The sequence below is a fragment of the Bos indicus x Bos taurus genome, chromosome 2, assembly GCF_003369695.1.
Source record: "Bos indicus x Bos taurus breed Angus x Brahman F1 hybrid chromosome 2, Bos_hybrid_MaternalHap_v2.0, whole genome shotgun sequence".
NCBI classification, from domain to species: domain Eukaryota; kingdom Metazoa; phylum Chordata; class Mammalia; order Artiodactyla; family Bovidae; genus Bos; species Bos indicus x Bos taurus.
The window spans coordinates 119,137,113-119,209,201 of NC_040077.1; the positions used below are offsets into that span (position 1 = coordinate 119,137,113).

The 72,089-nt window shown below is 48.2% G+C and overlaps 1 protein-coding gene and 1 long non-coding RNA gene across 2 annotated transcripts; both read right to left on the reverse strand.

The window, feature by feature from the left end:
• Window positions 1-9,176: 9,176 nt before the first annotated feature.
• LOC113876698 lies at window positions 9,177-18,808 on the reverse strand. Its single transcript, XR_003506567.1, has 5 exons — window positions 18,565-18,808; window positions 13,607-13,748; window positions 12,333-12,513; window positions 11,612-11,773; window positions 9,177-11,455 (listed from the first exon to the last, which is right to left on the reverse strand). It is a non-coding gene; the product is annotated as an uncharacterized LOC113876698 (long non-coding RNA).
• An 11,368-nt stretch (window positions 18,809-30,176) lies between these two features.
• Window positions 30,177-41,219, reverse strand: NMUR1 (neuromedin U receptor 1). Its single transcript, XM_027516209.1, has 3 exons — window positions 41,139-41,219; window positions 37,719-38,604; window positions 30,177-32,359 (listed from the first exon to the last, which is right to left on the reverse strand). The coding sequence occupies exons 1-3, from the start codon at window positions 41,139-41,141 to the stop codon at window positions 31,977-31,979; spliced, it is 1,272 nt and encodes a 423-aa protein (XP_027372010.1). The 5' UTR covers window positions 41,142-41,219; the 3' UTR covers window positions 30,177-31,976.
• Between the last annotated feature and the right edge of the window lie 30,870 nt (window positions 41,220-72,089).

A 72,089-nucleotide genomic window follows, 5' to 3' on the forward strand; every position in this document is an offset into this window, starting at 1 on the left:
AGTCCAAACCCTTTCACGATAAAAACACTCAGCAAAGAAACAGAAGGGTACTTCCTCAATCTGATAATGGGCATCTACACAAAACCCACAGCTAACATCATACTCCGTGGTGAAAGACTGAAAGTTTTTCCCCTTAAGATTAGGGACAAAACAAAGATGTCTGCTCTCACCACTTCTATTCAACATTATACTGGACGTTATATCCAGGGTGATTTGGGGGAGAAAAAAAGTCATCCAGTTTGAAAAGGAAGAAGTAAAACTATCTCTATGTTCAAATGACATGATCTTATGTATGCAAAATCCAACGGAATTCATAAAAACACTAACAGAGCTAATGAAAAGTTCAGCAAGATTGCAGGATACAAGACCAATGTGCAAAAATCAGTTATATTTCCTATACAATAACAATGAACAATCAAAAATGGAATTAAAACAATTCTGTTTACACTAGCATCAAAAGGAATAAACCACTTAGGAATAAGCTTAATGAGGATTTTCCTGGCAGTCCAGTGGTTAAGACTCCTTGCTTCCAAAGTAGGGGGCCTGTGTTTGATCCCTGGTCAGGGAACTAAGATCCCACATGCCTCATGGCAAAAAAAAAAAAAAACCTGTAGGAATAAGTTTAACAAGAGTAAAAGACTTGTACACTGAAAACTACACTGAAAGAAATCCTGTGTTCATGGATTGGAAATCTTAATTTTGTTAAGATGGCAATATTCCCCAAATTCAACACAATCCCTATCAAAATACTACCTGCCTGCTCTGTAGAAGTTGACGAGCTGATCCTAAAATTCATACAAAACTTCAAGAGACCCAGAATAGTCAAAACAGTCTTGGAAAAGAACAAAGATGGTAGACACACTTTTTCATCTCAAAACTTACTACAAAGCTACAGTAGTCAAGACTATGTGATATTGGCATTAAGAACAGACACATAAATCAGAGGGATAAATCTGAAAGTCCAGAAATAAATCCATGCTTTTATGGTCAATTGATTCTGACAAAGGTGCCAGGATAAATCAATGGGGAAACAATCTCTTCAACAAATGGTGCGGGGACAATTGGATATCCACGTGCAACAGAATGAAATTGGATGCCTGTCTCCTACCACTGACAAAGATTAAGTCAAAATGGATCAACAAATGTTACAACTGTAAACTCGAAGAAGACAATGTAAGCAAAAATCTTCCTGATCTTACCGGAGGCAAGGGTTTCCTAGATACAACACCAAAGGCATAAGTTACAAAAGAAAAAAGAGACACACTGGACTTCAGCAAAATAAAAAAAATTAAAAAAAAAATTTTGTGTTGCAAAGGACACCATCAAGAAAGTGAAAAGATAATAATATATACTGCGAGAAAATATTTGCTAATCATACATCTGATAAGGGATTAACATCAGGAATGCACAAAGAATTCCTAAAACTCAACAACAAAAATGAAAACAAAACACCCAGTTAAAAAACGAGCAGAGGGTTTGAATAAACATTCTCCAAAGAGATATGACAAATACTGAGTAATGAAGAGACGCTCAACGTCATTAGCCATCAAGGAAACGCACATCGAAAGCACAAGAAGATACATCTTCACACCCACTGGGATGGCAGTAATCAAAAAGTCAAATAATAAAATGAAATGGTGAGGATGTGGAGAAATTGGAGGACTAGTATACTACTGATGGGAGTGTAAAGTGGTGCAGCTGCTCTGGAAAACGGTCTGGTAGTTCCTCAAATGGTTAAACACAGAGTTACCACATAATTCAGCCAATGCAGTCCTAGGTGCATTTAGCCTAGAGAAATGACAGTGATGTCAGGAGTTCCCTGGTGGCCTAGTGGTTAGGATTCCAGGCTTTCACTGCATTGCCCGGGTTCAATCCCTGGTTGGAGAACTGAGAGCCTGGCAAGCCACACAGCACAACCAAAATGAAAAGAAGGAAGGAAAGGTGAAAGAAAGAAAGAAAATGTTCATACAAAAACTCACACATGAGGAACTTCCCTGGTGGTCCAGGAGTTGAGAATTCTCTTTGCAATGCAGGAGATGCGGGTTCAATTCCTGGTCAGAGAACTAAGATCACACATGCCACAAAAGACCCCCTTGATGCAATTAGATCCAATGAAGCCAAATAAGTATTTTTAAAAAACCATACACCAGACTGTTCATAGCAGCATTATTCCTACCAAAAAAAAAAAAAAGAAAACAGCCTAAATGCCTAACAGCTAATGAATGGATGAATGAAATGTGTTCTCTCCAGATATGGGCAATGTAATTCAGCAATAAAGAGAAAGTACTTATCTATGTTACAATATGGATGAATTTTGAAAATATGTTAAGTAAAAGAAGATGCAAAATACCACGTACTTTATGTTTCCATTCATACGAAATATCCAACATTAGCAAATCTTTAGAGACAGGAAATAAGTAGTTTCCAGGGACTAAGGGAAAAGGGAAATGGGGAGGGGACTGCTGATGGTATAGGGTCTCTTCTGAGGTCACAAAAATGTTCTAGAATTAGATAGTTGTGATGGTCACACAACTTTGTGAAGATACCAAAAAACAAATAAACAAAAAACCCACCCCACTGAACTGTACACTTTAAAAGAGTAAGTATTAAAAAAAATAAAATAAAATAAAAAATAAAATAAAATAAAAGAATAAGTATTATGGTATGTGAATTTTATCACAATTTAACAGTCCATGTAAAAATATGCTAACCTGTAAATATAAGCTGGGAAGAAATACAGCTCTCACTGGGTCAGCACCAGCTTATTTGCAGATCTACTATGGAAGCTGAATCAGCAGGTTGCTTGGGACTTCCCTCGTGGCCCAGAGGCTAAGACACCACACTCCCAGTGCAGGGGGCCCGGGGTTCCGTCTCTGATTAGAGAACTAGATCCTGCCTGCCGCAACTAAGAGTTCAATTGCCACCACTGGTGGCTCAGATGGTAAAGAATCTGCCTGCAACATGGAAGACCCGAGTTTGATCCTAGGTTGGGAAGATCCCCTTGGAGAAGGAACTGACAGCCCACTCCAATATTCTTGCCTGGAAAATCTCATGAACAGAGGAGCCTGGTGGGCTACAGTCGATGAGGTCAAAAAGAGTTAGACAGATCATCACAGATGGGGCTAGACACAGATGGAGGTTCGAGGGACTTTTGCATTAGACACGTTTCCTCATAAGCAGCTGCTCAGAACTGTTTAAATATGCAAGAAGATTCACTGGCTCTCAGTACTACAGAGTGCTGGCTACCCTGACTCTCAGCTCTTCAGGACTGGCTTGACCCAGCAGCTCAAAGATGTCATCCTATACTTGCTTCTTGCTCTTTCCCCATTTCTCCATGTCAGTTTCATTCTCAGAGCAACTTTCATCCTGGTGGCAAAACCTCTTTTTGCAGTTCAAGCAGTGACCCCCATGTCTACACATCTTAGTCCAGAAGGAGCTAGGAAACATCTTTTCCAGCAGCCGCAGCCAAAAAGAAGTCCCCTCCACTGTCCTTGGGTTCGAGGCCCACTCCTGGGCTGACGCTGCTCTATGAGGGCCTGGGCCACCCGTCCCAGCCCCAGGCCCAGTTCATACCCAAAGAACCATTAGGGAAGTGCCCAGACAAGAGAAGGGTCATAGGAGACAACCACAATAGCCAAGAAAGTCAAATTCTCTTTTTCTTTTTATTATTTATTTGGCTGTGCTGGGTCTCCGTTGCGGCACGCGGGATCCCTGATCTTCATACAGCATAGGGATCTCTTAGTTGTGGCACCTTTTTTTGTTGTCATCGTTCCACATTCCAACTCTCGGTTGCAGCATTTGGCATCTAGTTCCCTGACCAGACGTAAGTAACATAGGTTCGATCCCTGGGTCGGGAAGATCCCCTGGAGGAGGGAATGGCAACCCACTCTAGTATTCGTAACTGGAGAACCCCATGGACAGAGGAGCCTGGGAGGCTACAGGCCCTAAGGTCACAAAGAGTCGGACACAACTGAGCGACTTAGCACAAGATCACCCCTGACCAGAGGGCTTCCCAAGTGGCGCTAGTGATAAAGAATCCACCTGCCAATGCAGGAGGGATGTGAGACTCTGGTTCAATCCTGGGTTGGGAAGATCCCCTAGAGGAGGAAATGGCAACGCACTCCCAAGCCCCCTGCATTGGGAGTGCAGAGTTTTAGCCACGGAACTACCAGGAAGTCCCTCAAATTCTTAATTTCCTTTCCTCATCTGCATGGGGGTATATCAGCTCTACTTTACAGGTTCAAGCACGACAGTTCTGTGCTGTGGCCAATGCGACCTGGGCAGAATATCCCCTCCAGGGCTGTTTTCTTTTCAGTGAAAGTAAGGGCTGAGTCACTTGGTGATCAAGCCGCTTTTCCTGTTCCTCCCAAGGTCCTTTTCTCTGAAAGGAGCTGCAATGGCCAGATAAGACCAGCAGATGGCAGTCCTGAGGCATGTCCTCGTTCTGGTAGAGCCTGGGAGCCGCAGCTGCAGAGAGCCAAGCTGGGCCTCTTCAGCCAGAACCTGTGGTCTCCTGTGCCTTTTTGGGAACCCAGCTCTCAGATGGCAGCAGGGCCAGCTTCATGAGCATGCCACCAACACTTAGAAGGGCCCTGGGACTGGTTTCAGCCCTGCCGCCTTGGAGTCTTACTAACTGTTGAACAGGAGCCCTCACTTTCACTTTGCGGTAGGCCCTAAATTATAGTGCTGGGTGGCAGGACTCACTGCTACTTCCCAGAGACGGGCTGGGCCTTTCCCCTTGCTATGCCTTCCATCAGCCTTCCCGGGGCTCCTGATTGTGCTGGTCTCCTCAGCTCACTGTCTGCTGGGAAGCCCAGAAAGCGTAAGGGCCCAACGTGGGGAGGATGAAGATCCCAAGGGGGGAGACCGGGACCCCAAGGGGAAAGGGCGGAGACCCCACGTGGGGAGGACTGGGACCCCACAGGGGAGGATGGAGACTCTAAGGGGAAGACAGGGACCCTACATGGGGAAGACGGGGACCCCAGGGGGGAGGACAAGGACCCCAAGGGGGAAGGACAGAGACCCTATGTGGGGAGAGCGGGGACCCCATGTGGGGAGGGCGGAGACTCTAAGGGGAAGGCAGGGATCCTACATGGTGAGGACAGGGACCCTAGTGGGGAGGACAGAGACTAAGGGGAAGACAGGGACCCTACATGGGAGGATGAGGACCCCAGGGGGGAGGACGAGGACAAGGGGGAAGGCTGGTGACCCCACATGGGGAGGGCGGGGACCCCATGTGGGGAGGGCAGGAACCCCACGGGGGAGGACGAGGACTCCAAGGGGGAAGACAGGGACCCTACGGGGGAAGACAGAGACCCCACATGGGGAAGACGGGGACCTACAGGGGGAGGATGGGGACCCCAAGTGGGGAGGAGGATGGGGATCCCAGGTATGGAGGATGGAGACCCACGTGGGGAGGATGGAACCCTACATGGGATAGAAAAGTCCTCTCTGGTCAAGGTCATCAATGGCCTGGTTGTGGGCCTCGTCTTACTTGTCCCCTCTGGTATCTGACACTCAATTCCTCCATTCCATAGTGTCTCAGGGCTCAGTTCAGGGGCCCTCTCTCTCCTCTGAACACTCCTCACTCACTGCCCCACAACCATCAGGGTCCCCTAGGCTTCCTTCCACTTTATTAGAAAGTCACTTATTGAGGTGTAATTTACACACAGTGAAACTCACCCTTTCCGATGCACAGTTCAATGAGTTTTAGTAAACACATGCAGTCACAATATAATCCAGAGTATTTCCACACCCCCAAGATTTCTCCCAGGCCCTCACTCCAGCCCCCGGCAACCACCGATCCATTTCCTGTCTCTCTTATTTCACCTTTTCCAGAATGTCATATAAGTAGAATCATACAGCCGGTAGCCTTTTGGGTCTGCCTTCATTCATTTAACATCATGCCACACTCTTGTTTTGTTTTTTGGCCATGCTCACGGCATGGAGGATCTTAGTTCCCCAATCAGGGATCGAACCTGAGCCCCCTGCCTTGGAAGCTTGGAGTCTTCATCACTGGAGCACCAGAGAAGCTCTCACACCCGTTTCTGACTCTCATTTCTTGGTATTCCATGTGCAGCCATCGTTAAGCACCACCCAGAATTCCCTGGCTTCCATGCTTTCACTGCCAAGGGCCTGGGTTCAATCCTTGGTGAGGAAACTGGGATCCCACAAGCCAGATGGCATGTCCAGAGAAATAAATAACAATAAATAAAGCGCCGTTCTCTGTGATGTCACACACCCCCTACCATGGCTCTCTAACAAACTCTGCCTGAAACTCAACGAGGCTCTCAGGTTCCCTCAAACCAGATTCTCTGCCTCACTCTCTCCCTTAGTCACCAAGCTAGAAATCCACGAGGCATCCTTGCCTCTGTGCCTCTGTCTGCTGTCCCCACATCTCCGGATGTCGCCCTCCCCAGTTTCCCCCTTCCCTCCATCTTTTCTGCCTTGGTCCAGGCCAATGCCACTGCAGGGTCTCCTGTCTGGTCTTGTCTCCTCACCCTGGCCCTGGCCCTGGCCTCATCCCAGTCCATCCTGTACCACTTCACGAGGGCAGAAAGCAACCTCCTTGGCCAGGATCTGACCCTGCCTGCCTCTCCAGCCTGACCTCTCTCCACAGCCCCTTCTAAGATGGGGACACTGTCGAAATGAACTGTTGGTGAGTAAGCAGGGTCATAACATAATGGCCCAAAATGTTTACTAATGGTTGCTAAGAAACTGCAAAGTGAAAAAAGCAAAATGCAAAAGTGATCTATTTATTACCTATCATGTACAGAAGGGGAACTAGAAATTATACACATGTGCAAAAAGAAATACGGTAATAAATGCAGCTAAACCAGAAACCAGCGAGATTGCTTACTTGTGGAAGGGGCAGGGTGTGAAGAATGGGGCCAGGGAGAAGGCATATGGGGAGTGACACTTCTCTGTGTGTCTCTGTGTAGTTCCGACTTTGTTGTTATTACTTTAGGGCCATGCTGTGTGGCCTGTGGGATCTTGGTTCCCTGACCATGGATGGAGCCCGCGCTCCCTAAGATGGAAGTAGACTGCTAGACCACGAGAGAAGTTCCAGTTCCGATTCTTAGAATCATTACTGTGTTGCAAAAATTAAACAAAATTTTAATCAACAGGCAGTTGGGAATAGGGGAGTGGAGACGACCCAAAGTGGAATATAAACAGAAACAAAAGAGCCCAACTGTGCAACAACGGAGACCATCACGACACTGAGGACACTGGGGGACACTCAGCTGAGCGACTTCAGAAAAGAGTATTTGACCATCTACTCTGGGGAAAAACAGAACAGCATGCACTCTAAGTAGCAGGTTTGTTTTTCACAGAGCTGAGTTAAAAATCCAGAAACTGCTTATGTGTATTTTAGCACTAAGCAAGTAAGTAAATACATGGTGACTAATAAAAGCCAGATTTCTCACTGTCAAAGAAACAAGTTAGAAATAAGGAAGAAGGCACCTCCCTGGTGGTACAGTAGATAAAGAATCCACCTGCCAAGGTAGAGCACACAGGTCGATCCCTGGTCCGGGAACTAAGATCCTGCATGCTTTGGAGCAGCTAAGCCCATGTGCCACAACCACTGTGCCCAAGCTCTAGAATCCTCGAGCCACAAGCTCTAAGCCCACACACTGCTACTGCTGAAGCCCACGCACCTGGAGCTGTGTGTGCTTCACAAGAGAAGCCACCACAGTAAGAAGCCCTCGCACCGCAAGAAGAGCGCCTGCTGAAAGCAGCAAGAGGAAGCCATGCAAAGCAATGAAGACCCAGCATAGCCAAATAAAAAGAGTAAAGAAGGAATGAGGGTAGGCTAAAATGAACACCATGATGTTGAACTGGAACTGGGGGCACCAGTGTGAACTCATGGTTTTCAAAAATATATATTGATAAGATATAGAAATAGCTTTGGATGAGAATGTGTGTGCATATATGCTTCCTAACTCTGACAACTGAGATGGCTTGCAACTCATATTGCCCAACACCAGTGAACTCACCCAGCTCCTAGATCTTGGCGTCTAGAGCCATTCTCCAATAACAGGCACCAAGACTCCTCGGAGAAATGGCTATTTCCAGGGCTGTGGCAAGGAAAGTACAAGATGAGCCGCCAACATCTTATGGGGTCGGAAGGGAAGGAAGAGCTCAAAGAATAATGGGGGGCATACTGGGACATATCAGTAGACCCAAGGAGGCAACCTGAATGTCCCGTCCCCATGCCAAACCAGGGACAATACAACAGACAAAACAATGCTAGTAATGGATGATAATCCATAGAATAAGAACCTACAGAATAAAATAAGAATCTGCGGATCCACATCAATATAAATATTTGAATGAGTGAAGAAATAAATAAATAAAGGCAGCGGAATTCCCTGGCAGTTCAGTGGTTAGGATTCCATGCTTTCACTGTGAGGGCCCAGGTTCAATCCCTGGTCAGGGAACTAAGAGTCCCACAAGCCGAGTGGTGTGGCTAAAAAAAAAATAAAGTAAAAAATAAATAAAATAAAGGAGGGTGGAGGAAAAATCCTTTCTCATGGTAGACTCTAACCCATAAATGTAAAATGAGGAAACCTGAAAACCACCACTTGGCAAATACCCTGGTAATAACAGTGTCAGCACATTAAAAAGCAGAGACATTACTCTGCCAACAAAGGTCCGTCTGGTCAACACTACGGTTTTTCCAGTGGTCATGTATGGATGTGAGAGTTGGACTATAAAGAAAGCTCAGCCGTGGGGAGTGAAGTGGAGGTCAGAGAGACAGGGGAGCCCCTATTACATGGGGCTCTGTGGTCCCATGTTAGGTGAGAAGTTTGGCAGTTTCTTCCTTCGATTTTTTTTGTGTGTGTGTGGTAAAATACACAAAACAAAGTTTACCGTCTTAATTTTTTTCAGTGCACAGTTCGATGTTATAAAATATGTTCATGTTATGCAATTAACACTACCATATATCCACAGAACTCTTTTCATCTTATAAAGCTGAAACTCTACACCCATGAAACAAGAACTCCCCAGCCTCCCGCCCCACAGACCTGGCAATCACTGTTCAACTTCCTGCTTCTATGATTTTTGACTACTCTAAGCATCTCAAATAAGTAAAATCACACTGGGTTTTTTTTTTTTTTTTTTTGAGTCTGCTTTATTTCACTTAGCATAATGTTCTCAGGTTCATCAATTTGTAGTATGTGTCAGAATTTTCTTCCTTTTTTAAGGATGACTAATATTCCATCGTATGTATAAACCACATTTTGCTTATTCATCAATCCATTGAGAGACACTTGGATTTTAGTCATTGTGAACGTGGGTGTACAAACAACTCTCAGAGACCATGCCTTCCTGGAGGAGGAAATGGCAATCCACTCCAGTACTCCTGCTTGGGAAATCCCACGGACAGAGAAGTCCGACAGGCTAGAGCCCATGGGGTAACAAAAGAGTTGGACACGACCTAGCAGCTGAACCACAACGAACAGTGAATGAGCTTAGAAGACCCCACACCAGGGTCCCTGGCATTGGGAATGTGGAGTCTTAGCCATAGAACCACCAGGGAAGTCCTCCGTGGTCATGTCTAATTTTGGTGGAAGGAGCCAGTACCACCAAAAATCCCAGAAATACAGAAAGGTAGAGGATGGAGGAAAGCCCTAAAGAGGCAGGGGATGGAGGCTGGGGTGCAGTGAGGGGTGGAGATCAGTCAGGGGCAGGAGGAAGGCACCTTAGGAGGTGAGGAGGCTGCAGACCCACAAAGAGTGTACAGGTGATGGGAGGGGAGGGGTTCTATTAGGGCTTTATTTAGTAGGTGATGTTACCAAACGAGAGTGAGAGAAGAATGCTCTGGCTTCGGGGGAGAAGAGGGGGTCATGAGGACAAGAGAAATGGAAGACTTCTGGAGAGCACTGATGGCCCAGCCAAGACTGGAGCCATGGGTTTAGATCTGTCCTAAAGCCTCCATCCCCCTTTGCTCCATGGTGACTGTCCAGCTGCGTTTCTCCTCCTTAGTGGCCAAGACCTCCGCTGGGAGGCTGTCCTGAGGGTCATTGATGCCATTTGCCTCTCCTTCCCTGGACGACAGGGTGGCTCTCTGGCCTTCTCAGAGCCTGGCAGAATGGAAGAGGAATCCCACCCCTGGACATCAGCCTTGTGGCTCATGTGGTGCCCAGAGAATCTACCCTGGTGAAGGCCTATCGGTGCACACCGGCCTGAGCCCCTCGGCCGGTTTGGTATGTCCGTCTTCCTATGGGCAGGGTTGCATAAGGTGTCTAAACATTCTGTTCTTCCAGCGGACTCCCTGGTTCACATCCCTGCTTCACAAGTACCTTTAAGGAAAGTATGGCTGCCTTTAGGGCAGAGGTTTATCAATTTGAATAGTCTAAGTGCTAGAAAGGCGAAGTACAGAAGAAAATAAACTTGCCAGGATATAATCAAATGTTATTTTTATATCCTATAAGGTACAAATATGCAATGCCAGAGATTGCACTTTAAATTTGACATTGAAAAAAAATATAATTTGGAAATAGAAATAACTGTTCAAAGTTCCAAAAATTATTACTCTTCAGATTTGAAATTCAAAATCTGACATTCCTTTCTTATGCCACAAGATGTCAGTCAACATCAGGCTGTGGACCTTGTGTTGCAACACACAGCAGAGAATTCATCCTTAAATCCTTTAACTGGGAGCCACATTTAGGTTTTCTTTAGTTTCACAGCAGAGAATAGCTGCTTACAAACATAAGTACTTCCAAACATGGACAGAATCTCTGCACAATGGTGTTTATATTTAGGGTAACCATTCCCAAGATATCTGTAGAATTCTGGAATCTCAGCATCGTGGTATTTGGCTTTCAGGTTGGTATCGCACTGTAATTCACTAACTTCCATTTGTAGCTCTTCATTCACATTATGAATCCTAATTGAGAAAGGGGAACTGAACAGTATTAGTTCATTCTCATAAAGTGTGAAATCGGAGAATCTTTTTTGGAATTTAGTCTTCAACTCTTTAATTTGAGGTATGTAGTGCAGGCCATCATTTTCATTTTCAGAAACTAACTCCAGCATAGGAAAGTGGGCCAGGTTGCTCTGTGCCAAATGAGTCTCCCAAAGACACAATTTCACCAGGAATGAGTCAACTGAATCATACAGTTGTGCCAGCACCTGTGAATGCCTTTCTAGAGAAATAGCCAACATGTTTAGATGTGTCACAATGACAACCAAAAAGGCGAGGTCTCTGACCCAATCTCTACTCGTGAGCTGAGGCACAGATTCTCCTCCAGAGGACATCAAAAAGTCAATTTCTTCCACCAGTTCCAAAAACTGCCTTATGACTACACCACGACTCAGCCACTTCAGTCCTGTGGAGCAGAACACACTTCCATATTGGGCATCTAACTCATCAAATAAAGCACAGAACTCTCTGTGGTCCGAGCCATGGGAGCGGATCCAGGCTATGGTATGATGCTGGGAAAGACTGAAAGCAAAAGAAGAAGAGGGTGACAGAGGGTGAGATGGTTAGACAGCATCACCGACTCAATGGGCATGAATTTGAGCAAACTCTGGGGGACAGTGAAGAACAGGGAACCCTGGTATGCTGCAGTCCATACCAGGATCTTCCCTGGTGGCTCACCTGGTAAAGAATCCACCTGCAATGTGGTTTCAGTCTTTCTGACCTTCCTCTTCCTCTCAGCCTTTGTCGTCATCCTCATGATCCTGATCATTTTCCTCCACCCCCAGGGAAAGGCTCATCTCCCCTTGGCCCGTATAGGACACAAGGTTTCTTTTCTAGAATCTAAATGAAAACGCACCTAATCAATTACTACTGCACAGACTTGCTGAGAATGAAAATAACAAATTCATCTTTGGGAGTAACTGCTCGTAAGTCTGACTATATACACACATCTAAGACAAAAAAATTCATTGTCATTTCAACCTTTTATTTTGAAATAATTAAAAATGTACTGCCACTGTATTTTAATACCAATGCTGAGAATTACTGCTTTGGAAGCAATACCATTTAAAATGTTACACAGATGCCATTAGGATAAAAGAATCACTGAGAGTCAAATCTAGGGGACAATTAACCTGCTTGGTTTACAAGTACAAAGAGAGAAACAAATAATATACAGTATTCAAAGATAAAACTCTGAATCTGTTCATGTGGAGAGAAGAAGCCTAATGTCCACTGGGACTCCTCAAACCAAGTCTGGGGAATCGGCCAGGGGTGCGAAGGGTGGTGTTTCCACAGAGGCCCTCCAAGAGGCATGTGCCATGGCACTGTAGTCACCAGCAGGACGCCCCAAGAAGGGTCTGTTTACCTCCCTCACACTGATCCAACTCACAGTTTTTACCTTCATCCTCCCCAGAGTTCTCAGCCCCCTTCTCATGGTCCTCGAGCTTGGCAATCCTCCTGTCTTTTGGAAACTTGGCCCCTTTCTGCATGGTGATATTAACTTCTCAGCAAACGGGACTGAGAAACTTTTTTTTTCTTATTTTATTTCCTGGAGCAGTAGCAATCTTCCTACTATTCTTCTGAAAGACAACCACCAGGAGGAGGAAAGTGAAAAAGTGAAAGTGAGAGTTGAGTCTGACTCTTTGCAACCCCATGGACTGTCCATGGAATTCTCCAGGCCAGAATACTGGAGTGCGTAGCCTTTTCCTTCTCCAGGGGATCTTCCCAACCCAGGGATTGAACCCACGTCTCCCTCACTACAGGCAGATTCTTTACCAGTTGAGCCACAAGGGAAACTCAAGAATACTGGAATGGGTAGCCTATTCCTTCTGCAGCAGATCTTCCCGACCCAGGAATCGAACCAGGGTCTCCTCCGTTGCAGGTGGATTCTTTACCAACTGAGCTAGAGGAAGAGCAACAATAAAGAGGTATCTCCCCTGTGGCCAGGAGGTGGCAGTCACACTGCAGAGTCAGCAAGTGCAAAGGCTGCTCAGGCCCATGTGTTAGCATCCATGCTGATTTCTCCAGGATGAATTTCTGCAGTAAAAGAGCTCCCAGCCCCAGGATCACCTGGCATGCTTGTCTAAGAAAAAAAAAGGGGGGGGGAAATTCTTGGGACTTCACTTAAAACTTTCAAATCAGAATCTCTACAGGAAAGGATCTAGATTTCTAAAACCTATGCAAGATACCGCCTAAGAAAACACACCAAATCAACTACTGTCTAAGTGGCTCCACGTGCCTGTGGAGTCCCAAATCTCCACACACAAGTAAAACACTAAAGGGGGGCTTCCCTGGTGGCTCAGCAGTGAAGAATCCACCTGCAACGCAGGAGATGCAGGAGACACAGTTTCCATCCCTTAGTCGGGAAGATCCTCTGGAGTACTCCAGTATTCTTGCCTGGAGAATCCCATGGACAGAGAAGCCTGGGGGCCTACAGTCCAACCATAGCGTTACAAAGAGTCAGACATGCTGAGCTCTGCAAAACACAAGAGAGGGCCCCACACTGGCACCTGAAATATACACAAGAATGAGAGCCAGGCCCCCGAAGGTGGACCTCGTGCTTCCCAATCACACCACCAATTCCCATCCAGAGCCACTAAAAATCGGGCATGGTATTACAAAACTCAATGACTAAAGATGAAAATTTTAGCAGAACACTGAATGAAGACTCACCATATACAAAAATGAAGAACTATGGGCAGTAGATGACCTTGTGAAAACACAGCCAAAGGTCAGATATCTACATGCCAAGGAGAGGTGCCACAGAAGTAACCAATCTGCCAACAGCTTGATCTTTGCTGTCTGGCCTCCTGAACTGTAAGAAAGTAAATTTCTGGTTTTTTCAGCCATCCATACATCTGTGATATCATGGCAGACCCAGCAAAACATAAAACATAACTGATTACACATACAGATCTGAACCCACATCACAGGAAGAGATGAGTAACTATAATATGTGATTAGCATTACTGGTTATGAACAAAATTTATAGGCATAAGATGAAGGACCAGTTCACCGGGCATAGGAATGACATGCGATCAGGGAAAGCATGTGAAAGGGACCATATGCTGCACCCATCAAAGCAAACTGTTCCAGGCAACACATTTTAAAGAGGAATGACCAAGGGTTGCCAGTGTGAACAGTCTAGAATCATATCACGTGCATTTCAGTTTAAGGAAAGTATAATGTGACTACTCCTATTTTCCTCTGAGCTAATACAGTCTGGGTTTCAAAACAAAAGTTACTTTCATCAGGAAATTTTTTGGCTCTGACTGGTATAGAGAGTTAATGCACCGTACTGGGGACACCACAGAACAGGAGTTGCTCTCCTATCTTTGTCCACTTAACTATGTCACACCAAGCTACGTCTGTGAAAGGATTAAATGACCATCTCAATTCCAAACAAGAGTTACTAACTTGATAGCTGGGAGATGCAAAGCACGTATGCCATACTCAGTACACCTGGGCATTTCTGTCCCCCATGAGCAGAAATAATCTTTAATAAGCTTCAGCTATCTTTGCTTGAAAGCTTGTATATGACCAGTGTATTGCAGTTTCAATTACATAATAAATTTCATATAAACCAATCAAATTAATCCAAAAAGTTACTGAATCTATGAAAACAAATTTGAACGCTTTGGACACACTTGATAATGCTTAAAAACTGCAGTCAAATTAGGTGTGGGTGAGCAACCATAAAAGAATGGAAAAAACTGTAAAAACGTAGATGCAGGAGTCTATTCAAATTGCTTTCTTGGGTTGTTTTTTTCAGTTTTGCTTTGCCTTAAAGAAACAAATTTTAAAGACAAGGCCTTGCAGAAGATACACTCTGGGTATACTTTATACAGAGAAACTAAACTCCTGCCACAGTGACCCACATCAAAAGACTAGCAAATGAATACACATATTTTTTTTTAAAGACTTTTTTATGTGGACCATTTAAAAGTCTTTATTGAACTTGTTACAACATTGTTTCTTTTTTTTTTAGTGTTTTGGTTTTTGGGGCACAAGGCATGTGGGAGCATCTCACCAACCAGGGTTCAAACCTGCACCTCCTGTATTAACCACTGGACTGCCAGGGAAGTCTCCTGAGTACACATTTAATGTGTTTTCAATTACAATCAAAGGTGTGTATGGATAATTTACTTTTTTTTGAGGTACTGACATTACCATACAGTATCATGTTAGTTTCAGGTGTACAACACAGTGCTTGCTGTGCTTACTTGCTCAGTCCTGTCTGACTCTTTGCAACCCCATGGACTGTAGCCCACTAAGCAAGAATACTGGAGTAGGTTGCCATGCCCTTCTCCAGGGGATCTTCCCAACCCAGGAATTGAACCCAGGTCTCCTGTATTGCAGGCTGATTCTTTACCATCTGAGTACAATGCAGTGATTTCATATTTTTACAGATTATACACCATATGAAGTTATTACAATATTATTGACTATATTCCCTGTGCTGTACCCCTGTGACTTTCTTATTTTATAACTAGTAGTTTCTACCTCTTAATCCCATTCACCTATTTCAACCATCCCCCTCCCCCCTGGATAATTTACTTTCCATTCACTAACCCTATTCAGTCTACCTAACAAGGTCACTGTAAGGATGAAATGAGATAGTGTATCAAGTCCTAACACAGTGGCTGCACAGAGGAGGCGTTCAATATTCTTTAGCTATGTACCCAGTCACCCACCTCAATTCTTCTAGACCCAACTTAACCTATCTATGTTCAAATATTAATGAAGAGGCTCCCTTGTGGCTCAACTAGTAAAGAATTCGCCTGCAATGCAGGAGACCTGGATTCAATCCCTGGGTTGGGAAGATCCCCTGGAGAAGGGAAAGGTGACCCGCTTCAGTATTCTGGCCTGGAGAATTCCATGGACTGTTTAGTCCATGGCGTCACAAGGAGTTGAACACAACTGAGCGACTTTCACCTAGCCAGAAGCAGACCATTCTAGGGACCTAAATACATGCCAAAAGGATAAATATGGAAACATTATGTTTGATGGGCATGCAAACTAATGGAATTTAAGGAAGCAATTTTAAGAACCAAGAAACTGTCTTTCAAACCAGTATCTCTAGGTAATCACTATCACTTTTCAAACAAATAACACCAAATAAACCGCACTTAGTCACAATGCATCATCCATTTTACATAACACTGATGCTCAACTTGCTAACATTTTGTTTGGAATTTTTGCATCTATGCTCCTAAGCTGCTGCTGCTGCTAAGTCGCTTCAGTCATGTCCAACTCTGTGTGACTCCATGATGGCAGTCCATCAGGCTCCAACGTCCCTGGGATTCTCCAGGCAAGAACACTGGAGTGGGTTGCCATTTCCTTCTCCAATGCATCAAAGTGAAAAGTGAAAGTGAAGTCGCTCAGTCGTGTGGACTCTTAGCGACCCCATGGACTGGAGCCCAGCAGGCTCCTCCGTCCATGGGATTTTCCAGGCAAGAATACAGGAGTGGGGTGCCATTGCCTTCTCCAATGCTCCTAAGAGTGGTCTCCAATTTTTTAAAAATGACTTTGTTAGATTTTGGTACGGAGTTTACAGTGGGCTTGTGAAACTAGTTGGAAGTGCTCATAAAACCACTTTTTAAATTAAATAGTGCAGTTTAAGTGCTTTACTCTGGATTTTGACTGTTAAAATTAATGTTACTCTGCTCCACACTGTACATATAGATTCCTCATCTCTACTGCCACTGTCCTTATCTTCTGACATCTCATCCTCCCCATCTTCTATCTCCTTTGGGGAAAGACTCATTTTCTTCAGTTTCACCTTCATCTGTGTTCCTTCTTAAAAAGGACAAGACTATCAAGCATATCACAGGGCCTTCAACATTTCATGCTATATACCTCTTGCCTCTAATATTTGCGTTGTTTCCATTTGGAATAAATCTGTGTTAGGCCTCACCCTAGTTATTTTCATTCGGAATCTTTAACTCACACCAGCTAATATCAAAATGCATTGCAAAGATTATTTTTGGTATATGTTTGTAGGTTAGGTCTCCCAAACTCTCTCTCCTTTGCCACCATCTAGAAACGGAGCGACTTCCCTTTCACTTTTCACTATCATGCATTGGAGAAGAAAATGGCAACCCACTCATGTTCTTGCCTTGTGAATCCCAGGGACAGGGGAGCCTGGTGGGCTGCCGTCTATGGGGTCGCACAGAGTCGGACACGATTGAAGCAACTTAGCAGCAGCAGCAGCAGAAACGAAAACTCCTCAAGATAAAAAAGGAATTCCTCCCCTTTCCTCTCATTCTGCTCCCTTTACCACACGTTTTCAGACAACTTGGATGTTCTTAAAAATTTGTTAACTTCATTACCGACTGCTCAAATGGAAGCCCCCATAGCGGAACAAAATCAGCCTACATTTCAAGTTCCTTTACCTCTCCAGACTTGAGAACTCATTGTTAACTGGAGCAGCTTCCAGCTGGACTCCCATCAAAATTAACAACATAAATACAGGAGTCTCAAGCCAGGACCCTTAACCATCACTTTCAAAATTAATCCGCACAGGGTAGTCACAGACCCGTTCTCCTCGCCTTAAAACGAACGCCGGTGTGGGGCCCCGCCCACTGAGCCCGGAGGGCTTCCAGGCGCGGCCAGCTGGGACTGCGCGCCCCGGCAGATGCTGCCGCACACCGCAGCTGCAGACTAGCCAAGAGAACGCTCCCAGGCACCGCTCCACACGCTAGACCCTAGCGGCACACAGCCGGGAAGAAAATGGCGCCCTCGTGACTAGGCCTTGCGCAATCAGAACCGATGCTGCCTTTACGCCCCTCCCCAGCCGCCCTGGGAGGGGCGGGCGGCTAGCAAGACTCGGGGCGGGGTCACCAGCCCGCGGGCGTGGGGTGGGGGGGTTGCCACGTACTGCGCCTGCGCGCAGGGGGCCATTTGGTCTTGGCGGGCCGTTTACACAGGTGAATGGTCCGTCGGTCACCCGGCGTGAGTTCAAAGTTGCCGCCGCCGCTGCCGTTGAGGACAGCAGGGCGTGTGGTAAGCGGAGTAGAGTAAGCGAAGGTTCCCATACGTGCGGGGACCTGGCGGCGGCCACAAGCTAGGCACTTACTGTTGGTGGAGCTGTGGAAAGCAAACACGGCTCATAGAAACAGCCACTCTTTGCGGGCTGGTGAGCCAGGGGAGAAGTTCCAGGAGCTCACGTCCGTTAATCCGGTTAGGCAGCCACCTAGTCACTGCGGCGTGGTCGTTATTATCCGCCTTTTTCAAGCCTAGAAGGAGGCAGGACCCTAACGCGAGGCGGAGTGGAGACCACAAACTGGCAGTTGGCCTCTTGATCCTGGAGAATTTCCCCTCGCTGCCCACCAGCGTCTGAAGCTGCCTTCAAAGCAGTTAGTGACAGTAATGTAACCAAAAGTAGGGTTCTGCTTGCTGCCCAAAAGCCAATGAAGAGGCAAGGTTTGTAGAAAGAAAAGCTTGCTTTATTTTGGATGCTGGCAAGCCAGGGAGGAGGAGGAGGCAGATACCCAAAGGCTGACCGCCGGCCCCGCCCCGCACCGTACCCCACCCTTTCCCACCTCTCCGGGCACCTCCCTCTCACCACCCTCACTAGCCCCCACAAGCAGTCAGGGGGCAATAGGTTTTATAGACAAGGAGGGGCTTACACATAGAAACGGAGACAGTCATCTTCGAATTGGTTGTTAGTCTGGCCGTGGTCATCTTCAGTGTTTTAAGTAATCTTTAGTTCCAGGGTCAGTTACTGTTTCGATGAAACCAGTTCTTGAAATTGTGGCAGCTTATATCATGGGCACCATGTAGTTAACTTCCTCCAGCTGGTGGAGGGTTTCAGTATTTATAAGATGGCTCACAAGATGTGGCTCAAATATTAATCTATAGCCCTTGAGAAGGAGCTAAAGGTCCTTGACTTTGCTTAATGACTAAGCTATTATTATTTGGTCTCCTTGACTGTTTTCCTTTGTTTCTGCATTTTCTCATTTTTCTGATTAAAATTATTCTTTGTCTAAAGTTTTTCCACAGACAAAAGGCAGGCAGAGGACATGGAGGGCAAGGACCATAGCATTCTGCTCTGTTTCAGTAATGATCACAGCTAAAACATTAATACCTGTATGTGTGCCAGGCATTGTACTGGTTGCTTTTCATATAGTTTATCATGGGCTTTTCAAAACAAATCTGTGACTCAGAATCTTCAGTTCAGTTCAGTTGCCTCCTACTCTTTGCAACCCCATGAACCGAAGCACGCCAGGCCTCCCTGTCCATCACCAACTCCCAGAGTCCACCCAAACCCATGTCCATTGAGTCGGTGTTGCCATCCAACCATCTCATCCTCTGTCATCCCCTTCTCCTCCTGCCCTCAATCTTTCCCAGCATCAGGGTCTTTTCAAATGAGTCAGCTCTTCGCATCAGGTGGCTAAAGTATTGGAGCTGGTTTCATTTTACATTTAGGGAAATTGAGGCACACAGAGGTTAAGGAACTCATCCAAGGCCATTGATTTACATCCTCAGTTGCTTAATATGATCTCCTAGTTTCTTTAAGCCATCTTTAATATGTGCTTTCTCAACAGTCATTTGCACCATTAGGCCCTGTAGTAACAGATCAAAATTTTAGGAATTATACCCACATTGGGATTTTAAAAAGAGAGCCTTGAGTCACGTGTGTGTTTTGGGGAGTGAGAAGGCATGGCCCTGGATAAGGGACCCTGCCCTTGTCCTAGCTTCAGAAAGTCCCAAATTAGGGGAAAAAGAAAGCTCAACATTCAGAAAACTAAGATCATGGCATCCGGTCCCATCATTTCATGGGAAATAGATGGGGAAACTGTCAGACTTTATTTTTTTGGGCTCCAAAATCACTGCAGATGGTGATTGCAGCCATGAGATTAAAAGACGCTTACTCCTTGGAAGGAAAGTTATGACCAACCTAGATAGCATATTCAAAAGCAGAGACATTACTTTGCCAACAAAGGTCCGTCTAGTCAAGGCTATGGTTTTTCCAGTAGTCATGTATGGATGTGAGAGTTGGACTGTGAAGAAAGCTGAGCGCCGAAGAACTGATGCTTTTGAACTGTGGTGTTGGAGAAGACTCTTGAGAGTCCCTTGGACTGCAAGGAGATCCAACCAGTCCATCCTAAAGAAGATCAGTCCTGGATGTTCTTTGGAAGGAATGATGCTAAAGCTGAAATTCCAGTACTTTGGCCACCTCATGCGAAGAGTTGACTCATTGAAAAGACTCTGATGCTGGGAGGGATTGGGGAGGAGAAGGGGACGACAGAGGATGAGATGGCTGGATGGCATCACTGAATCAATGGACGTGACTTTGAGTGAACTCCGGAGTTGGTGATAGACAGGGAGGCCTGTGCTGCAATTCATGGGGTCACAAAGAGTTGGACACAACTGAGCGACTGAACTGAACTGAAGAAAGACTTGCCTACATATTTTAGATTTGGTACTTGGTGACTAAACAACAACAACAACTTGACTGAAGATAGTAAAAGAATGTTGACCAATAGTATTTATCTCTGAAATGCAAGATGTTTCAAGTAAGTCAAGGTCAAACTGACTAAAGGAAGAAAATACCATATTATTTTAGATAAACTGTATGTGTGAAAATGTAAGATAAACATTTGGTGGCAAAAAATTAAGCATTCTTATTAAAATTCATGATCAGTTCAGATCAGTTGCTCAGTCTTGTCCAACTCTATGTGACCCCATGGACTGTAGCACAGCAAGCTTCCCTGTCCGTCACCAACTCCCCGAGCTTACTCAGATTCATGTCCATCGAGTCGGTAATGCCATCCATCCAGCCATCTCATCCTCTGTTATCCCCTTCTCCTGCCTTCAATCTTTCCCAGCATCAGGGTCTTTTCCAAGGAGTCAATTCTTTGCATCAGGTGGCCAAAGTATTGGAGTTTCAGCTTCAACATCAGTCCTTCCAATGAATATTCAGGACTGATTTCCTTTAGGATGGACTGATTGGATCTCCTTGCAGTCCAAGGGACTCTCAAGAGTCTTCTCCAACACCACAGTTCAAAAGCATCAATTCTTCGGCTCTCAGCTTTCTTTGTGATCCAACTCTCACACCCATACATGACTACTGGAAAAACCATAGCTTTGACTATATGGACCTTTGTTGATAAAGTAATGTCTCTGCTTTCAATATGCTGTCTAGGTTGGTCACAGCTTTTCTTCCAAGGAGCAAGTGTCTTTTAATTTCATGGCTGCAGTTACCATCTGCAGTGATTTTGGAGCCAAAAAAAACAAAAAGTCTCTCACTATTTCCTTTGTTTCCCCATCTATTTGCCATGAAGTGCTGGGACTGGCTGCCATGATCTTAGTTTTCTGAATGTTGAGTTTTAAGCCAGCTTTTTCACTCTCCTCTTTCACTTTCATCAAGAGGCTTTTTAGTTCCTCTTCACTTTCTGCCATAAGGGTGGTGTCATCTGCATAAAAACTTGGGATGTGGGTGTCACTCAAGACAGCTAAATTATGACGGCAAAAAAATTATGACGGATTTGGTCACGTTACAGTTTAAAACTTTGGATGCAAGATAGCTTGCATAAAAAATTTTAAATATGAGGAACAAATTGGGAAGCAATACTTGTAACATAATAAAAATTGAGTATCAGAATATGACAAAACTATGAGCTTCCCAGGTGGCTCAGTGGTAAAGAATCTGCCTGCCAAGCAAGAGATACTGGTTTGATTCCTGGGTCAGGAAGATCCCCTGGAGAAGGAAATGGCAAACCGCTTCAGTATTTCTGCTTGGGAAATCCCATGGACAAAGGATCCTGGCAGGTTACAGTCCATGGGGTCACAAAGAGTTGGATACAACTGAGCAACTAAACAACAACAGATGAAAAACTATAAGAAAAAGGCAAGGAAATAATGGGCAAAGGATATGAAACGTAGCTTTCAGGAGAAATGTAGGTAGTATAAAAAGAATGAAGAGGTACAACCACCAGGAAAACATCATTTAAAACAATTATACGATACCATTTTATCCATCAAATTAACAGAAATTAAAATATCAACAAGTGTTTAAGGATTGTGGGAAAACTGGTGAGAAGGCAAGTTGTTACTGTAAGAGGAGGAAAAATATCTACCTATCAAAATTTTTAGCTAGGACCCTGTAACAAAAGGCAGATTAACAAGATAAAAGAATATAGATTTATTTAAGTTTGATGTGACCAGGAGCCTTCATAAGGAAATGACCTGAAGAATTGCTTAGACCTGAGTGTTTTGCTACGTTTGATGAAGAGTGGAGGGTGTGACAAAATGTGATAGGATGGAAAGGAGTATAAGTGTGTCACTAGCGGAAACAGCAAGGCCTCTGTGTTCAGATTCCTCTTGGTGTTCCTCAGTCTTGGAGAAAACATACTCCTTCCCTCTGGGCAGAGGGAGGGCACCTCTCATGTGAGGGTTTTATGACCTGCTTCAGGGGAAGGTCAGGGAGTCCTTTCTGCACTGCTGTTTTTCCAGTTGGCTTAAAATATCCAGCCTGCCAAGGGGCTTATTTTGGGGTATAATATCCTGAATCCCTTCATTACAAACACCTGGAGAAAAATTTGGCAATTTCTTGTTGAGGTGAAAATTCTCCTTAAATTTAGGAATTCCACTTTTCTCACCTAGAGATAAGGGATCACACTGAGGAAAACACAAAGTGAGTCTTTATTGCAAGTTTAAAATTTATTATGGGGAATTCCCTGGTGGTCCAGGAACTAAGACTCCGTCCTCCCAATGCAGATGGCCTAGGTTTGATTCCTGATCAGGGAACGAGATCCTACATGCCACAAAGAGTCCATATGCTGCAACTAAGACCAGGCACAGCCAAATACATTTTTCAAACAAAATCTTATGGACATTTTCAAACATACATTATTAAGTAGAATATATACTGCATCCCCTTTTACCCATCACCTCAACCACTTCAATATTTTTGCCACTCTTTTTTCAGCTACTCCTTGCCCCACTTTTTTCCTCTCCTTTTAAAATTTTTTTTGCTTGAGTATTTTAATATGAATTCCAGGCATCCTATTATTTTGCCTATAAACACTTTATTAAATACTGCTACATGCTGTCAGGATTACTCCAGTATTCTTGCCTGGGAAATCCCATGGACAGAGGAGCCTGGGTGCTGCAGTCTGGGGTCACAAAGAGTTGGACATGACTAAGCAACTAAACAACAAGAGCAATATCTAGTCTGTGTTTAGTTTTTTGTCTCAGAAGTGCCTTTCTACCCTTAGCATGTTTGAATTAGGATTCAAACATTTCCACGCATTACATTTGGTTGATACGTCTTTTCTTCCTCTAACAGAAACCCCCTTTGATTTTATCTTTGAGTCTTTGTTGCTACAAGTGGGGGCTACTCTTGGTTGCAGTGCACGGGCTTCTCCTTGAGGTGGTTTCTCCTGTTGCGCACGTGCTCTGGGCGTGTGGGCTTAAGCAGTTGTGGTGCCCAGGCCTAGTTGCTCCATGGTATGTGCAATCCTTCTGGACCAGGGATCAAACCCATGCTTTCCTGCATTGGCAGGCAGATTCCTATCCACTGTACCACCAGGGAAGTCCCAGAAACTCCCTTTTAAATACTATTTATTTGTTGAAGAAACCAAGGCTTCTTCAAATTCTTACAGAATTTGTCCTTATACTGGATTTGGCCTGCATCGTTGAGGTGTCTTGAGCAGACTCCACAATCCTCAGCAATCTTGTAAACTGCCAGTTAGATCTGCAGGCTTCGTTTCAGCTTCTGTGGGGTAAGGGGGAGGAGTTGGTTGTTTTGGGGGTTTTTTTGCAAGACTTAGGGTTGGTGTACTTCTTTTTCATCCCTCTAGGGGTCTCACAGAGTCGGACATGACTGAAGTGACTTAGCAGCAGTAGCAGCAGCAGGAGGCACTTAACATCTGGTTAAGTGAAACAAGACTGGGAGCTGACTGTGGCTCAGATCAGGAACTCCTTATTGCCAAATTCAGACTTAAATTGAAGAAAGTAGGGAAAACCACTAGACCATTCAGGTATGACCTAAATCAAATCCCTTATGATTATACAGTGGAAGTGAGAAATAGATTTAAGGGCCTAGATCTGATAGATAGAGTGCCTGATGAACTATGGACTGAGGTTCGTGACATTGTACAGGAGACAGGGATCAAGACCATCCCCATGGAAAAGAAATGCAAAAAAGCAAAATGGCTGTCTGGGGAGGCCTTACAAAGAGCTGTGAAAAGAGAAGCGAAAAGCAAAGGAGAAAAGGAAAGATAAAAGCATCTGAATGCAGAGTTCCAAAGAATAGCAAGAAGAGATAAGAAAGCCATCTTCAGCAATCAGTGCAAAGAAACAGAGGAAAACAACAGAATGGGAAAGACTAGAGATCTCTTCAAAAAATGAGAGATACCAAGGGAACATTTCATGCAAAGATGGGCTCGATAAAGGACAGAAATGGTATGGACCTAACAGAAGCAGAAGATATTAAGAAGAGGTGGCAAGAATACACAGAAGAACTATACAAAAAAGATCTTCATGATCAAGATAATCATGATGGTGTGATCACTCACCTAGAGCCAGACATCCTGGAATGTGAAGTCAAGTGGGCCTTAGAAAGCATCACTACGAACAAAGCTAGTGGAGGTGATGGAATTCCAGTTGAGCTATTTCAAATCCTGAAAGATGATGCTGTGAAAGTGCTGCACTCAATATGCCAGCACATTTGGAAAACTCAGCAGTGGCCACAGGACTGGAAAAGGTCAGTTTTCATTCCAGCCCCAAAGAAAGGCAATGCCAAAGAATGCTCTACTACCGCACAATTGCACTCATCTCACACGCTAGTAAAGTAATGCTCAAAATTCTCCAAGCCAGGCTTCAGCAATATATGAACCGTGAACTTCCACATGTTCAAGCTGGTTTTAGAAAAGGCAGAGGAACCAGAGATCAAATTGCCAACATCCGCTGGATCATCAAAAAAGCAAGAGAGTTCCAGAAAAACATCTATTTCTGCTTTATTGACTATGGCAAAGCCTTTGACTGTGTGGATCACAATGCTGCTGCTACTGCTGCTAAGTCGCTTCAGTCGTGTCCGACTCTGTGCGACCCCATAGACTGCAGCCTACCAGGCTTTTCCGTCCATGGGATTCTCCAGGCAAGAACACTGGAGTGGGTTGCCATTTCCTTCTCCAATGCATGAAAGTGGAAAGTGAAAGTGAAGTCTCTCAGTCGTGTCTGACTCTTAGCGACCCCATGGACTGCAGCCTACCAGGCTCCTCCATCCATGGGATTTTCCGGGCAACAGTACTGGAGTGGGGTGCCATTGCCTTCTCCGTGGATCACAATAAACCATGGAAAATTCTGAAAGAGATGGGAATACCAGACCACCTGACCTGCCTCTTGAGAAACCTATATGCAGGTCAGGAAGCAACAGTTAGAACTGGAAATGGAACAACAGACTGGTTCCAAACAGGAAAAGGAGTACGTCAAGGCTGTATATTGTCACCCTGCTTATTTAACTTCTATGCAGAGTACATCATGGGAAACGCTGGGCTGGAAGAAATACAAGCTGGAATCAAGATTGCCAGGAGAAATATCAATAACCTCAGATATGCAGATGACACCACCCTTATGGCAGAAAGTGAAGAAGAACTAAAGAGCCTCTTGATGAAAGTGAAAGAGGAGAGTGAAAAAGTTGGCTTAAAGCTCAGCATTCAGAAAATGAAAATCATGGCATCCGGTCCCATCACTTTATGGCAAATAGATGGGGAAACAGTGGCTGACTTAATTTTTCTGGGCTCCTGCAGATGGTAATTGCAGCCATGAAATTAAAAGATGCTTACTCCTTGGAAGGAAAGTTATGACCAACCTAGACAGCATATTAAAAAGCAGAGACATTACGTTGTCAAGAAAGGTCCATCTAGTCAAGGCTATGGTTTTCCCAGTGGTCATGTTTGGATGTGAGAGTTGGACTATAAAAAAAGCTGAGCTCCAAAGAATTGATAACTTTTGAACTGTGGTGTTGAAGAAGACTCTTGAGAGTCCCTCGGACTGCAAGGAGGTCCAACCAGTCCATCCTAAAGGAGATCAGTCCTGAATATTCATTGGAAGGACTGATGTTGAAACTGAAACTCCAATACTTTGGCCACCTGATGCGAAGAGCTGACTCACTGGAAAAGACCCTGATGCTGGGAGGGATTGGGGGCAGGAGGAGAAGGGAATGAGAGAGAATGAGATGGCTGGATGGCATCACTGAATCAATGGACGTGACTTTGAGTGAACTCCAGGAGTTGGTGATGGACAGGGAGGCCTGGTGTGCTGCAATTCATGGGGTCGCAAAGAGTCGGACACGACTGAGCGACTGAACTGAACTGAACTGAAGTGACCACTTCTAGTGATGGTAACACTGTTTAGACAGTTTGGGCAGTGTCAGCTTCATGCATCCATCATAACCATGGAGCTTCTACCAGATGGTTCTAGGTAGTTCTCTTATAAAGCAAATGACTGAAAACAATCTTTTGGGTTGGCCAAAATGTTCCTTAGGTTTTTCCGTAAAATCCTATGGAAAAACCCCAAGGAACTTTTTGGCCAACCCAATATTATTCATTGATGAGGGAGAGTATATGTCCGGAAAATGACAGAGATCAAATTGCAAAATGTTAATAGTGATTAATTTAGGTGTGGGGAATAGAAGTAATTATTTGTGTAATTCATTTTTTCCCCAAATTTAATAAAATGGGAACAAAAATAATCCTGCCTGTGCCTGAAGGCCAGACAGACAAGGAAACAGACTGGAGGGAATGTTTCAAGTCCAAATTCCAGGAAGAGCAGCCAGGGAGAGTCCAGAGAATGAGAGCAAAGAACTTGGACTGCAGTCAGCTTTGCTATTGTTTTTGCCTGTCCAGTGTCCATTCCTCCCCCTGTTTAATTTAGGGTCCCCCCCTCCTCCTCCTATGAATTCTGTTCTGGTGGAACTGTCACTATAGATGCTCCACTGTTTCCTGGTCACAGTTCAGGGGCCAGTCAGCCCCCTTCTCCCACGACTTTTGAGAGTTGAGCAGCTTTGCCTCCTCCTGGAAGCCCTCCCTCCACTGGGGCAGGTGCCTGTCTTCTGTGCCCCCAGAGTTCCAGCTGTCAGAACCCTTGTATTCCAGTGCCTGTAGGCCCACCCCCTGTCCTCAGCTTTAGGCAGTGCCTGGCACATGGTACTCAGTACTTAGCTGAATGAATGAGGCCCACGTTGCTTAGAGCTGATGAAGGTACTTGAATGTTAGATTAAAAGATCCCAGGTAGGGACTTCCCTGACTCGGAGCTTCCAGTGCAGGGGATGCAAGTTTGATTCCTGGTTGGGGAACTGATCCCACATGCTACAAGGCATGGCCATAAAAACCAAAAATATAAAAAAAATGAAGATCCCAGGTGCTCTTGTAGATGTTCCAGAAAATTTGGCAGCAGCTTCCTGGCCTCCAGTCTAGTCCTAGCTTGTAACCACCTCTCCGGAGTCAGGGAACTCTTAGGCAGCCAGGTACAGCCTTCCCTGAATCCCCACTGTCCCCCAGTTGGGCTGTGGCCTCTCTTCCTGAGCAGCCCCCCAACTATCCCCCTCTGCCTGTGCAGAAGCTTGAAAGAAGGTGAAGCTGAGCTGTTGCACTTAAAGAGGCCACACAAGGGGACATGGAGTAACCACCATCCTCAAACTAAACCTCGTAGACTTACAGGCCTGGACACCGGAAGGATACAGCAGTCAATGCTGGCCTCTGAGTCTCATATGTGTGCAGGCAGGTTGCACACCGTTTCTTTGAAATGTATCTTCCAATCCAGACTGACTTTGGCCTAATGCCAGATTGACTTTTTAAAATTAATTAATTAGACTGCACTGGGTCTTAGTTGAGGTACATGGAATCTTCGATTGTGGCATGCAGGATCTTTAGTTGTGGCATGTGGAACCTTATTTCCTGACCAGGGATTGAACCCAGGCCCCTGCCTGGGGAGCAAAGAGTCTTAGCCACTGGATCACCAACCACGGAAGTCCCGTCTGACTTTTGAGTCAGGATTCAAACCCAGGCAGCCTGACCAGAGTCCTTGCTCACCACCTAAACCCTATTGCTTTGTCAGAAGAAGCATACTACAGTGCTTAGAAAATGTAAAGGTGTTTCTAGGATCAAATTCCTTAAGCCTGTCCTCATCGTTTTTGCCTCTTAAAAAAAAGTGTTTTAAAAATAGAGTGAGAAGGAGAATGATTAAGTATTACAGACTGCAGTTTGGGGTTTTAGAACAATTAACGATGATATCTGCTTATCTTAAGAATATGTAAAGACAACCACTAGTAGAACAAACAGAGTCTGTACCCTTCACAGCAGGGGTGGATGGATCTGCTAAGGTTCTTGGTTTACAAACAATGGCAAACAACTCTGACCAACTTAAGCAGAAAAGGAATTTATTGAAAGGCTCTTGGGAGCTCATAACAACAGCTCTTGGAAAACCTGGCAGAGCAAATGGGCAGAAGCCAAGGCAGGCTGGGCAACTGGAGCCCCAGGGGCAGCCTGGATGGGATGCTGCTGTTAGCACTGCTGCCCTGGGTCGTGGGTCTTAGCATCACTTGCTGCCAACGTGGGACCCTCCGGCTGTCTGAGTGTAAGTCATGGGTCACAGTGATGTCAGTGATGCCGTGTCCAGAACACTTTCAGTTTCTGTATTCATAGTAGGAGCCTGGGCTTGGTCTCCCACCAAGTCACACACTGAGGGATTCCCCTCAAATTAGTTGATAATGCAAATACTAGGGAGCCCTCCAAGAAGGCAGCTCCTCTCTACAGGGAAGACTTGGGAAAAAGAACGCCTGGTGGATCTGTTAGAAGACAAGAATGAGGAAGAAGGAGACACTGAGAAGTGTATGAAATGAGATGGGCTCCCGGACAGCAGGACTCATTTGGAAATGCCATCTGTCTACAGAACAGTGGATGCGAAGTGCTGCATACTTTATATTTCCTGAGCAGATACTTTAACAAAAGGAAGGGTGGGCAAATGCAGCTTTGTTGATGACACCCATCTTGGTGAGTTCCCAAAGAAAATAAAACTTTTTTTCTGAGAAGGAAACGGTGATTGCCTTGGCCTTCAGAAATACTTTCAGAGAGGGCTGTGTATGATGAACCGTGGGATCTAGGACCCTCGGAAAGGAAGTGAAGAGCAGAGGCAACTGATGGACTGGGAGAAAGAAGAGCAGCTGAGAACCGGGAAGGTTAGACATGTTTAAAGAATAACTATGACTTATAGAGCAAAAGAGCTGGAAGGAGGCAATCATGGTCAAGAGCTCCCACTTCCAGAAATGGAAACGCTCCTGGAGGTCCTAGGAGTGAGGAGGTGACCACAGGACCAAAAGGTTGGGGTGGAGAAGAGTGTCCAAAGCTGTAGGAAAGACCAGGAGGAGACGCCAGGGTCGCAGAGGGCTGTCCACGTGGGTTTCAGCATCACCCAGGATCACGGCAGGAAAGGAGGAGACAGGAAGCAGAGAGGGCCCAGCCTCTTGAACATGGAGGAGGAGGGATGTGTATGACTGTAGCCAGGACATGAGGTGACTTGAGCCCCAGAGGAGCCAGCACTCCTATCCTGGGAGTAGCACTGGGCACTTGGCAATGCTGCCTCACACCCCACCTTCCCTACCACCCTGACCGTGCAGAAGAGCAGAGCAAGCTGCAGAAGATGCTGCATCCAGGAGAGACTGGGATCTTGCTGGCTGGCCTTTCTACCTCCACTCGTTTCTCAAGGGCTGAGCCCGGAACTGCTGTTTCCACTTTCCATGGTAACTCATGACAAATGGAAATGGGACCTACCCATTGATGTGCTATGGAGACACTCAAGAGACATACATCGAATTTACACTAAGAGCCCAGGTCTTTTGATAACTTACCTCCCCTATGTTCCCCCATCTGCCCAGGGCTTCTCTGCCCATAGTTGGCCCTTCACAAATGCTGACCAAAGCCTCAGGAGCACGTCAGCTCTGACTATCACTTAAGAGAGGCTCCAGGGAGTCCAGTTAGTCTGTGGGAACAACGGCAGGCTCCGCCTCCCCCGACGCCACCCCAAGGCCTCCAGGGAGCTCATTTCAGAGACGACATTGGGTCCTCATGGCTCTGCACAGCCTCTTTACACAAGCTCCCTTCTCAAATTTGCCCATCCTGTCTAATATATGGTGGTTACCTCTGGAGAGTAAAGCTACAGGTGACTTTCTTTTTTTCTTTTCCTTTAGGCTTAATTCTTCCTTTAAAAAAAAAACTGTAATAAAATACATATACAATTTACCATCTTAACCATTTAAGTGTATAATTCAATATTATTCAAGTATATTCACATTGGTTTGCAACCAATCTCCAGAACTTTCAAACTGAAACCCTGTACCCATTAAACAACTATTTCCCCCTCCACCCATCCCCTAGCAATTACTTTAAATTGCTTTCGTTTTCACTCATTTGTAATTTCCAATTTTCTAAAATGAGTATTGTTTTTACAATTGAATTTCAAAAAACCCAGAACATTTTGTACAATCTCCTCCACTTTGCAGTCAGGGGGCCGGGGGCCTGAGCTGGGGAGAGTCTGCAGGGAGAGTCCCGTAGCACCCAGGGGCCCTACAGCCCCTCGCCAGGGAGGCCACGGTTCCTTCTGCCGCACTTTCCCCTCAGGAGGAGAACGGGCCAGGCGCTGTAGCAGGACAAGTTCTGGCCATGAACTGAGTCCTGGCTGAGCACCCAGCTATCCATGGGGACTCAGGATGGAGCTTCATTTCAGGACTTACTCCATCTCTCTTCTTACCTCAGGGCTTTCTTAGTGGCTGGGCAGGAAAGAATTTGCCTGCAGTGCAGGAGATGCAGGAGACACCGGTTCGATCCCTGGGTCAGAAAGATCCCCTGGAGGAGGGCGTGGCAACCCACTCCAGTATTCTTGCCTGGAGAATCCCATGAACAGAAGAGCCTGGTGGGCTACAGTCTGTGGGGTCTCAGAGTCAGAAACGACTGAGCACACATGCACCCTCTTCTCACTTCACTGAGCCCCAGGCAGTCCTCACGGGGCACCCTTTGTCCTTGGGTGGCCCATGTCTCTTGTCCCCAGAGATTCTCTGGCCAGTCAGGCCCAACGCTCCGCTCATCTCAGGCCCCCAAGCCAGCATGTGAGGAGGTGAGAATGGAGGCAGGCAGGGGCCTCTGCTCACACATGTGGTTCCTCAGTCGGTGCCAAGTCTCACCTTCTCTAGGACAATCAAAGAACGTTCTTTGGGTGGCTCTGGAGGAGGTGGGGTGGGGAGCTTGTAGGGGTCAGGGCAGGAGTAAGGGTTGAAGGTAATGAGGTTGTGAAGGGTAATTTCCGCCTTGTTAATCTGAGGGTATTTGTTACCAGCAGTGACTTCTGCACCCACACAGAAAACCAGCTGAAGTGCCGAAGTGCGATGCTCCAGAGTGTCAAGGCCTCTTGTTTTGCAAATAAGGGACCCAGGCAAGTAAGGAGAGGCAATTTGCTTGATGCCGGGCGGGGGTGGGGGACAGCAGGGAGAGTGGGGGCTGCACAGGAGGTGGCAGCACAGCTGAAATTGGAAGCAGGTCCCCTGGATCCCAGGCACACCTGCCACCTAGTGGCTCCACCAGGTGGAAATCCCAGAGCAGAATAAGTCAACTGGGGGCCGGGGAGCGGTTGGGTCAGAGGAAGGTCACAGGTTCCCAGGTGCACCAAGAGCTAGAGGGGGCAGAGTGGACCAGAACCGGAAGCTCAGCAAGAGATGGAAAGGGAGGGCCGCCCCGGAAACACTTCAGAAACTGGGGGTGGGTGGGGGAACCCCCAGATGGAGTCTTGCCGTGCCCAGTTAACCAGACATGATGTTCCTACCAGGGCAGGGCTGTACCAGGAGGCCTGGGGGCCTGGAGAGCAGACAGCAACCTTATAATCCTTCCAATACATGTGTGGGGGCAGTAGTCAGGTGCTAGTCAGAGTTACTAGGTTGAAGTGGGGGTAGGGGGACAGAGGATAGCCTGCAGAAGAGGCAGGTGTGGCCCCCCAAAGCTGGGTGTGACCTTCTGGCCCCTTGGGGTGAAGCGGCATGAGGCTCCTCTCAGGAGGGGTGCGTCCCTTGCTGGCCCCCTGGGCTACTGTTCTCGGCCAGAGGCTGGGCCTGGCTGCCCGGGGAGCCCGTGTCACCCAGGATGCTGCCCACGGTCACCCTGCTGAGGCTGTAGGAGCTGTGGTGGGCTCTGTGGCCACGGCACTGGGTCCCCGGGCACATGGCCTCCCGGAAGGCGTCCCGGAAGCGGGTGGACATGAGGCTGTAGAGCACGGGGTTGGCGGCCGAGCTGAGGTAGAAGAAGACTCCGGAGATGACGTGCACGTACTGGAAGGCCAGGAGCAGGCCCTCGGTCCAGCGGGACACGAAGCTCCACATGAGGCGGTCGATGTGGAATGGGGCCCAGCAGATCCCGAACACCACGACCAGTACAACTGCGGGCAGAGAGGGCGCCTGTTCTCACCTCCGTGCCTCTCCCACAGGCCACCCATGCCCACAGTCCAGCTGGAAGCTTCTGGAAGTCTGTCTGCCCTGGCCGTGCGCCTTTAGGAGAGGCTACTCTCATGCCACTGCCACTGACTGACCAGTGGGCGGTGCCCTGGACCAGCCGTGGACACCCGAGCCAAGCCTGGCCTGGGCCGGTTCTCTCGCCGTGGAACTGGAACTGAGTGTGTGACACAGTGTGGCTAAGGACCCCTCTGGTGACACTCGGGGGCCATGCCTGCTGATGCATAAGCAGGGAGAAGCAGGAGAATGGGGCCTGTGGTCAGAGGACAGTAGACGGGGAGGTCATGGAGGGAAAGGGAGATGAACACCGGCCCCCATACACACACACACACACACACAATGAACACCAGCCCCCCCAACACACACACGAAGAACACTGGCCCCCATACACACACACACACACACACGATGAACACCGGCCCCCATACACACACACACACACACACACACACACGATGAACACCAGCCCCCCACACACACACGACGAACACTGGCCCCTATACATACACACAGACACACACACATGATGAACACTGGCCCCCATACACATACACACGATGAACACTGGCCCCCATACATACATACACACACACACACACACACACACGACGAACACCGGCCCCCATACACACACACACACACACACGATGAACACTGGCCCCCATACATACACACACACACACACACACACACACACGATGAACACCGGCCCCCATACACACACACACACACACGATGAACACTGGCCCCCATACATACACACACACACACACACACACACACACACACGATGAACACTGGCCCCCCCCACACACACACACACGACGAACACTGGCACCCATACATACACACACACACACACACACACACGATGAACACTGGCACCCATACATACACACACACACGCACACACACACACACGATGAACACCGGCCCCCATACACACACACACACACACACACACACACGATGAACACTGGCCCCCATACACACACACACACACACGATGAACACCGGCCCCCATACACACACACACACACACACACGATGAACACTGGCACCCATACATACACACACACACGCACACACACACACACGATGAACACCGGCCCCCATACACACACACACACACACACACACACACGATGAACACTGGCCCCCATACACACACACACACACACGATGAACACCGGCCCCCATACACACACACACACACACACACGATGAACACTGGCACCCATACATACACACACACACACACACACACACACACGATGAACACCGGCCCCCATACACACACACACACACACACACACACGATGAAAACTGGCCCCCATACACACACACACACACACACGATGAACACTGGCCCCCATACACACACACACACACACACACACACGATGAACACTGGCACCCATACATACACACACACACACACACACACACACACACACACTGAACATCGGCCCCCATACCCCATACACACACACACACACATACACACACGATGAACACCGGCCCCCATACACACACACACACACACACACACACACACACACACGATGAACACCAGCCCCCCACACACACACGACGAACACTGGCCCCCATACATACACACACACACACACACACACACTGAACATTGGCCCCCATACCCCATACACACACACACCCACACCCACACGATGAACACCAGCCCCCCACACACACACGACGAACACTGGCCCCCATACATACACACAGACACACACACATGATGAACACTAGCCCCCATACACACACACACAATGAACACTGGCCCACACACACACACACACGACGAACACTGGCCCCCATACATACACACACACACACACACACACACACGATGAACACCGGCCCCCATACACACACACACACACACACACATGATGAACACTGGCCCCCATACACACACACACGATGAACACTGGCCCACACACACACACACACACACGATGAACACTGGCACCCATACACACACACACACACACACACACGATGAACACCGGCCCCCATACACACACACACATACGATGAACACTGGCACCCATACATACACACACACATACACACACGATGAACACCGGCCCCCAAACACACACACACACACACACACACACACGATGAACACCAGTCCCCCACACACACATGACGAACACTGGCCCCCATACATACACACAGACACACACACAATGAACACTGGCCCACACACACACACACATGACGAACACTGGCCCCCATACATGCACACACACACACACACACACACACACACGATGAACACCGGCCCCCATACACACACACACACACACACACACACACATACACACGATGAACACTGGCACCCATACATACACACACACACACACACACACACACACACACTGAACATCGGCCCCCATACCCCATACACACACACACACACACACACATACACATACACACACGATGAACACCAGCCCCCCACACACACACGACGAACACTGGCCCCCATACATACACACAGACACACACACATGATGAACACTGGCCCCCATACACACACACACGATGAACACTGGCCCCCCCACACACACACACGACGAACACTGGCCCCCATACATACACACACACACACACGATGAACACCGGCCCCCATACACACACACACACACACACACACACACGATGAACACTGGCACCCATACATACACACACACACACACACACTGAACATCGGCCCCCATACCCCATACACACACACACACACACACACACGATGAACACCAGCCCCCCACACACACACGACGAACACTGGCCCCCATACATACACACACACACACACACACACACACGATGAACACTGGCACCCATACATACACACACACACACACACACGATGAACACCGGCCCCCATACACACACACACACGATGAACACTGGCACCCATACACACACACACACACACACACACACACTGAACATCGGCCCCCATACCCCATACACACACACACACACACACACTCTCTCACTGGAGGGGAAGGGAGATGAACACCGGCCCACATACACAGACACACACACACACACACACCCACTTGCCTGCCTTGGCCCTAGAAGCCTTCAAAGCCCCAGCCCCCAGCTCTCCTGGGCTCAGCTCAGTATCCTTCCTTCACGAACTCCCCTTTCTTTGAAAGGTCCCATCCCACCCCCAGAAAAAAGGCAGGACTGGCAGCCAAGACTTCACTCTTTCTCCAGAGCGTCCCTCCAGCCCTGCTCTTAACCCTGACCTTCCTTGGGTCTCTGCCATCAGATCTGCCTTGATTTCTGTCCCTTGTTCCCCGTGTTTGCTTCTCCAGCTCACGATCCTTCCCCCGCAGTGTCTCCCCCTCTTACGGCCCTCTGTGGCCTTCCTCATAATCTGGGATTTCAGTCAGAACATGGCTTACAACATCCCCAGCACATGGCCTGGTGCGTAGTAGGTCCTCAGAAAGTGAAGATAGGAGAGAGAAGAAAACCAGAGCCCCAAGCCAGCAAGCAAGGTGGCCTTAAGGAAACACCCCACTTTCCCAGGGTAAGAGCCACCCCAGAGGCAGAGACTCGGCCCTAGTGGGCAGGGAAGTAGGAGGCAGCAGGGGCAGGTGGTCTCTAGTGCAGGGGTGAGCACACAGCTCCAGGTTGGGTCCACCTTAGGAGGCGGCACAAGTGACTGTGGGATCTGGGACACTGTTCTTGGGGGTGAGAGGAGTGAGTCCCTCTGTGGAAGCAGGGCAGTCCCCAGTTCGCTGGATAAAATCCCTTCGCTTTGACCAAGGTCTCACCAGCCCCATCCTGTCCTGGCCCACCCCACCTACCTGATTCAGACCCTGTGGAACAGGGCAGGGTGGGGAGAGAATCAACGACTGGGTTAGCATCAGTTTGCCTGTTTTCCCCAGGACCACTGTATATGAGAAAGTGTTAGGCCTAGGGCCATCAGATTATTACACAACTGTTAGATCAATTGACACCCACAACTTAGGGGGATGGTATTAACTATTTGTTTAGGAGTCCTGTGTTATAGGAGTGTGTAGAAGCTGTCAGGTCCTGGAAGAGGGCATGGCAACCCACTCCAGTACTCTTGCCTGGAGAATCCCATGAACAGAGGAGCCTGAAAGGCGACAGTCCATAGGGTCACACAGAGTTGGACACGACTGAAGCGACTTAGCATGCATAGGGCCACAGTAAGATCCAGAGTCTCAAGCCAGCTGAGTGTGCCCTAGCCAGCCCCAGCCCCCACTGTCCTGATCACATAGACCCTCACAAACATGCCTCTAATGAACTCTTTTTTCTCTCACTATTTTTTTTTTTTGGCTGTACTGTGTGGCATGCAGGATCTTAGTTCCCAGACCAGGGGTCAAACTTGTGCTCCCAGCATTGGGAGTGCAGAGTCCTAACCACTGGACCACAGGGAAGTCCCACAACCTCTTTTAGATCATGGTCACTTGTGTGGTCCCCAATGAGCCACAGACATGGCATGCAGGAAATTCATCACCTTGCCTTTCCAGCACCCCCATCCCCTTCTTTTGGGAATTTTGCTCCCCCTGATCCCACCATGTGGATCTATGAGGGCTGCTCACCTCAGCATCCTGCCACTCTGGCCCTGTGGCAAGCCATGACCTAAGCCCACCAATGAGAATCCTTCCCTGGGATTTTCAACTGCCACTAAGGGAAGAGGACAGTTAGTACCGCAGGAAAGGAGAACTCTGTGTCTGAGGTCATGCCCCCAGGCTGCTCAGGGAAGGACAGAACCAAGACATATTTGGGAGCAAAGATAAGAGACCTGGGGGTCCAGAGCCCATGAACAGCTCTGTCATCCTGGAGCCCAGCTTCTGCCCTGTCTGCCTTTGGTCCCATGAGCCAGCTTCATGGTGATATCTGTGCATTTGCACCAAGCCCTGACCTTAAAACAGTCAAGACAGCAGCTCTACTCTTGCTGTCTTAAGGTTCTTAATCATTTTTTTAACAGGGAACCCTGAATTTTCATTTTGCATTGGGCTCCACAGATTATGCAGCCGATCCTGCTATGAACCATTCACATTTATCCTTCGTGTCAATTTCTCACAAGTTAATCTAAAAGAGTATGCACACATAAGCATGCACACACGGGGATGGGGGTGGGGTTACTCCCCCTCACGCTAATCCCCCCATCGTAAACCCAAACATTCAACCCCTTCCCCCAGGCCCCGGAAACCCCCAGCTCCATGCCTAGCGCCTGGCTCAGTCCCCCTTCCCAGCAGCAACACTTACACAGCATCTTGGTCACCTGTGTCCGACCCCGATCCTGCAGCCCCCGCAGCCTGCAGCTGTCGCTTGTCCTGGCCCTGCCCTTGGCCTCCTGCCTGGGGATCAGCTGTCTCTCACGCCGCAGTCGCAGGCCGATGAGCAGGTAGAGCACGCTGATGGTGGCCATGGGCAGGCAGAAGAAGAGGACCGCGGTGGCCTGCACCACCAGGTTGTAGATGGCTTTCGGGCGCACCAGGGTGCACACAGTGGAGCTGGGCACCAGGCCCCGGCAGGGCACATCTAGCTGCCGGATGCCATGCAGGCTGGTGTTGGGCAGAGAGCAGAGCACGGCTAGGCCCCAGATGGCTGCGAGTACACGGCGCACGTGGGCGTGCGTCACCACCGACCTGGCCCGCAGCGGGTGCACCACGGCCACGTAGCGCTCGACGCTCAGGGCGGTGACGTTGAGCACCGAGGCCAGGCAGACGGTCTCAAAGAGCAGCGTGCGGAAGTAGCAGCCGCCTGCGCCCAGCAAGAATGGGTAGTTATTCTGCATCTCGTAGAGCTCCAAGGGCAGGCCCACGAGCAGCACCAGTAGGTCTGACACGGCCAGGCTGAAGAGGTAGTAGTTGGTCGGTGTGCGCATGGCCCTGTGGCGCAGGATGACCGTGCAGGTCAGCGCGTTGCCCACCGCGCCCACCGCGAAGATCAGCAGGTAGGTGACACAGATGGGCACGAACAGCTCCGTCTGCTGGGGCCCCAGGTACTTGAGCCTGAGCTCTTCATCGGTCAGGTTCAAGTCCTGGGGGTCAAAGGGCCCCAGAGCCCTGCTGCCATTGCAGGACAACAGGCTCCTTGCACCCAGGGACCTGTCTCCAGGGAGGATGGAGCAGTTGAAACAGAGAGGAACCTGTGAAACGGAAGAGAGAGACACCCAGAAAGTCACTCAGGGAACCTGGCTCTATCCTAATTCCAGCTAAAGGTGCCGTTGACACAAAGAGGGCCATTATTTTTTGTGCCACTGAGAAAGGAAAACTCTGCCATCCATTGTAAGACCCATCACAATTTCATCTTAAAAATGTACATCTTAGGGACTTCCCTGATGATCCAATGGCTGACACTCTGTGCTCCCAATGCAGGGGGCCCAGGTTCGATTCCTGCTCAGGGGACTAGATTCTGTACGCAGCAACAAAAATCCTGAGTGCTGCAACTAAGACCCAATGCAGCCAAATAAATAAAAAATTTTAAAGAATTCTCCCCAAAATATACATCTTAAAAATGATTTTTTAAAAAGTGGGACTTCAATTTGTTAAAGATTTATTTATTTATTTTCTTTTGGCCATGCTGGGTCTTCACTGCTGTGCAATGGGCTTTCTCTTAGTTTCAGGAAGCGGGGGCCACTGTTTGTTGCGGGGCTCAGGCTTCTCATTGCAATGGCTTCTCTTGCTGCCGAGCACAGGCTCTACGTGAGTGGGCTTCAGTAATTGTGCCTGGTAGGCTCAGTAGTTGTGGTGCATGGGCTTAGTTGCTCTGCACCATGTGGGAACCTCCCAGCCCAGGGGTCAAACCTGGGTCCCTTGCATTGGCAAGCGGATTCTTAACCTCTAGACGACCAGGGAAGCCCCGGAACTTCAATTTTTAATTTCACAAGCTACTGAAACCTTTGGTTAGTGATGGAAACTCTCAAGCACGCACTATGCCATCGGCAGTCCCTTTCAGTCTCTACTCTTCCAAGCCATGGACTTTGGGAGAGACACTCAGTTTGGGCACCTGTAAAATGGGCACAGTGCACAGTATCAGTTGGTCCTGATGAGCAAGGAAGGGTTCTGGAAACACCTGCTTGGATTCAAATCTAGCCTCACCAATTTCGAACTGTGGGACCATTTGCATGGTAACCTCTCTGTGGCTGTTCCCTTATTACAAGGATCCAGAAATTTAATCCATGAAAGGTATTAGCACACTGTCTGCCTGACACACAAAAGGGCCTGATTACATGACCTTGCTGGGAGGACTGGGTCACTGGGCATCAAGCAAGGGAGTGAAAGGGCCCAAAACTATAATGCTGATCCAAAAGTTAGTGCTTACTTCTGTTTTCTATTCCCTAACCGTTTGAAGTCCAAGTATTTGATACCTTTGATGCTGCCAGTTCTGAGGTTCACTCTCCTCCCTCTGGCTCCCCATCTCTTTGCCAGCCCACCAGAGAGAGTGGGGCTTCCCACGTGGCACTAGTGGTAAAGAACCCTCCTGCCACTGCAGGAGACATAAGAGACTCAGGTTCGATCCCTGGGTTGGGAAGATCCCCTGGAGGAGAAAATGTCAACCCAGTCCAGTATTCTTGCCTGGGAAATCCCTTGGACAGAGGAACCTGGCAGGCTACAATCCATATGGTCTCACAGAGTCAGACACGACTGAAGTGACATAGCAGGCAGATAGAGTAGCTAAGGACCCTGGCTGTGAAGCTAAACAGACTGACTGGGGATCAAATGCCAGGTCCGCCATCCTCTTCTGTGACAGGCCCTCACTGTGCCTCAGTCTCCTCATCTGTAAAATGGGTAAGTAGATACAGCCTACCTCCTAGCTAGTTTCTGGGAAGAGTAAATGAGAGAATTAAGTTCTCAGGAACATGCCTGATAAATTTCAGGTGCTCAACTCCAATGCATAGTGACATGATCCTTACTTCTCACCCAGCAAATGAAGGACAGTCGAAGGGACATGGGGCAGGGGCTGAACGGGATTCCTCTGGTCCTGTGGCTTGTTGCGAAGACTGGGAGCTGCCCACCTGAGCCTGTTCCTCAAACCGGCCACCACCACCTCCCCTCCCTTCTGAGCAACTGCCGATTTTCCGGCTTGGTTTCTGGATCCTCTCCCTGGATCCTCGCTCCAGCTCCATTTCATCTCCTCAGATGCGGGTTCGGGGCTTCCCTTGCCCACGTACCTGTGTACCCACCGTTCAACTTTCTTTTTCAGGTCCTTCTCTCCCCTAAATCCCAAGTATTCTTCACCCCGAGTATCTTCTCACCAAAGTCTCCACCCAGAAGCCTCCCCCAGCCTTCCTGCCTCTCTGACACCGAATCCCCGCATTTTGGGATGGAGGGGCATCTTCATCCCCTCAAAAGTTCCTCCCGCCCCTGCCTCCCCCGGCCTCCCTACCCGGGTTGCTGCGAGAGCTAAGCCGAGACCGCAGCGATGAGCTGAGAACGCGCAGGCGCCGACCCGGGTTCGAGAGAGGCTCCTGCGAACCCGGGGAAAGGTCGCCGCACCAGAGCCCCCCATGCCTCGCGGCGCGCAAGGCCGGCGAAAAGACAGATATACCCAAGGAGACTGCGAGTCCTCCGGAGAGCGGGGTGGCGGGGAACGCGTCTCAACTGGCCCTGCGATCCCTACCGCTCTGGGGCGACCCTGCGGGCGCGCCCTCCCCGCCGCGCCCACATCCCGCGCACCTACCATGCCGCCTGCGCCCCGCGAGATCCCAGGGGCCAGGAGCCCACGCGCCGAGCGCTGGCCGGGCGTCCTCGCACTGATCGACTGACGGACGCGGCGCCAGAGCGGGCCGACTGGCAGTCTGGAGGCGGCCAGCCCGCTAGCAGCCCGCAGGTCGCCCCGCCCGTCGGGGGCCAGGGGCGCTCTGGCCCAGCCAACAGGGGGCAGTGGCGTCCCCTCAGCCCAGTTTAGCCCCCCTCAACGGCTGAACCCTGACACACTTATCTGGGGGTCCCACCGGACGCCACAGACCGTAGCGATTGTGTTTCCAAGTGTTTGATGGGGGACGCTTCCAGGAACACCGGAACCCTCACAGCAACGCATTTTATAGATGAGCAAACTGAGCCTCAGAGAGATGCCACTGGAGTGATCAGGGTCTCACATCTCTGTCCCCGTGTTCCAGCATGCTGACTCTTCGCATAACCCTTCTTACAGTGTCCTTCCAGATCCCACCTTCTCCAGCCCTGCCTTTCAAACTTACCCCCAAGGACATCCCACCAGCCCCTCCAAATCAACAAGCCTCAAAGGGTCTCATCCCAGGCTCCTAGGCTTCACATGGGATTCCTCCCCTTCTGTCTATCTCAGTCCCTGGATAGCAGTCTCCACCCCCTCCCCCTTCACCCCCTCTGCCTTTGGGTCCTCCAGCCCCTAAGTCCAGGTCTTGGCTGTGCCCCCTCCCCGAGGACTGCTGTAAGAACCTCCACTGTCCCTCTAGTGTGGCCTCCCACCGCCCAGCCATCTTCCTGAACATCCCCACAATACCATTCCACTCCTTGGAAACCTTCTGTAGGGCCCAACACTCCCTTCTGAATAAGAACACCAGAGTCTAGCCTGGTATTGGACCTCCCCACTCCCGCTTGCCTTCCTGGTCCCCCTACCCCTGCGCACCAGCCCACACCCCCATAAGCATATTCTCCCACCCCAGATACCCCAACTAGCTCTCTGCCATTCAGATGTTCCGCCTGCTCTTCTCAGCCTACCACAGGGTGTCCACAGGAGGGAGAAAACTGTAGAGTGAGAAGAGCCGTGGATCCCGGGGTCTCCTCCTGCTCCTTCAAACTGCGCACTGGTAAACCCAGCAGGGAGCACCTCCTGGGCTCAGCCCCCCTCCTCCAGCCAGCTCCTTAGCTGAAGGAACTCGCTCTGGAGTTTAGCAACATGGATCTCACAGGCGGAAATGCTGGCTCCTGGGCCTCTTCCCAGGGTCTGATTTCCTTAGTCTGGGCTAGATCCAGAAATCCTCAGATTTGACCCAGAGGAACCCTGGCCCCAGAACCACACTGTGAGAAGCACTGGGAAGGGTTAAGCACAAAGCCCCAGGCCCCAGGAAGGCTGTGAGCTGTGTGAAGGGAAGAGACACAGAGCCTCTGTACCACCCTTGCCACGATCCTGTGCCCACCATGAGACATGACAGTGAAGATTTCGCATGGGGCTGGCACACGGCCAGCACTCAAGAATGTCAGTGGGATTTGAGTGGGATTATCTCTGCTTAACGACAACTGGAGGCGAGACGTTCTACCCTTAGACTCTCTCTGCCCCCACCGCCACCTCCTTCCCATGAGTCACTGTTTGGCCTTGGATACTGGGAGTTAGCCCCTGGCCCCCAGGCTGTCTTCCCAGGAACTCCACACGTAAACACAGCCCCAGGCTCAGGGAGGTTGCAGGCAGCGAAGAGACACAGGGTCCCCATGAAAGGATTCTGGTGTATCCCTGATAGTTAGCTACTCAGGCTCAGATGCATGAGCCTGGCTGGTGCCTTCAAGATCGGGGCTGCAGTCACATCAGATGAGCAGTGAGGGGCAGAGGGCATCACTGGGAACAGCCTACCATGGGGTCACAGCACTTAACATGAGATGATCTTTGTCGAGCCCTACCCACCTTACTGGAACACACACGACTCACACACACGACTACCACTTCACTCAGACTCTTGAGCAGCCTGAAACCCACTGTGGACCCTCTGGAGGTGCTCAGAGCCCAGAAGAGGATGGGGAAGGACCTTATCTCTGCCTTGTGTGCGTGCATGCTAAGTCACTCGGTCATGTCTGACTCTGTGCAACCCCATGGACTATATAGCCTGCCAGGTTCCTTTGTCCATGGGATTCTTCAGGAAAGAATACTGGAGTGGGTTGCCACGCCCTCCTCCAGGGGATCTTCCTGATCCAGGAATTGAACACGCATCTCTTATGTCTACCTGCATTGGCAAGTGGGTTTTTTTTTTTTACCACTGGTGCCACCTGGGAAGCCCTATTTCTGCCTAGAGAGGCAGAATGGCTCCTACCCATTAGGAATTCCTACAGCTGGCTGCGTCTTTCATAGCATTGTTGCTGTTGTTCAGTCATGTTCATCTCTTTGCAACCCCATGGACTGCAGCAGGCCAGGCTCCTCTGTCCTCCACTGTCTCCTGGAGTTTGCTCAAATTCATGTCCATTGAGTCAGTGATGCTATCTAACCATCTCATCATCTGCCACCCCACCATTCACAGCGTTAGCAGCCATCAAAGACCACGTGAGGCTAAAATGATGCCCTCCAAAAGGAGAAGGCCCAGTGGCCATCATGGCTGTAGCATTATCCAAAGGGCCCTGGGTGTCCCAGCCTCTGGGCCAGGGCTCGAGACCTCCACAGCAGCATGTCCCATCAGAACCCCCTGACATCCACTGCCTCCCACCCCGTCCTGAGGTGGCTTCCCCAGGGCCTTGTCTGTCTGGGAGTCCCGCAGGGCTGAGGCCTGGACTAAACGTTTGTCAGGTTCTCTGGGTGTGTATCTCAGTCTCAGGAGCTTGGATGGTAGACATCTACCAAGGCTTGGGTGCTAAGGGTCCACCTCCACACAACAGCAGTTCTGCCAGAGGAGTGCCCCTGGGACTTCTAGGAGCTGGTGGGCCCGCCTCCCAGGTTCTGACCCATCCACAGGGCTCGCTGGGCCTGAGGCCTGTGACAAGTCCCGTAGCCTTCCTCACCCTGGGGACTCCTGGAAGGCCCAGAAACCCCCACCTCCACCCTGCTTTCCTGCCCCCTGGGGATGAGACGAGGAGGGTGAGGTGAGCCTGGGGACCCTGAGGCACTGGACTGGATGGAGGGGCTGTTCTGAAGCCCAGGCAGTGAGGACAGCCCAGGAGCCACCAGTAATCAGGCTCAGTAAACAGGGAGAGCTGGGAAGAGCGAATGTTGCAGCAGGACAGTCCAGACTCAGCTGGGTGCCTCTGCAGGTTACAGCCTTTTCCACCTGGTTTGCTCAGCTGGGCCTGAGTAGGCCATGTCTGGGAGAGAGGAAAGGTCTGGGCCCCATGATTGGAGTCTGGAATGCATCTTAGGAAGCTGCGTGGCTTCAATAGTCACCCACACTCTACACACCACCAGGCCTGACTCCTCTTACAGAAACTGATTCACTCTCATGAAATGAGAGGGTAAAAGAAGGCAGGGGACAGTGGGGCCTGGATGAGAACCCCCAACCCACCACCCACCCCATCCACCTGGGCTCTCTGCCAGAGTTGTTGTTTAGTCACTCAGTCGTGTCCGACTCTTTTGCAACCCCATGGACGGTAGCCCACCAGGCTCCTCTGTCCATGGGATGCTCCAGGCAAGAATACTGGAGTGGGTTGGATCTTCCCTACCCAGGAATTGAACCCAGGTCTCCCACTCTGCAGACAGATTCTTTACCATCTGGGTCATCAGGGAAGCCCATTAAGCTCAATAACATGGGTTAAAACACTTAGGACTGAGCCACTCAAGAAATGGTGTTCATAACTCTGCTCAGAATTCTCTGGGAGATACTGGAAAACTGCCAGGGGTCAGGGCTGGGGGTGCATCGTTCTTCCGGTTGGGAGGGACAGGTCCCCAGACAGCTGTGGCCGGAGAGCTGGCCCCAGCGGGAGGGAAGGAGAAGACGAAACTGGGCGGAGCATGACCACAGCTCAAGCAGGCTGGGCCCTGCAGCTGGACCTCGGAGACCTCCACCTCTCCTGTCCGTGGAGAGATCTGCTTGAGGCCGTCTGGCCTTTGCCACCCAAGGGCCAGGCAGCTGGTTTCTGAGCTACCCCAGGCTGTCAGGTCCCCGAGGAACTGACACCCAGAGGGTCACCCACCTCCTCCCCCAGCCCCTGACTGGTGCCTCAGGCCTCAACCTCCACTTGTGGCCACAGTCACACAGCAAGAGGACCAGAAAAAAGCCTGGACCTCTCTCATCCTGAGCCTGTGTGTCCCTCATGCCTCCTCAGGGTATGTGTGTGCGTGTGTGCCACACACCTTCCTAGCTAACACACCATTGTTAAGAGGCACTATAGAGACTACTCCTTAGATTGTCCCCTTTAGGAATGCCCACGGTTAGTTCAGAACCAAAGCTCTGCCAGTGAATGAAGTCAGACTTGGGAATTCATTAGTTCACCATGGTTTGCTGTGTCTGCATTAGAGTTTTTCTTTTCCTTTTAGTTTCTATTTATTTACGTGTGGCTGTGCTGGGTCTTCGTTGCTGTGCAGGCTTTGTCTAGTTGTGGCAGGTGGGGGCTCCTCTGTTGTGGAGCACAGGCTTCTCATTGCAGTGGCTTCTCTTGTTGCAGAGTAAGGGCCCTGGAATGCTCAAGCTTCAGTAGCTGCGACTCTCAGGTTCTGCAGAATGTGGAAACTTTCCGGACCAGGGATTGAACCCTTGTCCCCTCCATTGGCAGGTGGAGTCTTAACCACTGGACCACCAGGGAAGTCTCTCCCTTTTAGCTTTTAATATTGGCACAATTTCACACTTACAGACAAGTTGAAAGAATAGAATCAAGAATTCCTATACATCCTCCACACTGATCCACCAAATGTTAAAATTTTACATTTCTTGCATCCTTTTCTGTGTGTGTGTGTGTGTGTGTGTGTGTGTGTAGGTGTGTCTGTGTGCTTAGTCACTTAGTCCTGTCTGACTCTCTGTGACCCCATGGACTGTATAGCCCACCAGGCTCCTCTGTCCATGGGATTCTCCAGACAAGAAAACTGGAGTGGGTTGCCATGCCCTCTTTCAGGAGACCTTCCCAACCCAGGGACTGAACCCAGGTCTCCTGCATTGCAGGTGGGTTCTTTACCGTCTGAGCCACCAGGGAAGCCCTGTGTGTGCACGTGTATATGCAATTTTTCTGGACTGTATGAGAGTCAGTCGCAAACCTTTACCACTTAATACTTCAGTTCTGGTTCAATTTCAACATGTTCCATGAATATCAGTTCCATGGGACTATCTTCCCAGAGGCAGTGGCGTACCAAGCGGTGAGTGTAGAGGGAACAGTCAGCCTGGGAGGAGTAGTATCTTGCCACTCAACATTGTGATTATAGAAAGCGGACCACTTCTAGCTGGTCTGATAACCACTTTACTTTTCTTCCCAATTATTGCCATTCCCAAGGCAGACTGCTTCCACAGCCAGTAGACACAAAAGCAGTAAATAGTCAAGTGCCAACAACAAAAAATAGGCTCAGGACGACAAAGGAAATACCATTAAGTTGGAGGAAATAAATGAAAGAACCCAGAAGTAGTGAAAAAATGACAATTGTTCGTGCAGATGGGTGAGTCTTTCTAAGGTTATCACAAGGTGAGAAGTGCTGGGTGTAGCCACCAGCAGTCGTTAGACTCGGGGAAGGGTACAAAACAGGACGCTGGGAGCGTGTGGTGGGGAGCTAGGCATCAGTGTGGGCACAGTTGTCGCAAAGTTAAAGATGGCCAGGAGTCTGCGCACTTCAAGGCAGGATGCTAGAAGATTATTCTATGGTTGAAATTCTTCTTTTTTTTTAATGAAACAAAGCTTTAATTTTTATTTTACAATTTATACATAAAACTTCTAAGGAACTCTCTGAATTTAACAAAATGTCAATAGCACATCTAAAAATAAACCTCAGGTAGTCAACATCCACAAAATGTTGAAAACTGATTAAAATATATATATAACGGAGAGCTACAACTTCGCTGTGAGGCAGGCATGCATTTATTTGACTTGGATAGCACCGTCATTTACAGTTCTTCTTTAAAACTACAGTGAAGATTGACAGCAGTCAATGGTAAACTACTGCTCCAAGTCAAAATCTCTAAACAAATAAAAATAAAGTTTAAACCCCTCTCTTGGATTAACCATGACTTGTGGTGGTGTAAGTACAGTAAATTTTTTGGTAAAAATATAAATTCTTGTAGCAAGTGATATGGGCTCCTGTGCCAGGTGAGGATCTTGGTTTGCAAATATCAAAACTGGCTCTGGCTAATTTAAGCATGATTTCCTGAAGACCAGGTAGCTGAAGACCTCTTGCAGCTGAAAGGGCTGGTAGTGTGGCAACATGAGTCCCAGGCTGGGACCCCATCCCTACTTCTTTGAGGCACTTGATGGACCCCTACCCAGGGTGACACGCCGGATGCTGTGAAGTTGGATCCTGACCCAGCACTCTCACTGTTTGGGAAGGGGAGCCTTCAGGCCCTCTGCAGTGGAGAAAGGATTCCCCACACAATGGGGCAGCCATAGCTCCTGGCAGACAGTACAGGTGCCAAGCAGCCAAACAAAGCACACACGTAAGGAAATGGCAACCCACTCCAGTATTCCTGCCAGGATCATCCCATGGACAGAGGAGCCTGGCAGGCTACAGTCCATGGGGTCGCAAAGAGTAGGAGGCGACTTAGCAACTGAACAACAAATCTGCCAGCCAGGGCTTCCCAGGAAGCTCAAGAATCCGCCTGCCAATGCAGGAGACTCAGGAGACTTGGATTCAATCCCTGGGTTGGGAAGATCCCCTGGAGAAGGAAATGGCAACCCATTCGAGTATTCTTGCCTGAAGAATCCTGTGGACAGAGGAGCCTACATGGAGGGCGGGCTACAGTCCATGGGGTTGCAAAGAGTCGGACACAACTGAGCAACTAACACTAGTACTACTATCTGCCAGCCAGGGGTTCAAGGGCTCTTCACCAGCATGAGAGAGAGGGGCTGGCAGCCCAGCAGCCTGCTGCTGGGCCTGAATGGCTTGTCCCAGCTCACAAGTGTCGACATAACCTTTTTGGAAAATGATACCCAGGAGAACATGTGTCTGCCAAGAAGATAAGAAATTCCAGTTATTCAAATAGGAAGGCCCAGGTCACACTCCTATTTGAGGAAAGCACATCTGGGAACTGAAAGTTTAACCCTTTTTATTAGTTCATTTGGACTCAAAAATAGCAGACTTATAAACAGCCTGCCCGCAAGAAGAGAATGTCAGTTCTCCTCCCAGCTGCCTTGAGGAGGAGATTATAATGAATTGGCTTTTAATACGTGAAAACAGGGAGCCCACAATGTTAAATAACTTGCCCAAGGTCCCCCAGCTAAGTGCTGAAGCTGGGATTTGACTCTAAGTTTATCTGAGTAAAAACTTTCCCTTTTATTCTGCATTTCTGAGCCTGGCTCTCCCGTTTTTAAAGCAGGTCAAATTTCAAGAACTTAAAAAAAAAGTTCATATGTATATTTACCCTCTCAGAGACTAGATTTGTATAAACACATCTGCTGCAGTTCCCCTCCTTTTTTACAAAAATATTTATTTATTTATTATTTATTTGGCCGTGTCAGGCCTTAGTTGCAGCTCACTGGCTTCTCTGGTTGTGGCATTAGTTGCCCTGCAGCATGTGGAATCTTCCAGGTGCGCCTGCTAAATCACTTCAGTCATGTCTGACTCTTGGCAACCCCATGGACTGTAGCCCACCAGGCTCCTCTGTCTATGGGATTCTCCAGGCAAGAATACTGGAGTGGGTAGCCATGCCATCCTCCAGGGGATCTTCCCAAGCCAGGGATCGAACCCCCATCTCTTACGTCTCCCGCATTGGCAGGCAGGTTCTTTACCACTAGCGCCACCCACAAAGTCCTACTTCCCCTTCTGAAGCCCATTTGCCTTTCCCTCACTGGGCTACGAGTTTTCTCCAAGAGCTACCTGGGTACATCAGGGTTCTTTAAGGCTCTGAACTCCTTGGGGCACCAGCTGCCATGAGCTAGCCTGGCACCCTCTAGCCCAGGGATAGTTGTTCCGTGGGGACAAGCTAGGCCACTGAGTGCCTTTCTCCAGAGTGTTGGTACCCAGTTCACTCTGGAACTTTTGGTAAAAATTCGAACATTCCCTAGTTAGGGCTTGATGCCTTCCAAGGGGTTATAACATGTGGTCCCAGCTCAGAGAGATTGTTAGATGCATTTCCAGGGACACAAGTTATTTTATCTTCATCCTTTGGCTGTTGGAGATATGATGCTTACGCTCTCTATGCCTCAGTTTCTTCATCTGGAAAATGGGAATGACAACAGACCTGCTTCATAAGGTTATTATGGAGATTAAATGAAATAAAGGATGCAGAGTTTCCAGGAAGGCGCTCAGCCAGCTTTTGATAACTGTTTTTCAAATAAATCAGGGTAGGTGCATGTCTCGGAAACTTGGTACAGTTTCTGAACACAAAGGAAGCGATTTTTAATATTTTTTTCCAAGGCACTGAGAGAAAATAATAAAGAGGTTTCTCTCTTTGTTCCCTGGCAAGAGGGGCTCGTGGAGAGTGAAAGGGAAGGACACAGAAGCTACAGACTGGAGGCAGGCCCCATCGGGAGTCACTCTCCACCTTCAGGTGGTCTCTCTGGGATCCTGCCTTCCTGAGAAAGCTCTCAAGTTCCCAGAAATTTCTCAAGTGTGTTTGTGTGCAGGCACTGTAAACAAGGTCGGGAAGAGTGGGCTGCAATCAGCAGGGCTTTATTAGGGCATAACCACTTCAGTCAGGCTGAACCCCTGCCACAGGAAAGGTTTCCAACCTCACCGGGCCCCAGAGGACCCAGGAGGACCCCAGCCCCCACTGCACCAGGCCCCTAGCAGGAAGGGGGCAGGGCCTCCTCTGTAATGAGGGAGGCCGGCTGCAGCGACGGCAAGGAGAGGCTGTGGACCAGCTCGGTGACCTGGGGTAAGTAAGTCCATTCGCTCCACCAACCTCAGTCTCCTCATCTGTAGAATGGGGACACGTATGCCCCTGGGGAACGAAGCAGACGGGATCCATCCCAGGCACTGAACAGTACTCAATTCTGAAGCTGACTGTGGTTATCTCCAGGGAGCAGATTAGGGTAATTGGTTGTTTTCTGATCAAAAGACTTTTTTTCAGCAGTCAACATTCATTCATCCTATAATATATATATAGATGTATTTTTCATTTTACTGTATTTTTAAAATATTTATTTATTAGCTACGTCGGGTCTTATTTTTGTTGTTCAGTTGTTAAGGCATGTCTGACTCTTTTTGACCCCAGTGAACTGCAGCACACCAGACTTCCCTATCCTTCATCATCTTCTGGGGTTTGCTCAAACTCTTGTCCATTGAGTTGGTGATGCCATCCAACCATCTCATCCTCTGTCATCCCCTTCTCCTCTTGTCCTCAACCTTTCCCAGCATCAGGGTCTTTTCCAGTGAGTCAGTTCTTTGAAGCAGGTGGCCAAAGTATTGGAGCTTCAGCTTCAGCATCAGTCCTTCCAATGAATATTCAGGGTTGATTTCCTTTAAGATTGACTGGTTTGATCTCATTGCAGTCCAAGGGATTCTCAAGAGTCTTCTCCAGTACCACAGTTCGAAAACATTAATTCTTCGGTGCTCAGCCTTCTTTATGGTCCAACTTTCACATCCATACATGACTACTGGAAAAACCATAACTTTCACTAGATAGACTTTTGTCAGCAAAGTAATGTCTCTGCTTTTTAATATGCTATCTAGGTTTGTCATAGCTTTTCTACCAAGGAGTAAGCATCTTAGTTGTAGATTTATTTTTTTTCCATTTTAAAAGGCAGTTCCTTTCTTAAACCTGAAAGCTTGTCTCTGCTCAAGCCCTTTGTTCAAGCCATCATCAGGGTCATGGTTAGTCTGGTCAGAAGCCTTCAAAGGACAGCTCAGGAAAACTTGGACACAGAAATGCCCTCCAGTTGGTCACGTACCCTGTGCCCCCAAGGGGCCCCCGAGGGGCCCCCGAGGCCCCTCCATATCGCTGACATTTTGTCACCCCAACTGTTATGCCTTCCCCTGTGTTGCCCCTGCTGCACACCCAAGTTTCCCAGGCCCTGTGTGAGAAGCCAGGAGCCACGCACCTGTTCTGCACTGCTCGCCTCCAGGTATGGCAGCTTCTGCCCTCCTGATCCTGGTGCAGGGGTCAGGATGGAAGGGCACCCTCTGCCCAAAGCCCACCAGGGGCACACAGGGGCCTCTGACCAGGAGCCTGGACCAGATCCTGCCCACTATATGGTCCCCAAGCAGGCATAGGACCCATCACACCTGACAGCATGGTCTTCTGGGCGCTTAAAGGGTTAACTATTATTTCTGTGAGGAGGGCATCATTGGCTCTCTCTCTCCCTGCTTCTCACTCCCCCTGCAAAGCCCTGATCCTGACAGACCACATTCCTCACTGAAAGACCTAAAAAGACAGTGCAGGCCTGGCTGAATCCCCCACTGCCCCAACTGCCTGTGTGAGTCCCAGGGCTTCATTCCTCTCATCCATCAAGTGGCTGCTGAGAGGATTAAGTGAGATAATTCTTATAGACTCTGGAGAACATGCAGCATTTTTAACGAGAGAATACATTCCAGAAAAATTTTGCAAGCATAGTACATCCTGAACCTTTTGAGAATAAGCTGCTGGCCTGAAGCTCAGTCTCCCTAAATACTTTCTTACCTATTTCCTGCCAGTGGAGACCCTCTCCTATATCACCACAACCTTGCCATCAACATCAGGACCGGCACTGAGGCTTTCCTGCTGGCCAGAGCTCAAACGCTTTCAAGTTCTGCCAGTTGTCCCAGCCTGCAGTAGTTCCTCAATCATCCCTTGACTTCATAACCTTGGCATTTTTGAAGATTCTAGGTCAGTTGGTTTGTGAGCTTCCCAGGCGGTGCTAGTGGTAAAGAACCTGCCTGCAATGCAGGAGATGTAAGAGACTCAGGTTCGATCCCTGGGTCAGGAAGACCCCCTGGAGAATGGGATCCCACTCCAGTATTCTTGCCTAGAGAGAATTCCGTGTTCAGAGGAGCCTGGCAGGCTACAGTTCTTGGGGTCACAAAGAGTCAGACACGACTGAAGTGACTTAGCACGCGGGCCAGTTCTTTTGCAGGATTTCTTTCAATTAAGACTTGATGTTTCCTTATGAGAGATTCAGGTTATACATTTTGGGTGGCAGTATCACAGAAAGGGAGATTTGTTCTTTTCATTGCATCCTATGAGGCAGCCACCAGTTTTGATTGGTCCTGTTACTGAAAATGATCATTTTATTCACTTGATTAACGTGGTATCTGCCAGGGTTCTCCTCTGGAAAACTACTACTTTTTGGGGGGGAATTAATTTGTATTTCACGGAGGGTGCTTTGAGATTGTGTAAATATCCCATTTGTCATCAAACACCCACTAATTTTAGCATTCGTCTATGATTCTTAGATAAATTAATTATTGGTTGCCAAATGGTAATTCTATCTATCATTCCTTCTTTGGTTAGTTTGCACTAGACTGTAAGATAAAAATTTGTCCTCTCACTCTTTATTTATATCTGTGTGGATGCAGGATTTCTAATTGTATTCAATGAGCAATAATCCATTATCATTATTTGTCATGTTTAAATTATCCCAGATTTGGCCGGTGGGAACCTCATCAAGCTGCCTCCTATATCCTTTCCACGTCTTCATCATAAACATTTCTGTGTTTTCTTGCACAATAAGATATTACAGACTCATCAGGTATTTCCCTGCACCAGTCTGAAATCAGCCATTTTCCAAGGAGATCTGGTTCCTTTTAGCAAAGACTGGGGTTTAGAAACAAAGATCTTGTATGATCATTACTACTGGGGTGTTGCTGCCCCCAGGCCCTCTCAGTGAGCCCAACTAGGAAATATAATTTTCTATTTTACATAAGTAAATACAATACACATATATGCACAATCAATATTTTTATATCTATCAATAAACATTGAAAACCATAAACTGACATCAGTACCTCTAATTCCAATCCAATGCCCCAGCATTCACCCTCCTTCTCCTTCCCCAAGTGAGAAATGTGTCTTCTCTTTGCAGCATATTTACTTACTGTGTGGGTTCCCCTCTTCATTTTGTTTTTTCATCTTGTTCTTCAAGGCTAAACTTGCCTGTTACTCCAGGTATATCTTGACTTCCTACTTTCGCATTTTAGTCCTGGATGATAAATAGAACATCTTTTTCAGGTATTAGTTCTAGGAGGTCTTCTAGGTCTTCATGAAGTGAAGTGAAGTCGATCAGTCCTGTCCGACTCTTAGTAACCCCATGGACTGTAGCCTACCAGGCTCCTCTGTCTATGGGATTTTCCAGGCAATAGTACTGGAGTGGATTGCCATTTCCTTCTCCAGGAGATCTTCCCGACCTAGGTCTTCATAGAACCTATCAACTTCAGCTTCTTCGGCATCGGTGGCAGGGGCATAGACTTGGATTACTGTGATGTTGAATGGCTTGCTTTGGAAACAAAGCTAGTACTTTGGTCATCTGATGCAAACAGATGACTCATTGGAAAAGTCCCTGAGGCTGGGAAAGATTGAGGGCAGAAGGAGAAGAGAGTGACAGAGGATGAGACGGCTGGATGGCATCACCGATGCAGTGAACATGAACTTGGACAAACTCTGGGAGATGGTGAGGGACAAGGAGGCCCGGCATGCTGCAGTCCATGGGGTCACAGAGTCGGGCACGACTGGGTGACTGACAGCAACAATAAGGACCCCCCTCAGTATGTAACCAATCTTGTCAACCCCTCCTAACCCACACAAGCCTGACTCTGAGTTGTCCCTGCCCCCTCCCTACCTCTATCCAGGAGGCAGGCAGGACACCCTACTCATTTCACTTAGCCTCCCAGAGAGAGGGAAACAGTCTCCCTCATCCACCATAGATGAGAATCATAACATTTCTGGAGGACCAATTGGCTATAGCCACCAAATAGTGAGGTTTATCCCTTCGGCCCTGCAACTTTACCTCCAAAAATTTATGGAAAAGAGTAGTAGCTCAAATACTGAGATAAGTGTAAGAGGCTACTTGTTATAACTTTGTCTGTAATAATGAAAAATTGGAAACAACCTAAATTATCTTAGCTCCTTAAAGCAGAGGGTCCTGGGTAAAGTATCCTTTACCCAGAGCCATCTGCCTGAAGGACCAGACAACTGGTTTCTAACTGACTTTCTCTGGAGCTCTTGGCTCCCCCTGCACTTCCTGATTGTGTTTGTACAAGAGTCCCGAGGACTCCTGTGTGTCAGAGGTCTTGGACCAGAAAGTGGACAAGGCAAGGCCTGTGCCTGAGCGGGGGTCCCCCTCCTTCCCCAGTGAGGCTGAAATCAGAGTCACATTAGGGGAGAAGACAGAGGGCCCCAAAGGCATCTGCTATCTCCGTCAATCAGTTCAGTTCAGTTCAGTTCAGTCATTCAGTCGTGTCCGACTCTTTGTGACCCCATGGATTGCAGCACTCCAGGCCTCCCTGTCCATCACTATCTCCCTGAGTTTACTCAAACTCATGTGCCATCCAACCATCTCATCCTCTGTCATCCCCTTCTCCTCCCACCTTCAATCTTTCCCAGCCTCAGGGTCTTTTCCAGTGAGTAAGTTCTTCGCATCAGGCGGCCAAAGTATTGGAGTTTCAGCTTCAACATCAGTCCTTCCAATGAATATTCAGGACTGATTTTCTTTAGGATGGCCTGGTTGGATCTCCTTGCAGTGCAAGGGACTCTCAAGTCTTCTCCAACACCACATTGAAAAGCATCAATTCTCCATCAATAGGGGATGGGAAAACAATTGGTGGGACATGCATATTAAGTAGCACTGTGCATGCATGTGAAAAACGGAGGCTAATCTACACATGTTGTCCTAGAGAGGCACCCAGGCAAGATATGTTGCCAAGAGAAACCTGTAAGGAACATAATAGCAGGGAGGGTTGGATCCCAGCCATGTAAATGACTAGGTGTTTTTCGCTTTATTTTTTTTAAGTAGGTGGGATTTAAAAAAATTTTTTTTAATAATTTGAATTTTGTCTTCTGTTTTATTTATTTTGGCTGTGTCAACTCTTAGCTGGAGAACGCAAGCTCTCTAGTTTTGGCACGAGGGCTCAGTAGACCTGCAGTATATGGAATCTTATTTTCCCGACCAGAGATTGAACCCACATCCCCTGCATTGGAAGGCAGATTCTTAACCCGTGGACCACCAGGGAAGTCCCACTTAGGTGGGATTTTTATGCCCAGAAAACTGTTGAAGAACATGTGTCAATCAAGCAACAGTGATCATTTCTAGAGTGAGATTATAAGGGACTTCTACTTCCTAGTAATATATTTTTGTTTGTTTGTATTTTCAGCAATGTGTATTGCTTATATAATCATAAAACCAAAAAAAAAAAATCAATTAAGTATTTAAAGAAGCCTATGGAATCTGCTGAAATAGCTGTTGACCAACTAAGGGAGGAACAGATGAGAATGGTCAGGCAGGGGAGGGGAGGGATGTTTGAATGAGGGCAAATGTTGGGTGGTGGTGGGCCTTTCAGCAAGGAAGGAGGATACGGGAGACCTGATGTGGGATGGGTTTGATCACCATAACAGACCAAATCAGCACCCTGCTCTTATCTCTTGTAAACATCTGCAAATACAGCAACTACGCACTGACAGTTTCCTGAATCTTTGCCTGAGGGTGTTCTTCTGCATGAACGTGTCTTCAGGATGTTCAGGTTTGGGACAGAAGTGTCACGGACTTATCTCCCCAGGAACAACTCTCCGGTGCAATGGTGGGAATGGATGAATAAATGCCCCATCTCATAGGCAGCCTCCAAGATGGCCCCAGTGAGCCTTGCTTCCTGGTATTCACATCCCAAATGGAGAAACAAATGGGTATATATGTACAACGGAATGTTATTCAGCCATGAAAAAGGATTGGAGTATATATACATGCTATGTATAGCTCAACTGACCCTTGAAAAGTGGAAGAAGCCAGTTACGAAAACCCACATACTGTATGATTCTATCCATGTGAAATGGCCAGAATAGGCAAGTCTACATACACTGAAGGTAGATTAACAGTTGCGTAGGCTGAGGTGGGGTGTGGTAGAAAGGGGTTAAATGGGTGCGATTCCTTTTTGAGGCTCTGAAAACCTTTTAAAATTGACCATGGTGATGGTTGCACATATCTGTAAAAAAATTTTGTTAAACACTGAGTTGTATACTTTTAATAGGTGAATTGTATGGTGTGGCTGTTATATCTTAATAAAACTTAAAAAAAAATAACAAATACAGCACAGCTTCCTTTCCCCCTGGTGAAATAACTCCAAGGCATGTTCCACAGAGCCTCTCAGAGGGTTCCCACTAGGACTGAACCCCAGTTTCCCAAAGCCAGAAGTGGCTTATTAATATACACCTGTGATTTTCTTTCCTCTCGTTGTCTCATTTTCCACCCCATGCTTTTGAGGATCACATTGCAAACAAAGTACTTTACCCAATTCTCATCTCAAGGTTTGCTTTTGAGGGAACCCAAACGAAAGCAATCATGCTCTTCAGATTGAAGGTCAAGGTCCCTCGGGACGGTGCTGATTCTGAGCTACATCCATAGGGAACTAAGCTGGGGGGTCTGCCCCCTGACTGACTGTCCAGGGCACAGGCTTGAACCAAAGTCCAGACTAGTCACAGAGCTGGCTTTCAAACCCCCAGCATGCTTAGCATGAACCTGTTGTGATTTGCACACATGCTAACACACACACATACTTTGAGGCCTGGGAACAGTGGTGAGACCATTCAACAAGCAGGGCCTCCCTCTGCCCTTTATTCGAGGCAGGATGTGTGGGAGTCTTTGTTTCCCCTGGGGCTTATTTTGCCTGACTCTGTGGCTGGGTGTCATCTGCCCGCACAAACCACCAAGACAGAGAAGCAGGAGGTTATGAAGGGCTGTGGGGTCAGAGTTCAGCAGACTCTGTGGGAAGAGTCAGACCCTTCACTGTGATCTTATAGTACCTGATTAGGAAAAAGCCAAGATTGCACAGCCAAGACTTGCAACTAGGGAGCCAGTAACTCCTCTAGAGGCCCCACAGCCAAAGGGACCAACGTGGTGCGGCATCTCCTGCCCTGTGAGGCCCACAGGTCACTTTGGTCGTGAACCTCACTGATAGTCGCCGAGCACATGCTGAGGGTCAGACAGCAGAAGGGAGAGGTCCAGGCTCCATCCGCCTTCTCACACCAGCCTCTAGGCCTGGATTGGGAAACGGGTGCCTGGAATTTTCTTCTTTCCCAAATTCAGACCTGCTCAGTGTCAGTCAAATGCCTTCATTTTCAAGCAAAAGATAGTTGGTACTCCCAAAACACACAGAGTTGCCCAGAGCAAGAGTCCAGGCTGGCTTAAAGGTTTCATTATCATTCTATTTCTCTCTCTCATCTATCCATCCATCCACCTCCCTCCCTATCTATCACTTATTTCCTGTTGGTTCTGTTTTCCTGGAGAGCCCTGATTGATGCATCTGCTGTCAGTGGAAGGCAAGTTGGAGAAGTGCTGAATGGCGCAATGTCAAGGATGAAGGGTCTACCATTCAGGGGGTATAAGTGTCTCTCCTGGAAGATACAACCCCCAAGGTCATAGAGAAGCCCGTAGGAAATTTGCTGAGACTTGCTCGGCTACTCTACATGCATAAAATAAATCCCGCTGTTGGTTTAACGAAGTTGGCCAGAAAACCAAAAATAACACTATCCCAAGACAACACTGCAAATGGAAAATTACAGAAACCACTCAAAGGACTCACAAAGTTCAGGTCCCATAGCCGGCTTCCTCATAAATCAAACCAGATCACGCCACTGTCCTGCTGAAAATCCTCCTAAGGCTCTTAGAATAAACCCCAGCTTAAGTCAGCGTGCAGCTCAGCTTCGCTCAGCTGTGTTCACCTTTTCCTTCCCTGTGCTTGGCTGGACCACTCTCTGAGACCTTAGGGCCTTTGCACATGCTGTTTGTTCTACTAGAACTTTCTCTCCCTGGTTCCTTCCCTGGCACCTTCTTATCTTTCAGGGCTCTGAGATGGCTTCCCTGACCACACATTCTGGCATGCCCTCCTCCACTCCCAAACCTTCTGCTATATCCCCTATTTATGCCCTTCATGGAACTGCAGCCTGGAATAATCTTATTGGTTCGTTTTCTTGTTCATTGCCTATCTCCTCAATCTGGTCTGCAGGTTCCAGAAGAACATGACGATCTCATTCTCTTGTATCTTTCTGATACCAGGTCATAGGAGACAGCATCTGATATTGATTTTTTTTTGGTCGTGCCTCCTGTCTTCAGTTCAGTTCAGTCACTCAGTCATGTCCAACTCTTTGCGACCCCATGAATCGCAGCACACCAGGCCTCCTTGTCCATCACCAACTCCCAGAGTTCACCCAGACTCACGTTCATTGAGTTAGTGATGCTATCCAGCCATCTCATCCTCTGTCGTCCCCTTCTCCTCTTGCCCCCAATCCCTCCCAGCATCAGAGCCTTTTCCAATGAGTCAACTCTTCGCATGAGGTGGCCAAAGTACTGGACTTTCAGCTTTAGCATCATTCCTTCCAAAGAAATCCCAGGGCTGATCTCCTTCAGAATGGACTGGTTGGATCTCCTTGCAGTCCAAGGGACTCTCAAGAGTCTTCTCCAACACCACAGTTCAAAAGCATCAATTCTTCGGGGCTCAGCCTTCTTCACAGTCCAACTCTGACATCCATACATGACCACAGGAAAAACCATAGCCTTGACTAGACGAACCTTTGTTGGCAAAGTAATGTCTTTGCTTTTGAATATGCTATCTAGGTTGGTCATAACTTTCCTTCCAAGGAGTAAGCGTCTATTAATTTCATGGCTGCAGTCACCATCTGCAGTGATTTTGGAGCCCCCAAAAATAAAGTCTGACACTGTTTCCACTGTTTACCCATCTATTTCCCATGAACTGATGGGACCGGATGCCATGGTCTTCGTTTTCTGAATATTGAGCTTTAAGCCAACTTTTTCACTCTCCACTTTCACTTTCATCAAGAGGCTTTTGAGTTCCTCTTCACTTTCTGCCGTAAGGGTGGTATCATCTGCATATCTGAGGTTATTGATATTTCTCCCGGCAATCTTGATTCCAGCTTGTGCTTCTTCCAGTCCAGCGTTTCTCATGATGTACTCTGCATATAAGTTAAATAAACAGGGTGACAATATATAGCCTCCTGTTTTACAGGATTTTATTTCCCTGATCAGTGATCAAATTCATGCCCCTTGCAGTTTTGTTTTGTTTGGTTTCGTTCACTCACTCAGTTGTGTCCGACTCTTTGCGACCCCATGGACTGCAGCATACCAGGCTTCTCTGTCTTTCACTGTCTCCCGGAGTTTGTTCAAATGGATATTCATTGAATCAATGATGCTGTCTAACCATCTTATCCTCTGCCACCCCTCTTTCCTTTTGCCTTCAATGTTTCCCAGCATCAGGGTGTTTTGCAATGAGTTGGCTCTTCACCTCAGGTGGCCTTGTAGTAGAAGCATAGCATCCTAACCACTGGACCATCAGGGAATTCCCCTGATACATAGTCAAGAAATGAATGATCCCTCAGCTTCTAAGCTCATCCATGTTCGGGCAGGAGCCCTTCACACCTTCTGACAGGGGGCTGACCCCATCGGGTCCTTGGGGGTTGACAGTAGAGTGGTGGAATTCAGTGGTGCAGGGGTTTGGGTCCCTGACTGGAGGGTGGAGGGCTTGATACTGTGAACAGGGTTGGACTTAAAAAGAAAGACTTGCTGCTGAACAAGATGGAACTGAACTGAGCCCTGAAGAGTATTCCAGGCAGAGAGAACAGCAGGGGAAGGGCCATAGAGCACTGCCCTCAGTAACTGAGTGGAAGCCAGAAAGGCTCCCCTATGAGCCAGGAGGACAGCAGAGTGAACCGAGGGCAGAAAGGACGGCAGGGTCCAAGAGCAGACTCTGGGACCCGGGGAGGCGTCTTCAGCAGGAAAACGCTGCGGTCTGCTTCACAGGTGGCAAGTCCAGAGATTATTTCTGGGCTGAGCGGGTGGGAAGTAGGAGTTAGAGGGAGACTTATTTTTCACTATATTATCAGCTACACTGCTAGATTTTTTTTTTTCCCCACTCTGTAAAGGAAGTGCCTTAAAATTTAAGCAATCACTCTGGCTGCTAGGTGGAGTCTGGACTGGAAGAGACAGAAGGGATTTGGGTTGGGACCTGCGACAGAGACTCGGACTGCCCACTTCATATACTTTCTTCTTTTCCCCTCTTTCCTCACTCGCAGACCCTGGATTCTTTGCTTTTCCAATGACCTTGTTTTTTAACTTTTTCTTTTTTGGCTACACCAGGTCTGAGTTGCGGCACGCGGGATCTCTGTTGCCATGTGCAGGACCTTCGATGCGGCAGGCCGGTTCTTACTGCAGCTTGTGCGATCTAATTCCCTAACTGGGGATCAAACCCAGGCCCCCTGCAATGGGAACACAGAGTCCTAACCCCTAGACCACCAGGGAAGTCCCTCAAGTGACCAGCTAAATGATGACATTTCCCAAACAGGAGCTACTCTTGAGGAGAAGTTGTTGAGTGAGACTCATGAGAAAATCTCCTCCACCTTTTTTTTTGGCTGCACTTCAAAGCATGTGGGATTTTAGCACTAGAGAAGGCCCTGGCACCCCACTCCAGTACTCTTGCCTGGAAACTCCCATGGACGGAGGAGCCTGGAAGGCTGCAGTCCATGGGGTCGCTAAGAGTTGGACACTACTGAGCAACTTCACTTTCACTTTTTATTTTCATGCATTGGAGAAGGAAATGGCAACCCACTCCAGTGTTCTTGCCTGGAGAATCCCAGGGACGGGGGAGCCTGGTGGGCTGCTGTCCATGGGGTCGCACAGAGTCGGACACGACTGAAGTGACTTAGCAGCAGGGGATCAAACCCAGGTCCCCTGCAGTAGACATGTAGGGTCCTACCCACTGGACCACCAGGGAATTCCACTTCCTTTTATTCAGCATCTCCATGTGTAATCATTTTTTATATACAGTCTTACTTTCTTGTTTCTCTTTAGCACACAGTTTAACAATTAACTGTGCACCATTTCTTAAAATTCCTTCAGTGTGTATATTTTATCTCCCCGTGCACGCGTGCTAAGTTGCTTCAGTTGTGTCTGACTCTTTGCAACCCTATGGACTGCACCCTGACAGGCTCTTCTATCCATGGGATTCTCCAGGCAAGAATACTGGAGTGGGTAGCCATTCCCTTCTCCAGGGGAATCTTCCCAACCCAGGGATTGAACCCGCGTCTCCTATTGTCTCCTGCACTGGCAAGCAGCTTCTTTACCACCTGGAAAGCCCCCAACTATGTGCACTGTTCCCTGTTACAGGCTGCATTGTGTCCCCACAAACTTCACCTGTTGAAATCCTAACCCCCAGTTAGCATGACTAGACGTGGAGATAGGATCTTTGAAGAGATGGTTAAGCTTCAGTGAGGTCACCGGGAGGCCCTAATCCAATATGACTGGTGTTATGAGAAGATAAGATTAGCACACAGAGGAAAGACCACGCAGAGACACAGTGAGATGGCCATCTGCAAGCCGAGAGGGAAGGCCTCAGAAGCAACCAAACGTGATGACAACTTGATTTCGCTCTTCCGGCTTTCAGAACTGCAAGAAAGTTAATTTCTGTTGTTTAAGCCACCCAGCCTGTGCTACTCTGCTATGGCAGCCACAGGAAACTAACACACTGCAGTCTTTCATGCGTTCCTCACAGTTAGAAACACACACACTGAGCACCTATTATGTACCAGATTCCCTGGATACATGGATGCCTGATTCCCAGGCCTGCCTGCATCCCTTTCCGGATGAAAGCCCTGCTCAGCCTGCATGGGGCTGTGGGCCAGCTGGTCCCCACTAGCTATTTATAAGCATGCCAGCCTCCCTGCCTGCTCCTCCTCGGCCTCAGTCCCATTTATTTAGGTGGGGCCGTCTCCACCTTGTGACCTGAGCCTCTGCCTGCCCCCTGCAGGCTCATCCGCTCACTCCCCAGGAGTGGTCCTCACCAGTGCTCCCTAATCTCTTCCATGAACAGCATCCAGGCTCAGCTCTTCCCAATGGCCTTCTGGACCTGTCCACTGGCTGGAGTCCTCCCATCACCTTGAATATGAACAAACTTTTCACATCTCCGGCTCTGGGCACGAGGCCTGTTATCCCAGCTGCCTGGGTTTTGACTTCTCCCTGTCTTCAACATCCATCAGCCACCAGGTCCTGTTGATTCAGCCTTCAGACTATCTCCCACATTTGCCTTCCATTCCAATCCCGGCGTCCCTACTCAGGCAGAGCCCTTTCTCCCCTTGAAGGTCCTTCTTAGAAGAACCTGGGAGGGTTTGCTGAGGAAGTGAAAAGGAAGAAGGGCAGAGTAATGGCTTCAAGGACGGCAAGGTACCCCCTCCACCATCAGAGGGCAGGGGGGGAGACAGGCAGAAAGGGGAAGGGAGACAGGAGATCCGTGGGTCTGAGGGCAGAGGGACCCATCTCCTGTGTCCTGGCAGTGCCCCTGGGGAGCAGCAGGACCAAGAGAGGGAGGGCACTAGCTATGTGCCCCCAGGATGAGGGGCCCAGGGTGGTATTAGGTAGCAGCCCCAGCTCAAGCGCAGCCCCCACTGTGGGAGCAGCCACCCTCCGGGGTTCCACAGAGACAGGAGGAGCCTTGCAGCCACAGGGTGGGTTCTTGACCCACGACCCTCAGCTCTCCACCCCCACCGCCCCCCCAGCTCTGTGGCATGGGCTGGGGGTGAGGCGTGGAGTGGGAAGAGTGTGGGGCAGGGAAGGGATGAGCTGAAGCCCGTCAGCGTTGGGGTGAGGAGCTGAAACCAGGCAAGCAAGCTCAGCTTTATACCCTCTATAAAGCTCAGCCATGAACTTGATTTGGAAATTTCTGACATTAGTAGGCTTTCCCCTCTCCCCGCCACCCCCCGCCCCCTCCATTTACTTCCTAGATGCGAAGGGCTCCGGTTCCAGACCAGACTTCAGGCAACTCCGGCCCGGGGCCAGGGCTGCAGAGACCTCCCAGGGCAACCAGCCAGGCCCCCAGCCCGGCTTGGACACGCTCGCCCCTCAACCGGGCAAGAGGAGCGGCCCCTTCGCTCAGATCCGCGGCCGTCCGGCTGAGGTGGGGGCGTGGGGGGCAGTGGGGAGGACTACGGGGGCCAGGGGCACCTATGTCCGGCTCCCAAGTCGTGTTTTTAATGGCCCCCACATCACTGAAGCCGGCGTTGCGGGGGTGGTCAGGGCACACGCCCCTTCCTGTGTCCATCTGAGTCACCGAACTGCCGATTGTAACCCCTGAGTTTCTAAGCCCGCAGGGCTGGCGTGGGGCCCAAGGAACCAGTGTTTCTAACAGGGTCCCAGGTGAGGCGGATGCTGCGGGCCAGGACCGTTCTTCCAGGACCGCGGCTGCGGAAGTTCGGTAACCTGGGTTCCAATCGCAAATCTGCCCTCTGCTGGTAAGTGGCTGCTCAGGCCGAAGAAATCACTTCTCAAGCTTAAATTTCTTCTCCACTAGGAAGATAAATAATAATATTTACCTTCTGAGGTTGTGGTAACTTGAGATACCCTGGGTAAGTTGTTTAGCACAATTCCTGGCACGTGGTAAGACTGGGGAAAAGTTCTTTTCGGTTGATTGAGGTGTGGGAATTTGGCTAAAGGAAGCTGCTGTTTGGGGTGGGGGGGGTTGTTTTACAAACCTTTTTTTTTTTAATGATATTAAATCTCATGCAACTTTTGAAATTAAAACAAGGTCACACAGGTTCATGCTTACTTTGAAAAAAACATGTACCTGTGTGACCTTGTTTAAAATAAAATTTTAATTTCAAAAGTTGCATGAGATTTAATATCATTAAAAAAAAGAGAGAGTTCAAAAGCGCTTTAATAGTTTCAACAGGGAACCTCTGCAGACAATTGTATTATTGTTCCCAATTATTCACCCTCCCTTCCTGAAGAGGATTATACAGCCCCACCCACTGCGTGTGACCTGTGGCGCCTTCTCTGGCAGGAGTAGTGGCCTCGCCCACTACTTGCCCTTGACCTTAGCCTTGACCCCATGACTGCCTTTGCAAATGGCCTGTGTGGGGTCAAAACTTGTGGCAGAGACTTTAAGAGCCATTGCTTATTTCCACCTGCTCACTCGCTTCTGTCTTCTGCCACAAAACTGACGTGTCCCCGGGGGCTGTTCCTGTGGCTTGTACAGAGAATTAGAGCCACAGCCGACCCAGCCCATAGGAGGCGAAGCCTCAACTACGCTGTGAAGGAAATATAAGAAGGACAAGAAATGAGCCTTGATGATTATGAGTCCCTGAGATGTGGGAATATGTTGTTACTGCAGCTACACCTAGTGAAAACTGACTAAAAAACATCCCACATAGGTGCCTGGCTAAATAAAGTACGGTGTATCTAAATGATGGGAATGTAGCTATTCAATGTAAAGTAATATTTTCAATTTCGATTTATATTTAAATATATTCAGCTATTAATACTATATTTAAGGCTGTAGGAAATTGCTTAAAGTATCATTTTAAATAAGTGAACAATGGTAAAGCTTTAAATGGAAAGTACAGCAAGATCCCAATTTAAAAATATATATATGTGTGTGTGTGTGTACCATACATACTGAGGTAAGTTGTTGTTGTTCAGTCGCTAAGTTGTGTCTAACTCTTTGTGACCCCATGGACTACAGCACACCAGGCTCCCTGTACTTCACTATCTCCCAGAGTTTGCTCAAACTCATGTCCATTGAGTCAGTGATGCCATCCAACTATCTCATCCTCTGTCACCCCCTTCTCCTCTTGCCCTCGATCTTTCCCAGCATCAGGGTATTTTCTAATGAGTCAGCTCTTCCCAACAGGTGGCCAAAGCATTGCAGCTTCAGCTTCAGCATCAGTCCTTCCAATAAATATTCAGGGTTGATTTCCTTTAGGATTGACTGGTTTGATCTCCTTGCTGTCCAAGGAACTCTTAAGAGTCTTCTCCAACACCACAGTTCAAAAAGCATAAATTCTTCAGTGCCCAGCCTTCTTTCTGGTCGATTTCTCACCTCTATACATGACCACTGGAAAAACCATAGCTTTGACCAGACGAACCTTTGTTGGCAAAGTAATGTCTCTGCTTTTTAATACATTGTCTAGGTTTGTCATAGCTTTTTTTCCAAGGAGAAAGTGTCTTTTAATTTCATGGCTGTGATTTTGGAGCCCAAGAAAATAAAACCTTTCACCCTATCCAGTTTTTCCCCAACTATTTGCCATGCGGTGATGGGACCGGGAGCCATGATCTTCATTTTTTGAATGTTGAGTTTTAAGCCACCTTTTTCACTCTCCTCTTTCACTTTCATCAAAAGGCTTGTTAGTTCTTCTTTGCTTTCTGTCATTAGGGTGGTGTCATCTGCATATCTGAGGTTGTTGATATTTCTCCTGGCAATCTTGATTCCACCCTGGGATTCATTCAGTCCAGCATTTTGCATGATATACTCTGCATATAAATTAAATAAGCAGGGTGACAATATACAGCCTTGACATACTCCTTTCCCAATTTGAACCAGTCCATTGTTCCATGTCTGGTTCTAACTGTTGCTCCTTGACCTGCATACAGATTTCTCAGGAGGCAAGTAAGATGGTCTGGTATTCCCATCTCTTTAAGAATTTTCCGCAGGTTGTTATGCTCCACACAGTCAAAGGCTTTAGTGTAGTCAATGAAGCAGAAGTAGATGTTCTTCTGGAATTCCCTTGCTTTTTCTGTGATCCAACGGATATTGGCAGTTTGATCTCTGGTTCCTCTGCCTTTTCTAAGTCTAGCTAGTACATCTGGAAGTTCTCAGTTCACGTGTTGTTGAAGCTTAGCTTGGAAGATTTTGAGCATTACCTTGCTAGCATGTAAAATGAGTGTAATTGTGCTGTAGTTTGAACATTCTTTGGCATTGCCTTTCTTTGGGATTGGAATGAAAACTGGCCCTTTTCAACCACTGCTGAATTTTCCAAATTTGCTGGCATAATGAGTGCAGCACTTTAACAACATCCTCTTTTAAGATTTTAAATAGCTCAGCTGAAGTTCTATGACCGCCACTACCTTTGTTCATAGTAATGCTTCCTAAGGCCCACTTGACTTCACACTCCATGATGTCTGGCTCTAGGTGAGTGATCACACCATCGTAGTTATCCATGTTATTAAGACCTTTTTTGTATAGTTCTTCTGTGTATTCTTGTCATCTCTTTTTAATCTTTTCTGTTCTCTTAGGTCCTTGCCATTTCTGTCCTTTATTGTGCCAATCTTTGCATGGAATGTTACCTGATTTTCTTAAAGAGTTCTCTAGTCTTTCTTATTCTATTGTTTTCCTTTATTTCTTTGCATTGTTCATTTTAGAACACTTTCTCTTCTCTCCTTGCTATTTTCTGGAACTCTGCATTCAGTTTGTTATATCTTTCCCTTTATCCTTTGCCTTTTGCTTATCTTCTTAGCTATTTGTAAGTCCTCTTCAGACAATCACTTTGCCTTCTTGCATTTCTTTTTTTGGGGGATAGTTATGGTCACCACCACTTGTTCAAGGTTATGAATCTCCATCCATAGTTCTTCAGGCACTCTACCAAATCTAATCCTTTGAATCTATTCATCACCTCCACTGTATAATCATAAGGGATTTGAAGCCCATAATAGTCTGGGCTTCCCTGGTAGCTCAGACAGTAAAGAATCTGCCTGCAATGCAGAAGACCTGGGTTCAATCCCTGAGTCAGGAAGATATTCTTGCCTGCGAAATTCCATGGACAGAGGGGCCTGGCAGGCTATAGTTCATGGGGTCCCAGAGAGTTGAACATGACTGAGCCACTAAAACACACACACACACACACACACACACACGCACACACCTGAATGGTCTAGTGGTTTTCCCCACTTTCTTCAATTTAAGCCTGAATTTTGCAAGAAGGAGCTCATATTCTGAGCCACAGTCAGCTCCAGGTCTTGTTTCTCTAACTGTATAGAGCTTCTCCATCTTCAGCTGCAAAAAATATCTCAATTAGTTATCTGGTGATGTCCATGTGTAGAGTCATCTCTTTTGTTGTTGAAAGAGGGTGTTTGCTATGACCAACATGTTCTTTTGACAAAACCCTGTTAGTCTTTGCCCAGATTCATTTTGTACTCCAAGGTCAAACTTGCCTGTTACTCCAGATATCTCTTGACTTCCTACTTTTGTATTCCAGTCCCCAAGAACCTGGGTCTCCTGCATTACATACTAATTCTTTACCATCTGAGCCACCAGGGAAGCCCAGTGGTAAAGAATCTGCCTGCCAATGGAGACACAAGACTTGGGTGCTATGCCTGGGTCAGAAAGATCCCGCTGAGAAGGAAATGGCTACCCACTCTCTAGTATTCTTGCTGGGAAAATCCCATGGACAGAGGAGCCTGGCAAGCTACAGTCCATGGGGTTGCAAAGAGTCAAACACAACTGAGTGACTGAGAACGCACTCACAGAGGCAGTGGTTGATAATGATCCATAGTCTCCTGTCCCTGGACACCTTGTGGTGTGACAATGAATGTGTAGCTTTTAGAGTGGGAGTAAGAGTGAGGCATTGGAGAAGGCGATGGCAACCCACTCCAGTACTCTTGCCTGGAAAATCCCATGATGAAAGAGCCTGGTGGGCTGCAGTCCATGGGGTCGCGAAGAGTTGGACATGACTGAGTGACTTCACTTTCACTTTTCACTTTCATGCATGGGAGAGGGAACTGGCAACCCACTCCAGTGTTCTTGCCTGGAGAATTCCAGGGACGAGGGAGCCTGGTGGGCTGCCGTCTATGACATCGCACAGAGTCGGACACGACTGAAGCGACTTAGCAGCAGCAGGAGTGAGGCGTGGAGTGCAATCGTCTTCCTCACTCTGCCCCTTGGCTGGTAAGGATGCCACCTACCAGAGCCAGGAGCCTGCATAAAGAATAATGGATGGGCAGCCTCCTGCAGTGCCACAGAACCAGCGCGAGGGGGCAGCCGAGAGCCAAGTCAAGAAGGAGGACACCAGGGAGGTGCATCAGCTGCTCTCTTGCCCGCGTTCCCTGTCCCTGACATTCTCAAGACAACCAAGACTAACGAAGACAGTCATTTCAGCTGGGTTTTCAGAAAATCGTGCCATTTCTCAAGAGGGAATTACTTTTCAAGCAAACCCATGTGTTTCACCAGCTCCTTCCAGTGGGATATTCAAAAATACTCAAGATAGGTCAGTGTTCACATGTTTGATACATTCTGTCATTTGAAACATTTCCAGTTTCTCTCTAGCCAACCTATGGCTAATTTCAGGGACCAATCTAATAAACCTCACATCCTATTTTTGTGGGGTATCAGTTTAAGATTTTTCACCTGATATGAATGGGCTTCCCAGGTAGCACAGCGATAAAAGAATCCACCTGCCAGTACAGAAGACAAGAGATGTGGTTCGATCCCTGGGTTGGGAAGATCCCCTGGAGAAGGAAATGGCCACCCACTGCAGTATTCTTGCCTGGAAATTTCCATGGACAGAGGAGTCTGGTGGGCTACAGTCCATGGGGTCACAAAGAGTTGGACACAGCTGAGCACGCATGCACCTGATATTCTTCATGCTAATATCTTTAAAAGGCTAGAAAATTGTGATAGTAAAACTGGTGACAAAGATATTCCTCAAAGTACTGAGAAGGCTGACTTGGTACAGGCTGGGGGATGAAATGGTCCAGACAGCCCCACACACGTCTGGCGTTTGGCATGGGTGACGAAGGCAACTAGGCCACACAAATCTCATTATCAAGCTGGCCAGACTCCTTTGCTTGGCAGCTGGGCTCCAAAAGGAGTAAGAGAAGCCAAGCCCCAGTGCACAAACACGCGTTAAGCCTCTGCTCGTCATGTTTCCTATTGTCCCCTTGACTGACGCAAGTCACATGGCTAAGCCCTGACTCAGCGGCTAGAGAAAATAGACTCCTTTTGACAGGAGGAGCTGCAAGATGATGTGACCTTCAAAAGATACATACTACATCTTCTTTCTTCTCTCCTGTCGTACCAAGGACATCCTTATACAGGCACAGATGGATGACAGCCACCTGCTCACTAACAGTGGCCCCTGCCACCCCCTATCCCTGGGGTCAAGTTCAAGGCAATTAAATCTGCATCTCCCCAGGTGTGTCAGTGCAAAAGGTGTTTGTGTTCTCCCCTCAACTCCACTGCAAACTCGTATGTTGAAGGTCTAATGTGACTATACTTAGAAATACTTTTAAGGAGGTAATCAAGATTAAATGAAGCCGAAAGCATAGGACCCTAATCCAGCAGGACTCACGTCCTTATACAAAGAGAAAGAGACACTGGAGCTCTTATGTGCTCTCGCTGTCTCTCTCTGCATGTATGCACAGAAAGGAGTTCATGCGAGGGCACAGTGAGAAGGCAGCCGTCTGCAAGGCAGTAAAAGAGACCTCCCCAGAGCTAACCTTGCCAACAACCTTGATCTTGGACTCCAGACTGTAGGAAACAAATGTCAGTTGTCTAAGCCACTCAGTCTGTGGTATTTTGTATGGCAGCCCAAGCTGACCAATGTATGAGTGTTCCTTGGTCAAATAAGCTTGGGAAATGTGTGTTCAATACTGGTTGCCCCCATCTTGAAAACTCAAAGGGCTCTGTAGTCTATCAAAGGCTCTGAGACGTTCCTCAGCAGAGGAACCTCTAGTATGACACATGCTCAGTTGCTTCAGTCATGTCCAACCCTTTGCCAGCCTATGGACTGTAGCCCGCCAGGCTCCTCTGTCCATGGGATTCTCCAGGCAAGAATGCTGGAGTGGGTTACCACACCCTCCTTCAGGAGATATTCCTGACTCGGATCAAACCCACGTCTCCTGCATTGCAGGTAGACTCTTTACTGCTGAGCCACCACGGAAGCCCAGTGTTTCTGAAATTCATTTACACATGTGATCCTTTCCCAACACCTGTGATCACCATAGGAAGCTGTATTCATCTCTAGGGTTGTCATAACAAACTACTGCAAACGTTTGTTTTTTTAATTTTTATTGGATTGTAATTAATTTACAATATTTTGTTAGCTTCTGCTGTACATCAAAGTGAATCAGTTATATACATACATATATCCACTCCTTTTTAGATTCTTTTCCCATACAGGCCATTACAGAGCATTGATTGGAGTCCTCTGAGCTATACAGCAGCTTCTTATTAGTTATCTATTTTATATGTGCAAACTTATAAAGATGGCCTTATTCTCTCACAGTTCTGGAAACCTGAAGTTAGAAATTGTCAACAGGATTGGTTCTTTGTGGAGGCCCTGAGGGAGAATGTGTCCCATGCCCCTCTCCTGGCCTCTGTTCACTGTTAATGACTCTTAGTGTTCCTTGGCCCCCATCTCCCTCAGTCTTCACGTGGCCTCCCCCTCTGTGCCTCATTCCCAGCATCTTCCCCTTTGCTCTTACAAGGACACAGTCATTGGAATGAGGGCCGACCCTAAATCCAGGATGATCTCATCTGGAGATGAGCTTAATAAATTTGGAATCTGCAAATTTCAAATTTGGAAAAAAATTTGGAATCTACAAATTCCAAATAAGTCCCCATTCTGAGTTGCAGGTGGACATGTCTTTTGGGCACCACAATTCAATCCAGAAGCCAAGGGACACCCAAGGTGGCTGGCTGAGTGTGGACACAAAGTGGGGGGCAGGGTCAGTGGGACCTGTCTAGGTCTCTGCAAGCTGGATGTCCCTCCCCTCCAGGGAACACATGGGGGACATCACCTTCTTACCTTGACAATGCTGTCCACCCCCCAAACCCCAGTTTCCTAAGCTCCTTGCTGATCGTCCCCCATGAACACATTCCTGTAAGGGACAGGTTGAGACTTTCTGTTCTATTCACTCAAAACCTGATTGGGCCTCCTGCCCTGCTGTTCCTGCTTTGTTCTGAAAGACAGAGCCTGTCTTTCTGGGGAATGTTTGCAAAATGCTTGTTCATGCTGCAGTGTGGCAGGCAGACACTTACAGAGCTGGGCTCCTAGAGGCTTCTTCCCCAGACCTTTCCAAAGATCTGCTTCCTCCATGCCTTTCCCCGGCTTCCAGGAGAAAGTGAGATCTTCTGCCTCAGGGACAGGCTTCCTTCCAGCATCAGTCAGGGTGCTCCCACTGCCTCCCTACAGGCCCCCTCTTGCTGCTTTAGTGCCTTCCACCTAGATTCCATCCCTGAGCACCCTTCCCTCCACTTGTGCACAGCCATGGACCGACCAGTCACTTGGCAGGTGGATTTTGGGGGTCTGCTGGTCCCTGGAATGCAAATAACCAGACACAGCTCAGATCTTAGAGGTGGTTGTTGTTTTTCATTCACTAAATCATATCCAACTGTTTGTGACCCAGTGGACTTTATAGCCTGCCAGGCTCCTCTGTCCATGGAATTCTCCAGGCAAGACTACTGGAGTGGGTTGCCATTTCCTTTGTCTGGGGAGTGGCCCATATCTTTCACCACTTCTCCAAATTGTTCCTTCCAGACTAAGGAGGTTAAAACCATTAGTTTAGAGCTAAGGCTCAGTAACTCTTCCTTAGAGCAATACCTCTGGGGAACCCCACCTGAAGTGGAAGAACCCCTCTCCCCACTCTTTCTGAGTTGAGGGGCCTCTGGTAGGAGGAGAAAAGGGGCAGAAGTGAGTCCCGGTTTTGGGAAACACAGATTGTCCAGACAGGCTGCCCGAGGGGTGGAGCAAAGCTGGGTCCATGCTGGGAGCAGGAGGTGGCTCAGGGCTCTGCCCCCACCCCATACCCTACCTTACCACCCTCCAGCCCCCATAGGAGACTAGCAGATCTCTGGAGCCAGAAGAGAGCTGGGAAGGCTGAGGTCACCAAACCCTGTGACCTCACCACCGTGGTTTGACCTCTAGCCATGCTGTTAAGTTTTCCCAGCATCCCAAACCCAGGGAGCCCGCACACTTTGGGGAATGTACATTCAACCTAC

Coding starts and splice junctions, on each gene's coding strand:
- NMUR1 (XM_027516209.1), bottom strand. Junction 32,360..37,718: donor ACAGGTGACCAAGATGCTGT/GTAAGTGTTGCT, acceptor CTCTGCCCGCAG/TTGTACTGGTCGTGGTGTTC.